At 38.0% G+C, this 60,948-nt stretch overlaps 1 protein-coding gene across 1 annotated transcript; it reads right to left on the minus strand.

Moving 5' to 3' along the window:
* Positions 1 to 3,789: 3,789 nt before the first annotated feature.
* On the minus strand, positions 3,790 to 48,315 carry LOC100773387 (vomeronasal type-2 receptor 116-like). Its single transcript, XM_035444157.1, has 6 exons — positions 48,158 to 48,315; positions 37,627 to 37,918; positions 28,708 to 29,523; positions 24,825 to 25,052; positions 22,908 to 23,031; positions 3,790 to 4,712 (listed from the first exon to the last, which is right to left on the minus strand). The coding sequence occupies exons 1-6, from the start codon at positions 48,313 to 48,315 to the stop codon at positions 3,790 to 3,792; spliced, it is 2,541 nt and encodes an 846-aa protein (XP_035300048.1).
* Positions 48,316 to 60,948: the final 12,633 nt, after the last annotated feature.

The following is a 60,948-nucleotide window of genomic DNA, read 5'->3' on the forward strand; positions in this document are numbered from 1 at the left end:
GAGATCCACAGAACAGCCAACAAGCACTTTAGTTGACACATTGTAAAAGGAAGCCCTCATTTACTTACGGCAGACTGGAACTAGTGCAGGCACTTTGAAATGGTGAATTCTTCATAAGCTAATAGTAAATCTGCCATATGACTCAGCTATACCATTCCTTGGCATATGTCCACAGGACTCCACATCCTACTCCACAGGTATTTGCTCTCTATGTGCAATGCTGTTTTGTTTACAGTACTTAGGAAACTGAACAAAACAAAACAAAACTAAGTGACCTAGAATTGACAAGTGGATAATGAAACTTTGATAAATAGACAACAGAGAATATCATTCAGGCATAAAAGAAACTGAAATTGTAAACTTTGTGGGTATGTAGGTGGAACTGGAAAAGATCAAACTGAATCATGAAACATCAGCTCAGAAAGAAAAATGTCACATGTTCTTTCTCATCTAAGGTGTCTAATTCCAAATTTTCAGGTGTGAGTACATGTGAGAAACTGTAAAAGATAGAAAAATTATCAGGACCACTGCAAGAGCTTCGGAAGAAATAGAGTGGAATAGCATGGAAGAAATGACCTAAAGGTAGAAATGCAAAAGAGAGACACTCCAATTAACTAGGTAAGAGGGAGATAAATACAGTTGAAGGATTGCCCAGTGTGAAGTAACAGTAAGGATGTCTGAACAAATTATATGTGATGCGGAAGGGAAAGCAGGGAGGGGTGATTTAGGAAAGCTGAAGAGAAGTAAATACAGAAGAAGGAGGGAAGTGTGTAAAATATCAATAAGAGTGTCTGAAAAGCCCACAAATAATTATAATATAATAGAAGGAGACATTATAAGTTCAAAGAGGAATCAGGCACTAGGGAAATATCTGGAGAGCTACAAAGATGACACCAACTAACAATCTAAGCAACAGAGGAGAGGCTACCTTAAATGCCCTCTTCTGATAATGAGATTGATGACTAATTCATATGCCATTGTATAGCCTTCATCCAGAAGCTGGTGGCAGTAGAGGCAGACACCTACAGCTAAACCTTGAACTGAACTGAAATCCAGAATCAGAGAAGGAGGACTGATGAGCCAAATGGTCCCTACCAGGCTGGTGAAACCCTCAGAAACAGCTGATCTGATCAAGGGAAAACTCTTGGTCCCCACAATGAAAGCTGGGAAACCAGTATGGGACTGATCTAGACCCTCTGAATATGGGTATCAGTGAGGAGACCTTGGAAATCTATGAACCTCTTGTATTGGATCAGTACATTTCGGGACCATAGAAATGGACTCTAGGAGTCCATCCCACATAGAAGGATATTCCCTGAGTCTAGACACAAGGGGGTGAGCCTAGACCCTATCCCAAAGAATATGACAGACTTTGAAGACCCCTTATGGGAGGTCTCACCCTCACTGGGGAGCAGAAAGAGTATGGGCTAGGTAGCCTATTTTGGGCGGCAGTGGAGGGAGAGGGACCTGCAATTGATATGTAAAATAATTTTCTTTCTAAAAAAAAGAAAAAAAAGAGTATCAGGGAACTGACTATCTGACTGTAGATGAGGAGAATGTCTTCTGTGTGATTAGCCTCTCTCTTTTTCCCTCTCTATGTCTCTCTGTCTCTGTCTCTGTCTCTGTCTCTCTCTCTCTGTCTCTATCTCTCTCTCCATGGTGTGATGGAATATGGCCCAAGTACTGTGGGCTCCAAAGGTACTAAGATTTGTGAAGAAACTAAGAAAGAAATACTATTCGGTTCATGATAGATTTTAAAGGCACCATAGATTTCTCTTGTTCCAATAACAATGCTACAACATATTGGGTGCAGAGAAAGACTGCAGAAGAATTATCTAGTGCTTTTCTCTTATTATATGGCATCACTTTCCCTAGAATGTCCAGGTTTATGAAAGAAACTACCATATTTTAACAATAGCTCCTACAGTTAGAATAGAGCAAGTCATGAAGATCTGGGGGAACATCACCACATATTGTTGCCTCATTCTTTTCTAGAGACAGATTAGGTGAAGACATCACACAGCAACTAGTGTAAACCACAAAACCTTGAGAATTATGGAAATTATTATGTGTATTATATTTCTTACATTGGAGTGCGATACATCAATACATTGTTTTTTCAATTCATTTATTAATTCTAGTTAGGGAACAAGCTTGTTTCACATGTAAGTCTCTTCTCCCTCTCCCTGCCCTCACCCCCTGCACCACCCCCAAGCCCACCCCCCACCCCATATACCCACCCCTCCCCAGGCAGGGTAGGGTCCTCAAAGGGGCCTCTGCAAAGTCCACCAAATCTTCCTGTGTTGGTCCTGGGCCCTTTCCCATGTGTCCAATGCCAGAGTGTAACCCTTCACTAGGGATGGGCTCTCAAAGTCCCTTCTTGCACCAGAGAAAAATACTAATCCACCACCAGAGGCTCCCTGGAGTGCAGAGGCCTCCTTATTGACATCCATGTTCAGGGGTCTGGATCAGTCTTGTAATGACCTCCCCAACAGAACCTGGAAGCAACCTAGATACCCCTCAACTGAGGAATGGGTTGAGAAAATGTGGTACAGTTATACAATGGAGTACTACTCAGCAGAAAAAAGCAATGGAATCTTGAAATTCGCAGGCAAATGGATGGATTTAGAAGAAACCATCCTTAGTGAGGTAACCCAGTCACAAAACGACAAACATGGTATGTACTCACTCATACATGAATTTTAGACATAGAGCAAAGGATTACCAGCCTATAAAACTCTTCACCAAAGAAACTAGAAAACATGAAGGATTCTAAGGTATAAATAGTCCCCAGGAATGGCAGTGGCATGCACTCCTGAACTAATTGGGAGCATGAGGGTAGGAGGAGGGAGCTTCTACAATAAGAGAAAGAGAAGAGGAGTAGAGTAGAGGAAATGGAGGGGCAGAAATATTGAGTTGGGGGAAGAATAGAGGAGAGAGAGCAGGATGAGAGGTACCATATCAGAGGGAGCCACTATAGGTCCGAGAAGAGATCTGGAACCAGGGAGATCTCCAGAGACCTACAAGGATGACACGATCTGACAATCCAGGCAATGGTGGAGAGGACAACCTAAAAGCCTTTTCCCTAAAATGAGATTGATGAATTCTCTTTATGCCATCCTAGAGGCCTCACCCAGTGGCTGATGGAAGCAGAGACAGACATCCACAGATATACACTGAGCTGAAATAGGGAATTTGGTTGAAGAGTGGGAGGAATGAAGAGCGAAGGGGTCTGTACCAGGTTGGAGAAACCCAAGGAACAGTTGGCCTGAATAATACATTGTTTTATTGAGTGATAATAATCAGTGTGGCAGAAAAATGCAATGGAGTCTTGAAATTCTCAGGCAAATGGATGGAACTAGAAGAAACCATTCTGAGCGGGGTAACCCAGTCACAAAAAGACAAATATGGTATGTACTCACTCATATATGAATTGTAGACATAGTGCAAAGGATTACTAGCCTATAATCCTCTTCACCAAAGAAACTAGGAAATATTAAGGAATCTAAAGGATAAATGTATGGACCCCAGGAATGGGAAGGGGCAGGAACTGCTGAGCTAGTTGGCAGCATGAGGGTAGGTGAGAGGGAGCTGTCAGAATGAGAGGAGGAGAAGAGGAGAAGAGAAGAGAGGAGAAAAAGGCAATTATATACATGCTGAGGTAGACTGTATATGACACAAAGGGGGGAATCTTTTATTTTTTTAAATATACATTTCAGAAAAAACTTGCTATAAAATAGGTAACTAATTTCACTTTACTAATGGATTTTAAGAGAGATAGTTAATTCATCAAAATAATCTGTTGTGTCTGTATTTTGTTTTATTTTTGAAGCCTTTCAAAGAGTTCTTGTCAGGTCTTAGGAGAATAATGTAGCACTTTGGGATAAAGATGCACCCTAGCAGTCCTGCACTGGATGCCAAGATGGAGAAGACCTCCACAGCCACCATAGCCTTGTTTTTGGTGCTGTGGTAGACTGGGAGGAAGGTGACCCAGACACTGCAGAACACCAGCATGCTGAATGTCAGGAACTTGGATTCATTGAATGTGTCAGGCAGGTTCCTAGCCAGGAAAGCCACAGTGAAGCTTCCTAGGGCCAGGATCCCCAAGTATGCCAGCACACAGTAGAAAGCAGTGACTGAGCCCTTGTTGCACAAAATGATGATGTAACTATGTTCAGAATGTGCATCTGCTTGAATATAGGGAGGTGAGGTTCCCATCCAGACTCCCAGGAGAATAAGCTGCATCAGGAAACAGATGGGGATGACAGAGTTATAGATGCCCGAGACAAACAGACTTCTCATTGTTCTTCCTAGTTTTACAACTCTAAAGGCCAGAACTACAGTTATAGTTTTGGCCAAAACAGTGGAAAGAAGCAGAGTGAACACAAGTGCAAATGTAATTTGTTGTAATATGCAGGAGGCTGTGCTTGGCTGGCCAATGAAGAGAAAGGTACACAAGAAGCAGAGGAGGAGGGAGATGAGCAGGATGAAGCTGAGTGTCTGGTTATTGGCCTTAACGATGGGTGAGTCTTGATGTTTGAGGAAGATCCCCAAAACTACAACTGTGCTGACAGAGAAGCAGAGAGCTGCACAGACCAGAGCCATGCCCAGAGAATCTTCCAAAGATAGGAATGTCATTGACTTGGGAAGGCAGTTGTTTCTCTCAGGGTTTGGGTACTCTTGAATTGGACAAGGGATACACTCCTGCTGATCTATGGGAGAAATGAACCAACATTTCAGCCTCTACAAGGATTTACTCATTCCATATTCAATACACTAAGAGTGTCTTCCACTGATGTTTTATGCAGCCTGGCACATTCTGCTTTACTATAGTGTCAAGGTAACCAACTATTTAGAATCCCCCTTTTCTGCGATGTCTACATCAGGATATTCCATGTAATGACAAGATTATAAATGTTTTCTGGACAAATGAAATTCAAATAGTAATCAACTTCTTCAGATGATGTAAAACTGTCCAGTTATCCTTTAAAGAGTTCTAAAGTTAATCCAAACCAACTTGGTCAGACTCCACCTACTTAGGTGAAGGACAAACCACTCAGAACTCTACAGAGCCCCAACTACAACAAAGGCCAAAATAAACATCAGAGTGTCAACTGTCTATTTGGACACACAGAAGTCTACAGTCCCCACACTATAAGAAAGGCCAAAATAACCACCAGGGGGTCAACAGAACACCAAATATATTAGATCAGATAAGAAGGCTCTGTTTCACATAATAACTAAAACACTAAACGTATGGGACAAGGAACCACTACTAAAAGCTTCCAATGATAAAGTCCAAGTAACATATAAAGACAGGTCCATGAAATTAAACCTTGGATTTTGAGCATTTTCTTAACTGTCTTTCATCCATTTCAGATTCACCTATTGAGAATTCTCTATTTATTTCTGCACCCCACTTTTTAATTTCATTGTTTGGTGTTTTGGTGGCTAGCTTCTTGAGCTCCTTATATATTTTGGAAATCAGGCCTCTGTCAGATGTGGGATCAGTGAAGAACTTTTCCCATTCTGTGGTTGGTCATTTTGTCTTACTGAATGTCCTTTGCCTTGCAGAAGCTTCTCAGTTTCAGGAGGTCCCATTGACTAATTGCAGACCTTAATGTCTGTGATACTGGCGTAATGTTCAGGAAGCAGTCTCCTGTGCCAATTTGTTCAAGGGTAATTCCCACTTTCTCTAATAGAAGATTCAATGTGGCTGGATTTATGGTGAGATCTTTGATACATTGGCACTTAAGTTTTGTACATGGTGACAGGGATGGATCTATCTGCAATCTTCTGCATGTCCAAATCCAATTGTCCAGCATGTTCATACAATAGGGACATATGTTCAAAGATGTTCATAGCAGCACTTTTTGTAATAGCCAGAATCTGGAAGCAACCTAGATGCCTCTCAACTGAAGAATGGAATGAGAAAATGTGGTACATTTATAAAATGGAGTACTACCCAGCAGAAACAAAGCAATGGAATCTTAAAATTTGCAGGCAAATGGATGGAACTAGAAGAAACCATCCTGAGTGATGTAACCCAGTCACGAAAAGACAACATGGTATTTACTCACTCACATATGAATTTTAGACATAGAGCAAAGGATTCCCAGCCTATAATCCTCTTCACCAAAGAAACTAGGAAACATGAATGACTCTAAAATATAAATGGACCCCAGGAACAGGAAAAGGCATGAAATCCTGAGCTAATTTGAGCATGAGGGTAGTAGAGAGGGAGCTGCCACAATAAGAGCAGAAGAAGAGTAGTAGAAGAGAGGAAATGGAGGAGCAGAAATATTGAGTTGGGGGAAGAATAGAGGAGAGTGAGCAGGATGACAGATACCATATTAGCGGGAACCACTATAGGTCTGAGAAGAGATTTGGAACTAGGGATATCTCCAAAGACCTTCAAGGTTGACATGCTCTAACAATCCAGGCAAGGATGGAGAGGATAACCTAATAGTCCTTCCCCTAAAATGAGCTTGATGACTACTCTTTATGCCATCATAGTGCCCTCATCCAGTGGCTGATGGAAACAGGGACAGACATCCACAGATATACACTGAGCTGAAATCTGGAATTTAGTTGAAGAGAGGGAGGAATGAAGAGTGAAGGGGCCTGTACAAGGTTGGAGAAACCCACAGAAACAGTTAGCCTGAACAAGGGAGAGCACATGGACTCTAGATGCTGGTGGGAGGCCAGTACAAGACTGATCCAGATCCCTGAACGTGGATGTCAATAAGGAGGCCTCTGCCCTCCAGGGAGCCTCTTGTAGTGGATTAGTATTTTTCTCTGGTATAAGAAGGGACTCTGAGAACCCATCCCACATGAAGCGATACACTCTGGCCCTGGACACATGGGGAAGGTCCCAGGCCCAGCACAAGAAGATTTGGTGGACTTTGCAGAGCCGCTGTTTAGGGCCCTACCCTGCCTGGGGAGTTTTGGGTGGATGGGGTGGGGGGTAGGTTAGGAGTGGGGGAGGAGGGTTGGCAGTGAGGGGAGGGGGAGGGAGAGGGAGAAGGGACTTACATGTGAAACAAGATTGTTCCCTAACGAATTATATATTATATATATATATATATATATATATATATATATATATTGAGAAAAAAATGAAACCTAACTTCACAGTAGAGACACAAAAAACAGAAGATCACAGACAAATATCTTGCAGAGACTAAGAGACTACAGATGCTAGTCCAGACTAATATCCCCAGCAAAATTTTCAATCACCTCATATGGAGAAACCAAGATAACTCATGGCAAAATCAAATTTAAGTAATATCTATTCACAATTCCAGCCAAGAAAAGGTACTAGAAGGGAAACAGTAACCTAACAAACTTAACCATACACATTAAAATACAGAGAATACATAACCTTTCTCCAGCGAAATCCAAAGGGACAGACAGACAGACAGACAGACAGACAGACAGACAGACAGGCAGACACACACACACACACACACACACACACACACACACACACACACACACACACATTCCTACTACTATCACCAGTACCATAGTAACAAGAATTAATAATCACTGAACATTAATATCTCTTTATATCAATGGATTCAATTCCTTAATTAAAAAAACATAGGCTAACAAAATGGATATGAGAACACTATCTATCCTTATGCTTCAGACAGGAAACTCACCTCAGCATCAAAGATAGACATTACCTCAGAGTAAATGTTTGGAGAAAGTTTTTCCAGTCAAATGGACACAACAAGGAAGCTGAAGTAGCTATTCTAATATCTAACAGAATAGGCTTCAAACCTAAGTCATTGAAAAGAGATGAAGAAAGGAAATACCCACTAGGATGACATTTCAGTTCTGAACATCTATGCCCCCAAAGCAAGACACAGACATTTATGAAAGAAACATCACTAAAACTTAAACCACACATCAAACCCCACACATTAATATTGGGAAACATCAACAACCCACCCTCAGGAATGGATAGGGCACCCAGAGAGAAACTAAGCAGAAAAATAATGGAATTAATAGGTCTTATGACTCAAATGGACCTAACAGACATCTACAGAACTGTTCACCCAAACAAAATGATATGCCATCTTCTCAGCATCTCATGCAACCTTCACGAAGAAGGAATCCAAAGATAAAAAATATTAGAAATAACCCACTGTGTCCTATTAGAACACCATTGGTAACAGTTGGATTGCAACAATAATTGAAACAACAGAAAGCCTACAAACTCATGAAGACTGAATCATTCTCAACTGATTGACAAATGGGTCAAAGAATAAATAAGAAAGAAAATGAAATTTTCCTAGAGTACAATGAAGATAAACACAAAACATGGGATAGCTGATGGGACAAAAAGTGGTGCTAAATGGAAAATTCATAGCACTAAGAGCCTGTAATAGAAAATTAGAGAATCTTCATCCCAGAGAGGTAAAGGCACACTTGAAAGATATTAAATATAAAGAAGCATGCACACCTAAGAGGAGAAAATGTTATAAAATAATCAAGCTGAGGGCTGAATTCAATAAAATAGAGACAAAGAGAACAATACAAAGAATCAAGGAAATAAAGAGTTAGTTCTTTGAGAAAATCAACAAGAAAGAGAAGCCCTTATGCAAAATAACCAAAAGGCAAAGAGAGAATATCTAAATTAATAAAATCTGAAACCAAAAGAAGGAAATAACAACAGACACTGAGGAAACTCAAACAATCATTAGGTCATACTTCAAAAACTTTACTCAACGAAATTGGAAAATCTAAAAGATAGGGACAATTTTCTCAATAGATATCACTTACTAAATTTCAATCAAGATCAGGTAAACAATTTAAATAGACCTATAACACCCAAGGATATACAAGCTGTTATTAAAAGAGCCAAAGGCCACTAGACCTTCAAAGAAGAGCTAATACCAATATGGCTCAGTTTATTCTACAAAATGGAAACAGAGCAAACATTGCCAAATTCATCTATGAGTCCACAGTCACCCTGACACCCAAAATGCACAAAGACTCAAAAAGAACCAGAATTAGAGACCATTTTCACTTATGCACATTGAAGCAATAAAATACTTGCAAACTGAATCTAAGAACACAACAAAGAGATCAACACCATCATCAAATACGTTTCATCAGAGAATCAGCGATGGTTCCACATTAAAAAATTCTGACATTGTAATCCACCATATTAACAAAAACAGAAAGAAAAAAAGTGATTATCTCATCATATGCTGAGAAAGCCTTTGACAAAATCCAGCAGTCTTTGATTATAAAAAGTCTTGAAGAGATCAGGGATAAAAGGAACAGACCTAAACATAATAAAGTCAATATATAGCCGGGCTTTGGTGGTGCATACCTTTAATCCCAGCATTCATGAGCAGAGACAGGTGGATCTCTGTGAGCTCAAAGGCAGCCTGGTCTCCAGAGCAAGTGCCAGGATAGGCTCCAAAGCTACACAAAACATCCCTTCTTGAAAAACCAAAAAAGTCTATATATAGCAAGTTGGTAGTCAACTTTAAATTAAACAGCAGCTCAAAGCAATTCCACAAATATCAGGGACAAAACAAAACTGTCCACTCTCTCCATATCTGTTCAATACAGTTCTTGAAGTTCTAGCTAGATCGCCAAGACAACTAAATGATATCCAGGGGATACAAATTGGAAAGGAAGAATTCAATGAATCATTAATTGATATTATAGTACATATGAGGGGCCACAAAAATCTACCAGGGAACACCAACAACTGAATCACAAGTTCAGCAAAGTGGTTGGATATAAAATTAGTTCATGAAATTAATAGCCCTCTTATATACAATGATAAACAGGTTTGAAAGAAATCAGGAAAAGAATAGCATATACAATAGCTGCAAATAATATAAGTTATCTTGGGGTAACTCTAGTCAAATAAGTGAAAGACCTGAAATAAGTTAATTCAAGTCTTTAAAGAAAGAAATCAGAGAAGATATGAGGAGATGGAAAGATCTCCCATGCTCACAGATTGGCAGGATTAATATAGTAAAATGTCCATCTTACCAAAAAAATGTCTACAGATTAACTGAAATTCTTAACAAAATTCCATCACAGTTCTTTACAGACCTTGGAACTACTCAAAACTTTGTATGGAGCAGAAAGGGTATGGGATATGTAGGGTGTTTGTAGACTGGCAGGGTAGGAGGGGAGGGAGAGCGAACTGGGATTGACATGTAAAACACTCTTGTTTCTAATTTCAGTAAAAATTGGAGAAAAAAGATAAAGGGCCATTATGACATGGCTACTTTTCCTCATCTGCAAAAAAAAAAATGAATTAGCCATAAAGCAAGTGAGAACCATGAGACAACCCACAGAAGCAGAGAAATTGATACCAGGTACAAGAGTCACTAGAGAGGCTTTACCCAGCAAATGATGGAAATGGATTCGGAGCTCAACGGCCAAGTATTAGGTAGATCTTGGGGAGTCAGTTATGAAGAGGGTTAGGAAAGATTGTAGGAGCCACTGGTGTCAAGATTACCAAAATAAAACCCCCAGAACCAATTAACCTGAGATAATAAAGTCTCAAAGAGACTGAACCACCAACCAGAGAGCTTTCATGAGACTAACTGAGGTGCTCTGCACCTTTGTTACTTAGGTGTAGATTGGTCTTCTTGCGGGAGTCTTGACAGTGTTAGCAGGGGCTATATCTGAATTCAATGTCTACATCTGTGAACATGGTTAAGCTTCTCTTTAATAGGGTGTAGAGTCCTTTTGATACAACCAAAGAGTTGTGTAGCTGCATCATGAGGTATATCTATTCCCAGCTCCCAGAGAAAAAGACACCATGATTTCCATAGTGTCTGTACATGTTTGAACTCCCACCAGCAATGGAAAAATGTTCCACTTTCCTCATATGTTTGCCATTAATTAAGTACTGCCCTTTGTTTTACTGACTTGGCCATTCTGACTGGTGTAAGATGAAATCTCAATGTAGTTTTGATTTGCATTTTCTGATGACTAAAGATGTTGAACAATTTTTGAAAATGCCATTTTGTCTTATTTGTTTTCTTGATGTTAACTTTTCTTTTGAGTTCTTTACACATTTTATATATTAGTCATCTATCAGATTATAATTCTTAAAAAACATTTTCCCACTAAATAGGCTGTCACTTGGCACAGATTCTGGTGTACTTGTTGTACAGAACTACTTTGGCCTCATGTGGAACCACTTATTAATTGATGTTCTATGTGAAATCTAATAAGGTCATTTACTGTGAAAATGAGTTCAATTCTACTCTCCACTTTCTTCTCTCTGAGATTCAGTATATCTCTTCTTATATTGAGGTCATTCATCCATTTGAATTTGGATTTTATACAGGATAATTAATATCTTTGTACAAATTAGTCTATTTGTATTCTTCTACATATAGCCATCCAAGTAGACAAGCACCACTTGTTCCAGTGTGTATTTCTGGATTATTTATAAAAAATGAAGTGTTCATATGTGGGTTGATTTATGTCTAGGTCTTCAATTCAATTACATTGACCAATGTGTCTGTTTTTAATACCAATACCATGATGTTTTTGACAATTATTTTATAGTAAATCTTGAAATTTTGCAAGTTTTTACTTTCAGAACACAATTTAGCATTCTTTTCATTTTTTATATATGTGAATTACAAACAAGATTGAATTACATGACCATCCCAGGTCCTTTCTCCCTCCCTTCCTCCTCTACCACCCCCCCGCAACTAAAATCCTATCTGTCATATGTCCTTTCTTCTAATCTGCACCAGACTCAAAATATCTGCTTCCTCATGAACTCTGCATCCTTCCTTTTATTCCCTTCTCACTCTCATAGCTAATTTCAGAACATTTTAATTGTTCAGGATTGTTTCAGCTATCCTAAACATTTCTTTTTCATATTGTACATGAAGTTATTTTTTTATAATTTAGTGGAAAATTGTGCTGGCATTGTGATGGGGGATACAATCTGTCTATTTCTTTTGGGGGAATGGTCCCATTTTTCATATTAATTATATAGATCAATGAGCAAGGGTGATCATTCCATCTTTACCAATAGCTGAAACTATTTACTGTATAACACTTACACAAGTTTCATTGAGTTATCCCAAAATATTTTATTTTTAAGAGACTTGTGTTTATTTTTTATTCAACATTTGTGTATCTAATGTCTGTACAATAAGTTGTGGTCACGCTACTTATAATACTTGCATGGCTGCCCTATAATCATTTTCCCTTGGCATTGATTTTTCTCTTTTCATAATCATTAATTCCAATTGCAATTGCCAATGTGCATGTGTGTGTAGGGAAATTTACTGTACCTTGGCAAAGCTATCAAGAGACAGTGGAGAAATATGATTCCCTCTACCCCAGCAGCCTTCAACTGCCCAAGATCTCAGGTATTGGTGGACTTCATATATTTAACCTCACACTGATTACTACTGTTTTGCCTTTTATATATGTTGTAATCCCAGCTTCAGAATATTCTTTGCCATTCCATATAGTTCATTTTTGCATGTTTGTTTTTTATTTAAATTCTTTAATTAACACTCATATTTATACATCCATCCCACCATTCCCTCACCCTCCCAGCCTCCCATGTTCCCCACAAACCTCCCAACCCATCCTCCAATTTCTCTCCAGGGACAGTGAGGCCCTCCATCAGGGATCTTCAAAGTCTGCCACATCATTTGAGGAAGGGGCCAGGCCTTCCTTGCTGTATCTGGGCTGCCACAGTATCTCTCAATAGGAAATGGGCTCCCAAAGTCCATTTGTGCTCTAGGGTTGAAGACTGGTTCCACTCTTAGAGGTCTCATAGACTGTCTTGGCCTCCTAGCTGGCACATACATTCAGAATGCTTGTTTTGGTCCAATGCTGTTTCCTCAAGCTTTATAACTAGGGTCTCCATGCTCTCACTATGTCAGGTCCACTGTTTCTGCAGGTCACTCCAGCACCTTCTTGGCTCCTTTGGCCATCCTACCTCCCTCTCCACAAATAAATTCCAGTAGTATGGTTCAGTGCTTAGCTTGGGTGCCTATTTCTACTTTGAACAGCTACAGGATGAAGGCTCTAGTAATGGTAACCAAGATAGAAACCAATCTCATTATTGGGGAAGGGAATCAATGGCATTTTCTCCACCACAGCTTGGATTATTAGTTGGGGTCATCCCTGTGGATCCCCTAACATTTCCCCTGTGCCAGACCTCTCTCCAACCTGTACTGTCTTCCTCTATCAAGGCAAATGCTTTCTTGCCCTCTTCTACTCCCCCCGTCTCAATCCAATTGTTCTCCTCCTCCCTCCTCTTCTTACCTTCCTGCTTCCATCCTCTCCACCCATGCCCATGCTCCCACTTTGTTCAGGTGTTCGTGACCCCCTCCCTTTCTTCTTGGGGCTATGCAATCTTCTCTTGGGGTCCTCCTTTTTTCCTAGCTCCTCTGGCATTGTGGATTGTAGACTGGTAAACCTTTGTTCTATGTCTAAAAATCATACATGAGTGAGTACAAACCATGTTTATCTTTTGTTACTGGTTTACCTCACTCTGGATTGTTTCTTCTATTTCCATCCATTTACCTGTAAATTTCAAGATTCCATTTTTTTCCTGCTGAGTAGTACTCCATTGTTTAAATGTACCACATTTTCTCTATCCATTATTCTGTTGAGAGACATCTAGGTTGCTTCCAGGTTCTGGCTATTACAAATAATGCTGCTAGGAACATAGTTGAACATATGTCCTTATTGTATGAATGTACATTCTTTGGGTATATGCCCAGGAGAGGAGTTCCTGAATCATGAGATAGGCTGATTCCCATTTTCCAGAGAAACTGCCATATTGACTTCCAAAGTGTTCTTACCAGTTTGCACTCCCACCAGCAATGGAGGAGTGTTCCACCTTCTCCACATCCTCTCCATCATAGACTGTCATTGGTGTTATTGGTTTTAGCCATTGTGATAGGAGTAAGATGGTATCTCAGAGTGGTTTGTGCTGCATTTCCCTGACTTCTACAGATGTTGAGTACTTTCACAAGTGTCTTTCAGCCATTTTATATTCCTCTGTTGAGAATGCTCTATTTAGTTCTGCACTCCACTTTTAAATTGCATTGTTTTGTGTTTTGGAGGCTAGCTTCTTGAGTTCATTGTATGTTTTAGTGATCGGCTCTCTGTCAGATGTGGGGTTGGTGAATATATTTTCCCATTCTGTGTGCTGGCATTGTGTCTTGCTGACTATGTCCTTTGCCTTACAGAAGCTTCTCAGTTTCAGGAGATCCCATTTTTTAATTGTTAATCTCAATGTTTGTACTACTGATATTATGTTCAGAAAGCAGTCTACTTACCAATTTGTTCAAGGGTACCACCTACATTCTCTTCTAGGAGGTTCAGTGTGGTTGAATTTATGTTGAGGTCTTTGATCCATTGGGATTTAAGTTTTGTGCATGTCGATAGATATGGATCTATCTGCAATCTTCTACATGTCAGAATCCAGTTTACCAACACCATTTGTTGAAGATGTTTTCCTTTTTCCATTGTATAACTTTACCTTCTTTGTATTTATCTTCGTTGTGTTGGAGTTTTCCTTCCAGTAATTTCTTTAGGGCTGTATTAGTGGATATTTATTGCTTAAATGTGGTTTTGTCATGGAACATCTTGTTTTTGCCATCGATAGTGATTCAAAGCTTTGCTGGATATAGTAGTCTGAGCTGGCATCCATGTTCCCTTAGTGTCTGTAGAATATCTATCCAAGATCTTCTTGCTTTCAAAGTTTCAATTGAGAAGTCTGGTGTAATTCAGATAGGTCTGCCTTTATATTTTACTTGGCCTTTTCCTTTGCTGCTCTTAATATCCTTTGTTTGTTCTGTAAGTTTGTTATTTTGATTATTATGTAGCAAGGGGGTCATATCAACAGACACTGAAGAAATCCAGAGAATCATCAGGTCATACTTTGAAAACCTGTACTCCACAAAATTCTAAAAACTAAAGGAAATGGAAAATTTTCTGGACAGATATCCCTTACCAAAATTAAAACAAGAACAGATAAGCAGTTTAAATCAAACTATAACCCCTAATGAAATAGAAGCACTCATCAAAAGAACCCCCAGCCAAAAATAATCCCAGAGCCAGATGGCTTCATTGCAGAAATCTACCAGAAATTCAAACAAGAGATAATACCAGTAATCCTCAAATTTTTCCACACAATAGAAGCAGAAGGTTCATTGCCAAACTCTTTACAAGGCTACCATTACCTTGGTACCCAAGCCACACTACTGAGACACTACTAAGAAAGAGAACTACAGACCAGTATCCCTTATAAACTTTGATGCAAAAATACTCAGTAAAATACTGGCAAACTGAGTAAACAACCAGGAACCACAGATGCAAGAATAACCAACAGAATACAAGAGATGGAAGACAGAATCTCAGAAACTCAAGATAAACTAGAGGAAATAAACTCATCAAGCAGAGAAAATCTGAAGTCCAACAAATCCATACCACAAAATATCCTGGAAATATGGGACACCATGAAAAGACCAACCTCAGGATAATAGGTATAGAAGAAGATGACAAAACCCAACTAGAAGGTGCAGAAAACATATTCAACAAAATCATAGAAGAAAATTTTCCCTGCTTAAGAAAGACATGTCAATGAAATTATAAAAGCCTACAAAGCATCAAAAAGAGTGGACCAAAAAGAAGTCCCCTCGTCACATAATAATTAAAACACCAAACGTACAGAATAAAGAAAAAATATTAAGAGAAGCAAGGGAAAATGTCCAAGTAACATATAAAGGGAAATCTATCAGAATTACACCATTCTTCTCTATGGAATCTCTGAAAGCCAGAGGACCGAGATAGAGATTCTACCAACTCTGAGAGAACATGGATGCCAGCCCAGACTACTATACCCAGCAAAGCTTTCAAACACTATTAATGAAGAAATCAAGATATTCCACAAAAACAGATTTAAACAATATGTAACCACTAATCCAGCCTTACAGAAAGTACTGGAAGGAAAACTCCAACCTAAGGAAATTAATTACAGTCACATGAACATAGGCAACAGATAATCCCACTCTGCATAAACACAAAATAAAAGGCAGGGAAAATCCACGTATAACACCAGTACCAACAACAAATAAAAAACAAACAAGAATAAACACTCAATGGACCTTAATTTCCCTCAATATTAATGGTCTTATCTCACTTATAAAAAGACACAGGTGGAATGGTTCAAACAAAAACCTTAATTTGAATAGTAGGCTTACTGTGACATATACAAAAGTTATGGCTGTGATTGTTTTAAAAAATTGGCCTTCATTTCCTTGAGAGCCTAGCTACACCAGGTACAAAGTTTATAACTCATGTGTTTGTTTCAAACACAGAGCTTCATTTGCATAGTAGGGTTATTGTGACATATAAAAATAAGTGTTGTAATTGGTCCAAATAAAAACCTTAATTTGCAAAAATTAAAAAAAGACACAGGTGGATACAAAGACAGAATCCATCCTTCTGTTGAATACAAGAAACACACCTTGAATTCAAAGACAGACATTACCTCAGAGTAAAGGGTGAGGACAAGATATTCCAATCAAATGAACCCAAGAAACAAGCTGGGGAAGCTATTCTAGTATCTAACAAGTTAGACTTCAAACTAAAATCAATCAAAAGAGAGGAGATGAAGAAGGTAATTTCATATTCATCACAGGAAAAATCCATCAAGAAGAAGTCTCAATTCTAAATATCTAAACCCCAAATACAAAGGCACCAACATTCATAAAAGAAACATTATTAAAACTCAAATCACAAATAAGACCTCACACAGTTATAGTCAGAGACCTCAGCACCCCACCTTTACCACTGGACAGGACCACCAACAGAAATTTAACAAAGAGACAAAGGAACTAAAGAAGTTATGACCCAATTGGGATTAACAGCATCTACAGAACTTTCTATCCAAACACAAAAAATATACATTCTTTTCAGCATCACATGGAACCTTCTCAAAAATCAACCACATACTTGGAAACATAGCAAACCTCAATAGGTACAAAAAAGTGGAATAATCCCATGTGTCTTATCAGACCATCATGCTTTAAAGTTAGTAATCAAAAACAAAACAAAGTGCAAAATCCTACCAAATCATGGAAATTGAATAACATGCAATTGCACCATTCCTGGGTCAAGGAAGAAATAAAGAAGGAAATTAAAGACTTCCTAGAATTCAATGAAAATGTTGACACAACATACCCAAGTTTTGGGACACTTTGAAAGCAGTACTCAGAGGAAAGTTGATAGCTCTAAGTGCTCACATGAAGAAACTAGAGAATAGCCACACCAGAGATTTGGCATCACAGCTGAAAGCTCTAGAAAAAAATGGAAGAAAATACACCTTGGAGTGCAGATGCCAGGAAATAATCAAACTGACAACAGAAATCAATGAAGTCAAATAAAAGAAAACAATTCAAAGAATCAATATAACAAAGAGTTGGTTCTTCAAGAAAATCAATAAGAGAGCAAACCATTATTCAATCTAACTAAAAGGCAGAGAGAGAACATGCAAATTAACAAAATCAAAAATGAAAAGGGGATACATAACAGGGGACAATGAGGAAATCCAGAGAATCTTCAGGTCATACTTTGAAAACCTGTATTCCACAAAATTTGAAAACTTAAAGGAAATGGACAATTTTCTGGACAGATATCTCTTACCAAAATTGAATCAAGAACAGATAAGCAACTTAAACAGACCTATAATCTCTAAGGAAATAGAAGCAGTCATCAAAAGTCTCCCAACCAATAAAAACCCGGGGCCAGATGGATTCACTGCAGAATTCTACCAAAATTCAAAGAAGAGCTAATACCAATATGGCTCAAGTTGTTCCAACAATAGAAGCAGAAGGGACATTGCCAAAATCTGTTAATGAGGCTACAATAACCTTGATACCTAAGCCACACAAAGACAGAACTAAGAAAGATAACTACAGACCAATATCCCTCATGAACATAGATGCAAAAATTCTCAATTAAATAATGGCAAATACAATCCAAGAACATATCAGAGGAATCATCCATCATGATCAAGTAGGCTTCACCCCAGCGAAGCAAGGATGGTTCAACATACAAAAATCCATCAATGTAACCCACCATATAAACAGACTGAGAAAAAAAACATGATCATCTCACTAGATGCTGAAAAAACCTTTGACAAAATCCAACACCCCTTAATGACAAAGGTCTTAGAGAAATCAGGGAAAACAGGCACATACCTCAACGTAATAAAAGCAATATACAGCAAGCCAACAGCCAACATCAAATTAAATGGAGAGAACCTCAATCCAATTAATCTAAAATCAGGAACAAGACAAGGCTCTCTGTCCACTCCATACTTCTTCAATATTGTCCTTGAAGTTCTAGCTAGAACAATAAGACAACAAAAGGAGATCAAGGGAATACAAATCAGAAAGGAAGAAGTCAAACTCTCACTATTTGCAGATGATATGATAGTCTACATTAGTGACCAGAAAAACTCTACCAGGGAACTCCTACAGCTGATAAACACCTTCAGCAAAGTGGCAGGATACAAGATTAACTCAAAAATCTGTAACCCTACTATATATGGATGACACATTAGTGGAGAAAGAAATGAGAGTAACATCACCATTTACAATTGCCACAAACAACATAAAATACCTTGGGATAACACTAACCAAAAAAGTGAAAGACCTGTACTGTAAGAATTTTGAGTCTCTTAAGAAAAAAATTAAAGAAGATGCCAGAAAATGGAAAGATCTCCCATGCTCTTGGACAGGTAGGATCAACATAGTAAAAATGGCAATCTTGCCAAAAGCAATCTACAGATTCAATGCAATCCCCATCAAAATCCCAACACAATTCTTCATAGACTTTAAAAGAATAATTATCGACTTTATATGGAGAAACAAAAAACCCAGGATAGCCAAAACAACCCTGTACAGAAGGGGAACTTCTAGAGGCATCGTCATCCCAGATTTCAAGCTCTATTACAGAGCTATAGTCCTGAAAACAGCTTGGTATTGGCACAAAAATAGACAGCTAGACCAATGGAATAGAGTTGAAAAACCTGATATAAACCCACACACCTATGAACACCTGATTTTTGATAAACAATCCAAATTCATATGATGGAACAAAGAGAACATCTTCAACAAATGGTGCTGGCAAAACTGGTTGCAGACATGTAAAAGACTGAAGCTAGACCCAAGCCTATTGCCTTGCACAAAACTTAAGTCAAAATGAATCAAAGACCTCAACATAAATCCAGCTACACTGATCCTATTAGAAGACAAATTGGGACATACACTTGAATTAATTGGTACAGGAGACCACTTCCTGAACATTACACCAGTAGCACAGACACTGAGGTCATAAATTAGTAAATGGGACCTCCTGAAACTGAGAAGCTTCTGTAAGGCAAAGGAGACAGTCAGCAAGACAAAACAGCAGCCCACAGACTGGGACAAGATATTTACCAACCCCACATCTGATAGAGGGCTTATCCTCAAAATATACAATGAACTCAAGAAGCTAGTCTCCAAAACACCTAACAATCCAATTAAAACTGGGGTACAGAACTAAATATACAATTCTCAACAGATGAACCTAAAATCGCTGAAAGACACATAAGAAAATGTTCAACATCCTTAGCCATCAGGGAAATATAAGTCAAAACAATTTGAGATAACATCTTACTCCTGTCAGAATGGCCAAAATAAAAAACACCAATGACACTTAATGCTGGATAGGATTGGAGAAAGGGGAACACTTCTCTCCACTGCTGGTGGGAGTGCCAACTTGTACAGCCACTTTGGAAATCAGTACGGCAACTCCTCAAGTAAATGGGAATCACTCTACCACAAGGTCCATCAATTCCACTCTTAGGAATATACCCCCAAAAGAGCACATCATACAACAAGGACATCTGTTCAACAATGTTCATAGCAACACTATTTGTAATAGCCAGTAAGTGGAAGCAGCCTAGATGCCCCTCAACTAAAGAATGGATAGAGAAAATGTGGTCCATTTACACAATGCAGTACTACTCAGCAGGAAAAAACAATGTAATCTTGAAATTTGCAGGAAAATGGATGGAACTAGAAGAAACCATTCTGAGTGAGGTAAGCCAATCTCAGAAAGACAAACATGGTATGTACTCACTCATATGTGGATATTAGACATAGAGTAAAGGAATACTAGCCTACATTCCATATTGCCAGAGAAGCTAATAAACAAGGAGGACCCTAGGAGAGACATACATGTTTCCCTGGAGCAAGGGAAAGGGTCAAGATCTCCTGAGTAAATTGGGAGCATGGGAAAAGGGGGCAGGGAGCTAGGAAAATGAGAAGGGGAGAAGAGGAGGGATGCAGAGGACATGAGTGATCAGAAAGTTTGAGTCAGGGGTAGAACTGATGGTAATAAGAATGGAGATACCATAATAGAGGAGACATTTTTGGTTTACAGAGAAATCAGGCACTAGGGAAATGTCTGGAGATCTACAACAATGACACCAGCTAACAATCTAAGCAACAGAAGGGAGGCTACCTTAAATGCACTCCCCTGATAATGAGATTGATGACCAAATTATATGCCAGCCTATGGCCTTCATCCAGAGGCTGGTGGATGTAGAAGCAGACACCCACAACTTATCACTGAATTGAACTGGAACTCAGACACAGAGAAGGATGAGGGAAGAGCAAAGTAGTCCAGACAAGGCTGGTGAAACCCACAAAACAGCTGACCTGAACATCAGTGAACTCTTGCTCCCCAGACTGATAGCTGGAATACCAGCATGGGATTGATCTAGACCCCAGGAACATGGGTTTCTGTGAGGAAATCTCGGAAATCTACAGGACCTCCTGTAGTAGTTCAGTACTTAACCCTAGCATAGGTGTGAACTTTGGGAGCCCATTCCATACAGAGGAATACTCCCTGAGAAAGACACACGGGGGTGGGCCTACACCCCATCCCCAAGGATACAATAGGCTCTGATGACACTGTATGATTGCCTCACCATTCCGGAGGAGCTGAAAGGATATGTGATAGATAGGATTTTATTTGGGGGTGGATAGTAGGGAAGGAAGGGAAGGAGAAGGGAACTGGGATTGTCATGTAAAACAAATCTGTTTCAAATTCAAATAAAAAGTTGAAAAATAAAATAAAATAAAATACTGGCAAACAGAATTTAAGAACATATAAGAAAAATTATCAACCATGATCAAGTAGGCTTCATCCCTGGGATACAGGGTTGGTTCAGCATTCGAAAATCTGTCAATGTATTCCACCATATAAACCAACATAAGAAGAAAAACCACACGATCATCTCACTCAATGCTGAAAAAGCCTTTGACAAATTCCACACCCCTTCATTGTAAAGGTCCTGGAGAGATCAGGAATAACTTGAACAAACATGAACATAATAAAAATATTATATGTAAGCCAACAGCCAACATCAAACTAAATGGAGAGAAACTCAAAGCTATTTCTCTAAAATCAGGAAAAAGACAAGGCTGTCCACTCTCTCTGTATCTCCTCAGTGTTGTCCTTGAAGTTCTAGCTAAAGCCTACTATAGTAGGTTTCATTTTGAGGAAAAGAAAGAAAAATAATGCAATTACATTTTAATTTCTAAATTAAATGTAAATAAAACAAAAACCAAATGTTTGATGTAGCAAATGTTCTAAGAATCAGGATATATGTTATTATGGTATATAGCTCTGTGGGAGAAAGGCGTTTATACTCAATCTACAATGATGTCTTGTGACCTCCATATATGAGCTTTGGTACATATGTGTTTACACACACATACTCATGAATGCACAATAATAAGAAAAAGATTAAATAATCTTTTCTTTACCTGAAGATATCAATTAATGGATCAGATATTTCCAATTATCCTTATTTTAAAATGATGACAATAACCTTGGACTGAACAAAGAATTTAACCTATGGAGACATTAGATTTTAGAAAATTAAAGCACACTTAATTAATTTCTCACCTTTCAGGTGTTGCAATAATAGTCTGTTTGCAATTCAGTTGCTCAAGTTTTGGTCTTACTGAAGAGAATAATTATATAGTAGGTTGCTATCATTAGTCGAGTTTTGTATTTTATTTTCCCAATTCTTCTTTGTATTATTTTTATTGTTTAAAGTATAATTTAATACTCAATATAATTATCTTATTACCTCTCTTCTCATTACGGTCTCTAATCATGCTCCTGGACTCATTTTGGTCTTGCTTTCCATAAAATGTATTGCTCTTTTTCATTATATATATATATATATATATATATATATATATATATATGATTTTTTTGTATATATATATATTCTTAAATGCCATTGTTAAGTCCATATTTTATTAACTTTTATATGATATCAGGGCTGACTGCAACCCTAGTCCTAGATCTACATGCAGTTACACCTTCTTTAACAAAGACTTGCATTTCATACTAGGTTTGATATTCCAATTGGTAACTATAAATGTTGTAATCTAGATTCTATGTGTGATACATTTAGGAAACAGCCACACATGTACTTGTCCTGAGCTTATTTTCAAGAAAAAAAATTGGATTCATTTATTCAAGAAATACACAGGCAGCCTGTCCATTGGCACACCACTTTTCCCTGGGCAGCATGATCACTCCATAGCTGTGGTGATACTGTCATTCAATGAAAGGCAATTTTAAGGAAGTAGTGATGTAGATGACACAATAACATGAGGCTTCCAATCAAATGTTCGTACATCGTGTGGCATCAGCAATGATTACTAATAAATGGATATAGGGATGAGTGGAAGAGACATGGAGAACAATGCTGCATCCCAACACAATGGTCACTTCTTAGCTTTATCCTTCTACATTTACAAACAGTTTGGGGAAAGGTATTATTTTTCTACCTGTCTGGTTGGAAATGTGCCTCTCTGGACAAAACACACAAGAAAAACAGCAGGCAGGTCTTCCTTCTTCTGTAAGTTTCCAGAAACCTGGACCACAGCTCTGTGTACATACAGACTGAGGATTCTGAGGGACACACAGAAAAACTCTTCATAAATTTGCACATCAGTCACAGGCTTGAATGTTTTTAATCTAAACAATTTAAACTTCACGTAGACTATCAAAGATGTATAAAGTTATGTGGCACTATGAATTCTCTATATGGAGTGTAGATTTGAAGTTAGCACACTTCCAGACACTAAACTAAAATTTCAAAGTGTCTTTATGGTGAGGAAACTGTGCTTAACCTCTGTTAGCTTTGTGAAATGTCTTTAACAACTGAATATTCCCTCCTGTGAAACAGCAAGCCAGAACTCCTTCCTCGTATGAATTGTGGAACAGTTGAAGTGAGGCACAAACCAAGTCACTCTAGCTTATCTGTTTCTAAGTTTACCTTCCCCAGCCAGTAGTCACAACCATTTACTCTGATTCACTTTTCATGAAAGAGCGTTTGGAAATTGTGGATAGTAACAGCTACTCTTGACTCCATCACAGGTAGATTTTCTGTAGACACTGAATTATGGTTCATTACTGTGACTTTCACCCTTGACTCCCCATGCTCAGAATAGTGCCCTGCTTATTCTTCCAAAGGTTAGTGATGTCATCATTTAGGAATTTATCAATTGGCTCCTTAGTTAATCATATTAGCCAGTATACTTCTAACACAACCTCAGCTTGGTAATACTTTCAGAAAGTGTGAATGCTAGGAAAAATTCTATCTTTCCCTTCGACAAGTTTTATTGTCATAAGTTAGACCCCATTTCAAATTTATAAATATCTCTATATTAACAGGTATAAGGGACTTTAGAACTGGCTCAGCAGTTAAGAGTGTATACTGCTCTCACAGAGAAACCCGAAGTCACCTCCCAGCACAAAAATCAGGCTGTTCATAAACATCAGTTATAGAGATGATTTGTATAAAAATCCAAGATTTATTTTTTGTTACAAGGACTATGGACATGTTTGTGTTTGGGTTGTATTAAATGAGGTGTGATTTGAGATCAGCATACATGTATAGTAAACCTGTGTATATGTATGTTCATAATTGTGGGCATGTATATGAACACAGAAGCACACACTAGTATATAAATCCATGAACACTGATTTATTCATTCACTGCAGCATGAATGAACACACATAAATTCAAATTCAATTCAAACCAATTCTATCTACAGAAATTAGCTAATAATATGTTTTCATATATATATGTATTTGTGTGTGTGCATATATGTATACATATATACATATATGTATACATATATGAGGAGCCAATTGATATACTTATGTATATATCATATATATATATATATATATATATATATATATATCAAAGTAAAATTCAAAAGATTGATTTATTTCAGAATTAAAGGCATCAAACTAGACTAAAGATATAGCTCAATATTCAATGTACTTGCTGCATAAGCAATGAGGTCCTGAATGTGATCTTGCAGAAGGGAAGTACAGAAAAGTCAGGTGAAAAACTGTATGTCTGTAATCCCAATATGGTGGTCATGGAGATTGGGAGAATGCTGAGGCATGCTGTCTAGTGAGTAGAGCTAAAGCTGAAACTTGGCATCTGGAGAGATTGAGATCATGCTTATAATAAAATGAAAACAACTGAGGAAGGTTACCAGTGCTGACTGTGGCCTCAACAAACTCAGGAACTCACATACATGAGCATGCACACACAAGTTCACAGCACAGCTAAGAACTTAGAATCTCTAAGTTACTTTAAAATTTCAAAGAGGTTTCATACAATCAATTATCATAGCTCTTTTCAGATATTTGATGACATATTAAATGTTCATATTCAGCCAGACCTGATTGAAGTTGCTTGGCCACTTGATCAGAACTTCATTGATGAACAAGCCTTTATCTTGTGGACTTTTGGAGACAAACTCTCCTACTTTAACTACAAATGAATCATGATTAGTATATCCCACAAAGTTTTGTATATCATACTTTTCCATAGGATTCTTCTTCTCATCAAAGCATATTTGGTCTCCAGCAGCATTCGTAAACTGAATTTTCCTCAGAAATGGATGAAGCTGAAGAGAGACATCATTTGCATATGAGTCGTGCATACAAATTTCTCACTGAGGTCCCTAAGAGCAATCTTGTTTCTCTCACCCTACACTAGCTTTCTATTGGTAGAGGCTTCATTTGAGTAATTGTCTCCCCAGTTGTTTCAGTTAGATGAACTTTTCTCCCCATGAAATTAATGTAGGAGTAGCTGAACCTAAATATAAATTTTATATGAAGGGTGGGACATACATAGCACAGAGTGCAGCATTTCTTAGTGGGAACAAGGCCTTGTGTCTCTCCCCAGCATAAAACAATCCTGATTCTAATTCAAATGAAAAAAGTTTGAAAAAAAGTCTACAACTAGAAAATATCAATGTTTTCAGAGTGAAACTAGAGTAAAAATGGAAGCAACACTATGTCTCTGACTTTATAGGTGCTAAGATATTCATCTTCCTTATGGCAGACAATGAACCCATTGTATGGTTAGTTAAGTAGATAGGTGTACATTTATATAGAGAGAGTTTCTTGACAGGATAATATTAGGAGGAGTTTATGCAAAGCTCCAAATTCTTGAAAATGCATATTAATGAGTGCCAGGAAATTAACTGAAGCTGAGTAAGAGAATTGACTTTGTTAAAAGAGAAATTACAGGTTGCACACATGGATTGTGGATCTCTGGTCATATTATAATCCAAGTATTCCCCTCCAGAATTCTAATGCAGAAGAAAGATATTATCATAAAATGGATATTTTTATCACATAACCTGAGTAAAAAATTTAAAAAATTGTTGTGGAAAAGGTCTTTGAGTTAATTCTAAAAGGAAAATTGAGACTTCATCAATTAGCTGGAATAGACCCATCAGAAATTGTGACACCTTTTAATAAAGATGAAATTGCTTAATTATGGGCAGAAAGTGTGCCCTGGCAAAGAGCTTACAGCAATTCCTGGGGAGAGATTAACAATAAATATTCCAAAAGCAAGAGAATTCAAATTATAAAGAGAGGTAACTGAATCTTTCCTCACACTGTACTAGAAACACCAAGAAGTAGAGCATCTACATTCTATACTGAAGCAAATAAATCTGGAAAGGCAGGTTACAAATAAAAACCTTAAGTAAAATGGCTCTATATCCTTATAATTCTGTCCAAAAGTCAGAATAATATGCTATTCTCATAGTATTAATGGATTTTACAGATCCTTTCAACAGTTACTGATTTGCAATATGTATAAAGAGTTGTTTTGTATATTAAAACCACTGAATTTATATCAGGTGATACACAATTGACTTTATTATTTATTCCGTTAGAAGACAGAATCAGGAACAGGAATCATCCCATATGTCTAACACATATCAGATCCCTTACGGATCTACTAGGCCCTCTAGCACAAAGCAATGATGAAATTGATCAACTATTTAAGAGGAAATGTTCTAGAGGCCTCAGAATTTCATCAAAAAGCCATGTCAATAGCAAATGTTTGAAAAAAGACTTTTCATCACATGGCAACAAGCCAAGCAAATTATTAAGAAATGTCCTACTTGGTCTTTATACAACCAAACTCCACTCCCTGCAGGGAGTAACCCCAAAGGGTACTCAAAGAAATTAAATCAGGCAGATGAATGTTTTACATTTTGTAGAATTTAGAAAATTAAAATATATACACCACACCATAGATACCTATTCATGTTTTCAATGGGCACCCTCTTTGAGTTCTGAGAAGTCTGGTTCATTAATTACACAATTGCTAGAAGGTATGGCCATTATGGGTATACCTGTTCAAATATAGACTGACAATGATCCAGCATATATCCCTAAGAAAATGAAACAATTTTTTGCTTATTATATTATGAAGCATATTATGGTATACCACGCAATCCTACAGGGCAGATAGTTATAGATAGATGAAATCAAACTCTAAAGGATACTTAAATAAACATAAAAGGATAATAAAGACTCACAGAAATGTGTTGGATAATGCTTTATTTATTTTGAATTTTTAGATGAAAATGAGAACGGAAAACAGCTGTGGAGAGACATTGGATAATAGAAGAAAACTATGGAATTAAATCAGCCAGTATACTTTAAGGATGTGTTGATCTCAGAAAGGAAACCACGATACATGTTGGTATGGTAGGGGTTTTGCTATTGTTTACAGAGGAGAAGTAAAGCTATGACTACCATCAAAAGTGATAAAGATTCTATTTGAACAAGAGAGAACTCTTACTTAGAAGAGATGACAGTTCCTCAAGCAGCATGGACATTTAATCTAAACTAAACTATAATGCGGACAAATGCTTTTCTTTTGATCACATATAATTTGCCAAAATAGAGCCTCCCCAAAATTAGTGATGGGGAAAGTTTTTGTTTTGCCTTTACAGGGGAATGAAGGCTAATGAATCTGAAGATTAATGGAAAAAGGATACATCTGAAGAAAAAGGACAAATCATCCCATTTTTGCTTTGCTACTAAGAGCTTCTGTGAGAGTATACATCAGTGGACAATTATCGTTCAGTAGGTTGACCTATCAGAAACATGATTCCCTGGTGAGGAGCCACACTTGGAAAGGAAGTGGAATCACTGGCTGTGGAAACCAGTTGTTCTGGTCTGTAATTTCTCTCATGAGTCACTTCATTTCTTGTCTAATAGCAGCTTTGGGTGTATTAAAAGTGCTTGTATGGCATGAAGACAGCTGTGGTTAGCCAGGAGGATGATTCTTAAACTGCATAATTTTGATGAATAGAAAAAAATACTAGGATATTGTACATTACTCAGACTGACATAGGATTTACAGTCACAAAGACTGCCTTTTACAAAACCAGCTAGTTTTGACTTCAGAGCAGATTCAAGGCAGGTTGGTTGCCCCTAGAGACAAATATCTGGCAGTTTCTAGACACAAATACATGATAACATTCTTCTCAGGTGTTGTTTTACTAATTCAAGGTGAGATCGAAGCAAATTTAGTCTCTATGAGTTCCCTACCACTCAAGGTCTGGCTAATTAATTGTTACTGATAAGTCTTGATTTCCAAAGTCATTTTCTACATGGGAATGTGCAACATCCATGGGTAAATGAGACACTGCTAGCCTGAGTGAAACTATGTGACTTAACATGTATTATGAATATGGGTTGGGCCCTGAAAAATAAAATACAATGGAGCAGAGTTGAGGGAAGCATAAGGCAGAGGCAGGGGATGAGGCAGAGGGCAGAGGCAGAGGCAGAGGCAGAAGAGGCAACAGACAGGTGTGTCAATGCAGAGGTAGAAAGATAGTAGCAAAAGGGGGGCAGATTAAGAAAAGTAGAGAGGAAATAAAAGGATATAATAAGTAGAAAAAAGCTGCTGAATAGAGCATTGGGAGAAAAGGCACATTTTTCACAAAGGATTTTTTAAAGATGAAGTAAAGAGAAATTTACCTACAGAAAGCATCCCTGTTTCCTATTTTCCCCCTCAGACAGAAAAGTCTATTAAACCTCAGGTGAGTATCTATCCTAGATTCCCCCACCTTCATGGATTTCCTTATTTACCCTGGTTCTGACTGGGGGTTGGACCCTAGAAGTCAGCAATGTTTTGCATTATTCTTTTCATTACAGCATGAAAATGTGTTGTGTGTTTAACCTCAGTGAAGTACCTACTAATAATATAAATTCCCAGTGTCTCCTTTCTCTATGAGGTAGACTTACCTGCCAAGGTAGAAGCCTGTCCTGGTTTATGTCTTTGTGAAAATCTATTTCTGTTTTACTCAAAAGCATTTCATGGAGGGCATGGGCCACTGCATACACTGCATTCCATATGGAAACGCTGGGCTCAGAAGTGATCATCAAAACCTGTATTTCCTGTTTATTCTTTAGCGATATATTCAGTGGGCAGAGTTCTTGACCTCCACATAGCAAAGGAGAAGGTGAACAGTGAAAATTGTCCAGCCAGAATTTATGGAAGTAAATATCACCTGGGTACTGTGAGGGTGTAAGTGCCTGGATAAAGTGCTTGAAGCCAGGGATATTTCTGTTCTTTGAAAATGAGAAGCTACCTTCAAAAAAGGACATCAAACCAATCCACTTATAAAATACAGACTGTAAGTAAACAAAGTGCGGCTTTGCCATGATCCACATCTTCTTTCTATTTGACCTAATTTCATTTAGTATGTAGAAAAACAGGACATCATCTATATCCCCATAGAACACATGCACATTTACTTTTGTATGTTGGCTCAAATTCACCAATCCACCACCAAACAGTAACTCCACTTTCATATAAGTTGGTATTTTTTCTGTAAAAGCCACACATATATCTTCTGAAGCAAGCTCTGCTGTCAGGTCAGAGAGGAACTCCTTTCCTTTTAGGTCATCAGCCACAATGATCCCCACCCACTTCCAGCCAAAGTGCAGCAATAAAAAGATCATCCCTTGGGTCAGACCTTTGTCTTGAGGAGAAATCTGGTACATGGATGGGAATGTATCTTTGTCACTTAGCACAGAATAAAAGATTCCGTATGTGACCTGAAGAAGCAAAGAAAAAAACTTATTTTGAGTTTCTAGCTTGTCAGGGATAAGAGAGCAGCCCCAGCCCCTACCCAGGGTACCAAATGTGAAATGCCTCTCAGGAGTGAAGGAGGGGTAAAAGATTTTATAGTAATAGTTTTCTATATGTCTGCTTCCCATATATGAGTCAGTTAATACCATGTTTGTCTTTCTGTGACTTGGTTACCTCAATCAGGATGGTTTCTTCTGGTTGGATCCATTCGTGTGTGAATTTCAAGATTTCATTTTTTTTTCTGCTGAGTAGTACTCAATTGTGTAAATGTACCACATTTTCTTTATCCATTCTTTGGTTGAGGGGCATCTAGGTTTCTTCCAGGTTCTAGGTATTGCAAATAATGCTGCTAAGAACATAATTGAAAAGATGTCCTTGTTGTATGAATATGCATCCTTTGAGTTTATGCCTAAGAGTGTGATTGCTAGGCCTTGAGATTGACTGATTCCCATTTTCCTGAGAAATCACCATACTGATTTGCAAAGTAACTGTAAAAGGTTACACTCCCACAAGCAATGGAGGCCTGTTCTCCTTCCCCACATCCTCACCAGCATAAACTGTCACTGATGATTTTGATTTTATCCATTCGGTTGGGTATAAGATGGTATCTCAGAGATGTTTTGATTTACATTTCCCTGATGGCTAAGGATGTTGAACTCTTTCTATGTGTCTTTCAGCCATTTTAGATTCCTGTATTGAGAATTCTCTCTTTAGTTCTGTACCAGACATTTTAATTAGATTATTTGGTGTTTTGGTGACTAGCTTCCTGAGGTCTTTGTATATGGAAAGCAGCCCTCTGTAAGATGTGGGGTTGGTGAATATCTTTTCACATTCTATGGGCTACTGTTTTGTCTTGTTGACTGACTGCCTTGCCCTACAGAACATTCTCAGTTTCAGAAGGTGCCATTTATTAATTGTGAATCTCAGTGTCTCTGCTACTGGCATTATGTTTACAATCCACATATCGACATGTCCAGAGAATCTCAGAAACAATGAGGAACCTAAAGGAGACATATATGATCTCCCAGAGAAGGGGAAAGACACTAGAGCTCCTGAACAACTGGAAGCACAGGAGGAGGGAGGAGGGGGGAAGGAGAAAGTGCAGTGGAGGAGGGGGGAGAAGAGCATGAGTGATCCGGAAGATTGAGTCAAGGGATGAATAGAGGAGAGCAAGAGAAGAGACACCTTAGTAGAAGGTGCCATTTCAGGTTTAAAGAGAAATCTGGCTCTACAGAAATGTCCAGAGATCCACAAAATGAGACCAACTAAGAATCTAAGCAATAGTGGAGAGGCTACCTTAAAAGGCCTTCCCCTGTAATGAGGTCTATGACTACCTTAATTGCCATCCTAGAGCTTTCATTCAGTAGCTGATGGAAGCAGAAGAAGAGATCCACAGCTAAGCACGGAGCTGAACTCCTGGAATCCAGTTGTAGAGAGGGAGGAGTGATGGAAAATGTGTCAAGACCATGCTGTGAAACCCACAGAAACAGCTGACCTGAGCAAGTGGGAGCTCCTGGACACCAGACTGACAGCTGGGGAACCAGCAAAGGACCAAAACAGTCCCCCGAATGTGGGTGTCTGCTAGGAGGTCTGGGCCTCTGGTAGTGGAACCAGTATATATTCCTAGTGCACAAATGGATTTCTGGAGCCCATTCCCCATGGAAGAATACCCTCTCAGCCTGGATTCACAGGGGAGGGCCTAGACCCTCTAACAAATGACTAGATAGACTTTGATGATCTCTCATGGTAGGCCTCACCCTTCCTGTGGAATGGATTGTGGGGTCGAATGGGGGTCAGTGGTGGAGCATGGGAGGATGTGAGGGCAAGGGAACTGGGATTGGTATGTAAAATAAGACTGTTTCTAATTTAAATCAAATTTATAAAAAAATGCTGAATCCAACACACACACACACACACACACACACAATTTCTATTGTAACATCATCCACATTCTGTTATAATGTTCTTTATTGTTCTTCCAAGTGGTAAAAGTTTCCAGTTTATAGACTCTTCCTTCCCTCTCCATCGCCACCATCTCTCCCGAGCCCTACTCCTGTCCAAGGCCCCCATTACCCCAGGATCTCTCTGGGCCTGCGACTGCATTGAGTGGATGCACCCAGACAGAGAGAACCTCCCTGAGTCTGAAAATACCTTACTCTTCCTTCCCCCTTCACTATCCTACCACTACTGAGTGAGGAGATAACCAGGAAAGGAAAGACCTTCCATAGCTGCACACATTGAAGACTTGGCCAACACTTACAACCAGGTGACAAAGGGAGATAGAGAGACCCCACCTGAACCCACTGGACTAAGAGATGGGAAGAATGCAGATTAAGAACACACTCAAAAACAGAAAGACCAATATGGCACCACCAATATCTAGGGACTCTAACCAGCAAGATCCAAAAAACACAACACAGAGGAAGAAGAAGAGACAAACTGAAAAATCTACTTTATGAAGATGTTTGAGAGTCATAAAGAAGAAACAAGAAAATCTCTTAAAGAAATGGAAGGAAGAACAACCAAAAGAATTAAAAAAATCAGTAATTTTCTTAAATAATCTAAAGAAAAAGCAACCAAACAAGTGAAGGAAGCACTTGAAACTGTTCAAGGCATGAAACAATAAAGGAACACACAATGAGGAGATGCTGGAAATAGAAAGGCTGGATAAATGATCAGAATCTAAGAATGTGAGTATAACCAATAGAAAACAAGAGATGGAAGGGAGAATCTCAGTTGTCGACGACTCACTAGAACATATACAGTAATCCACCAAAGAAAATCTCAATTCCAACATATCCCTAACACAAAATATCCAGGAAATATGGCACACCGTGAAAAGGCTGAACCTAAGAATAATAGGTATAGAAGAAGCTGAAGAAATACAGCTCAAAGGTACAGAAAACATATTCAACAGGATCATAGAAGAAAACTTCCCCAAACTACAGAAGGATATGCCTATGAAAGTAGAAGAAGCTTACAGAACACCAAATAGACTGGACCACAAAAAGAAGTCCCATCTCCACATAATTATCAAAACCCCAAACCTTCAGAATAAAGAGTAAATATTAAGAGCCACAAAGGGAAAAGGTCAAGTAATGTGTAAAGGCAGACCTATCCAAATTACACCAGACTTCTCAATTGAAACTTTGAAAGCCAGAAGATGCTGGATAGATGTCTTACAAATACTAAGGGAACATGGATGCCAACACAGACTACTGTACCCAGCAAAGCTTTCAATCATTATAGATGGAGAAAACAAGATATTTCATGACAAAATCAGATTTACAGAATACATATCCAACAACCCAGCACTACAGAAAGTTCTGGAGGGAAAACTCCAACCCAACAAAATAACTGCTCTCACAAAAACATAGGCAACAGATAATCCAACTTTACCAAACACAAAATTAAATATTAGGGTGAAATACACACACAGTGACATGACCAATAATAAATCCAAAACAAACAAGAACCAACAATCAATGAACACCAATATGCCTCAGCGTCAATGGTTTTCACCTGCCTATAAAAAGATACAGGCTAACAGAATGGATATGAAGAGAGAATCCATCTGCTGTATACAAGAAACATACCTCAACTTCAGAGAAAGGCGTTATCTCAGAGTAAAGGGATGGGAAAACATTTTCCAATCAAAGGGACCCAAGAAACAATCTTGTGTATCAATCCTAAACTAACAAATTAGATTTCAAACAAAAATCAATCAAAAGATATGAAGAAGGGCATTTCATACTCATGACAGGAAAAGTACATCAAAAAGTAGGTACCAGACTGGTGCAACCCACAGAAACAGCTGGCATGAACAAGGAGGAACACATCGACCCCAGACTGCTGTCTGGGAGGCCATAGCAGGACAGTTCCAGTCTGTTGAACATGGATGTCAATGAGGTGGTGTCTGCAGTCTATGCAGACGCTGGTAGTGGATCAGTATTTTTCCCAGTTGTAAGGAGGGAATTTGATGTCCCATCCCACCTGAATGGATGCTATCTCGGCCTGAACAAATGGGGAGGGCCTAGGCCCAGCCCAGGATGATGTGCTGGACTTTGGGGAAACCCCATTAGAGGCACTAACCTGCCTGGGGAGAGGATGGGGGATGGGTGGGGGCAAGTGTGGTGTTGAGTGGAGGGTTGAGGGAAAGGGGAGGAAGAAAAAGGATTGACATGTGAAGCAAGCTTGTTCCTAATTTGAACTAATAAAACATGTGGTTAAAAAAATAGATGAAGTCTCAATCTGAACATCTATGCCCCAAATACGAAGGCACCCACATTTGTAAAAGAAACATTACTAAAGCTCAAACTACACATAAAACCACACACACTTATAGTAGGAGACTTCAACACCCTGATTTCAACACTTGATATAAACACCAGAAGAAACATAACAAAGAAACAAAGGATCTAATAGAAGTTTGACCCAATTTGGATTAATAGACATCTATAGAACATTCCATCCAAACTCAAAAGAATATACCTTCTTCTCAGTGCCACATGGAACCTTCTTTAAAATTGACCACATACTTGGCAACATAGAAAACCTCCACAAATACAAAAATTGAAAAAAGCCCCTGTATCCCATCAGACCACCATAATTTAAGATTAGAATTCAACAGCAATACAAATTGCAGAAAACCTAAAACATCATGGAAATGAAATAACACCCAATTGCACCGCTCCAGGGGTGAGGAAGAAATAAAAAAAAGAAATTAAAGACTTCCTAGAATTTAATGAGAATGTAGACACAACATACCCAAATTTATGGGATACTATGAAAATAGTACTAAGAGTAAAGTTCATAGCATTAAGTGCTCACATGAAGAAACTGGAGAATAGTCACACTAGAGAATTAACAGAACAACTGAAAGTTTTAGAGCAAAAAGAAGCAAACCCACCACTCAGGAGTAGATACCAGGAAATAATCAAACTGAGGGCTTAAATTAGTAAAGTAGAAACTAGGAAAACATTACAAAGAATCAATGAAATAAAGAGTTGGTTCTTTGAGAAGATAAATAGTAGCCTTACTACTATAGACAATAAGAGGGCTGAGAAAGAAATCAGAGAAACATCTCCCTCTGACTCTTTAAAGAAAGAAATTAACAAAGATACCAGTAAATGGAAAGATCTCCCATGATCTTGGATAGGTAGGATCAACATAGTAAAAATGGCAATCTTGCCAAAAGCAATCTACAGATTCAACACAATCCCCATCAAAATTCCAGCACAATTCTTCACAGACCTTGAAAGAAAAATACTCAACATTATATGGAGAAACAAAAGACACATGACAGCCAAAACAACCTGTAAAATAGGGGAAATTCCTGAGGCATCACCATCCCTGATTTCAAGCTCTATATAGAGATTTTGTCCTGTAAACAGCTTGATATTGGCACAAAAAGAGGTAGGTAGACCAATGGAATTGGGTTGAAAACCCTGATACTAACCCACATACCTACAAACACCTGATTTTTGACAAAGAAGATAAAGATATACAATGGAAAAAGGTGAGCATCTTCAACAAATGTTGCTGTCATAACTGTATTCTGGCATGTAGAAGACTTCGGAAAGATCCATGTCTGTCGCCATGCACAAGACTTAAGTCTCAATGGATGAAAGACCTCAACAAAAATCCAGCCACACTGAACCTCTTGGAAGAGAAAGTGTAGATACCCTTGAACGAATTGGTACAAGAAACTGCTTCCTGACTGTAACAACAGTAGCACAGACATTGAGATCTACCATTAATAAACTGGACCTCCTGAAATTGAGAAGCTTCTGTAAGGCAAAGGACACAGTCCGGAAGACAAAACGACAGCCCACAGAATGGGAAAAGATCTTCACCAACCCCACATCTGACAGAGGCCTGATTTCCAAAATATACAATCAACTCAACAAGCTAGAGACCATAACACCAATCAATGAAATTAAAAAGTGGGGCAGAGAACTAAATATATAATTCTCAACAGAGGAATCTAAAATGGCTGAAAAACATTTAAGAAAGTGCTCAAAATCCTTAGCCATCAGAGAATTGCAACTCAAAACAATTCTGAGATACAATCTTACACTGGCCAGAATGGTTAAAATCAAAAACACCAATGACAATCTATGTTGGAGAGGATGAAGAGATAAAGGAACACTCCTCCATTGCTGGTGGGAGTGCAAACTTATAAGACCACCTTGGAAATAATTATGGTGGTTGCTCAGGAAAATGGCAATCAGTCTATCTCAAGATTCAGGAATTCCTCTCTTGGCCATATACCCAAATTATGTGTGTTTATACAACAAGGACATATGTTCAACCGTGTTCATAGCAGCCTTGTTTGTAATAGCAGAACCTGAAAGCCACCTAGATGCCCCTCATCTGAAGAATGGATAGAGAAAATGTGGTGCATTTATACAATGGAGTAGTAATCAGCTGCCATAATGTGAGGAGGCGAAGAGGAGGGGATAGGAGGAAATGGAGAAGCTGAAAGTTTGAGTAGGGGGAATGATAGAGGAGAGCAGGATGAGAGATATCATAACAGAGGGAGCCATTATAGGTCTGAGGAGAGATCTGGCACTAGGGAGATTTCCAGAGATCTACAAGCATGATACCAACTGACAGTCTAGGCAATGGTGGAGAGGCTACCCTAAATGCCCTTCCCCTATAATGATACTGATGACTACTTTATATGCCATCCTAGAGTCCTCATCCAGTGGCTGATGGAATCAGAGGCAGGCACCCATATCTATACACTGAACTGAGCTCTGGAATGCAGTTACAGATAGGGGGGGAAAGAAGATCAAAGGGGTTGGGCTTGGCTGGTGAATCCCACATAAACATCTGGCCTGAACAAGGGGGAGCACATGGACCCCAGACAGATCACTGGGACACCAGCATGGAACTGATGCAGACCCCAAGAATGTGGGTGTCAGTTAGGAGGCCTTGGAAATCTATGGGGCCTCTTGGAGTAGTTCAGTAGTACTTATTCCTAGCATCGGAATGAACTCTGGGAGCCCATTTCACATAGAGGGATACTCCCTCAACTTAGACCCATGGAGGAGAACCTATGCTCTTTCCCAAAAGATATGACAGACTGAAGACAACCCCAATAGAATAACTCACTCTCCCTGGGGAGCAGAAATAGTATGGGATAGGTAGGGTGTTAGTGGGGGGCAGGTGAGGCAAGGAGGCATTGGGAACTGGCATTGACATGTAAAACAATCCTTCTAATTTAAATTAAAATGGAGGGAAAATGGAAAAGAAAAGGAATGAGGATCTGGGGGCACATCACCAATAATTGTTGCCTCATCCTTCCCTAATGATAGATTTAATGAAGTCATCACCCAGCAACTAGTGTAAAATGAGAGTCTGTGAGAAAGACAGAAATAATCATGTATATCATGATTTCTTAATTTAGGATGCAATATATATGAATTGTTTTACTGAGTGACAGTAATCAGTGTTGCACTATCTGTTTTTCTAATCTTGATTAATTACCAAGCATGGGGTCTACCCTAATGCTTTCTCAGTTTGTAGTGATGCTTGCAGATGGTTGGTTTGCCTCAATAGTGCTTTGTTAGAGCCTATTGTGGGGTTATCTCTAAGTGGATGTTCTCTGTGAGTGCTACTCAGAGATCTGCTCTTCTGACAGATCATAATTTCTTTGCAAAATTTTTCAGTAGAGATGCCCTTGAGGATTGTTCCAAATTAATTTATATGTCCTGGGTTCTCTCTTCCTCTCTGTCCAATGTTGAATACTGGATGAACTATGAGATTTTATACCCTATCTTGTGTAGTTAGTTATATGACTAGTGAGCAGCACTTATCTATGAAGCCTCGTGGTACATCTTGCCAAAGATTGAAGATAGAATCATGAATACTACTAAGTGATCTCCTTAGGAATCCAAGTATTTACTGCTTATGTTTTCACCACATTCATTCCACCACTGATCATAGCAGTATCCAGATAATTCATTCACTTCTATTTTAAATCAAAGGCAATAAACAAGTAACTCAGTTTTCTTTTGTTTTGTATCCTACATGACTGTGGATATCAAATTTTACAAACTTACTTGTGGAATTTTGTAGAGTTCCAAAAGAGTTCCAATTGCAGCAGAAAATTCAGGCCTGATTCCCGCAATGATTCCAAGCGCTTTGTGTTGAGTTTTGCATTTGTAGTTAGGAATAAACTCACGCCTTTCAGACAACCACATCAGAGGGCCCTCTAAAGTTCTTCGGTGAGAGTGAAAGGCATTGTAGAGGTGGAATCCCAAGGTTACATTGGGAAGCAGGTGGGCATCCTTATTGATCTCTTCAATGGCAAAGTATAAAGTCAGCAAATATTGGTAGTTTTTCCATTTCCCCCTAAATTGGAGGGGCAGAATGATGAGCACATTTAGGGTATTATGACCATCAACTCGTAACAAATTTGGGATATTAGAGGATTTGAAGCCCTGACCTCTTTACTGACATGTAAGACTAGTGTGAGTGAGCCCCTGGCTGCTAAGGAACATCATGGAATGGCTCAGGTACTCTCAGAGTTTGACTTATACTTCAGTATTGGTTTCTGGAAGTGCATAGTATGGATTGAAGTGTCAGGTGTCTGTGTGCTATGGTTGCTGAATACATGGTGCATATGGTGCTTACGGTACATGTTTATTCATCAAACACTGAGATAAGGAAGAGTCAATTATATTTTCTCTAGAATGTGAAGAAGAACTTCATAAACTTTTATTTTGTACTGAAACGATCTTATACTCAAATTCTATTTTATATTGGAATTACAAACAAGATTGAATTACATGACAATCCCAGTTTCCTTGTCCCTCTTTTCCTCCCCTAACACTTCCCCCACAGCTAAAAACACTACCTATCCTTTCTTCTAATCTACACCTGACTCAACATTTCTGCTCCCTCATGACCTCTGCTTCCTTCCTTTTCTTCCCTTCTCATTCTCATAGCTCCCGCCCCCCTCTCTTCCCATGTTCTCAATTTGCTCAGGGGATGGTGACCCTTTGTCCTTCACTAGGGTACAGAGTTTGTCTCTTTTAGGGTCCTCCCTCTTTACTAGTTTCTCTGGCAGTGTGGATTGTAGGCTGGCAATCGTTGACTCCATGTCTAAAATCCACATATGAGTGAACACATATCATGTTTGTCTTTTTGTGACTGGGTTACCTCGCTCAGAATGGTTTCTTAGAGTTCCATCCATTTTCCTGCCAAGTTCAGGATTCCATCACTTCTTACTGCTGAGTAGTACTCCATTGTGTAAATGCACCACATATTCTCTAACCATTTTTCAGTTGAGGGGCGTCTAGGCTGCTTCCAGTTTCTGGGTATTACAAATAGTGTTGCTATGAACATCGTTGAACAGATATCCTTGTTGTATGAATGTGCTTCTTTTGTGTATATGCCTAGGAGTGGAATTGCTGGATCTTATGGTAGACTGATTCCCATTTTCTTGAGGAGATGACATACTGATTTCCAAAGTGGCTGTACAAGTTGACAACCCACCACCAGTGGAGAAGTGTCCTCCTTTCTCTACATCCTCTCCAAAATAAACTGTCATTGGTATTTTTATTTTAGCCATTCTGACAGGAGTAAGATGGCATCTCAGAGTTTATTTGATTTGCATTTCCCTAATGGCTAAGGATGTTGAACACTTTCTTATGTGTTTTTCAGCCATTTTAGATTCCTCTATTGAGAATTGTATATTTCTGTACCCCAATTTTTAATTGGATTATTTGGAGTGTTGGACCCTAGCTTCTAGCTTCTTGAGTTCTTTGTATATTTTGGATATCGGCCCTCTTTCAGATGTGGGGTTGCTGAATATCTTTTCCCAGTCTGAGAGCTGCCATGTTGTTTTGCTGACTATGTCCTTTGCCTTACAGAAGCTTCTCAGTTTCAGGAGGTCCCGTTTATTAATTGTTGACCTCAGTGTCTGTGCTACAGGTGTAATGTCCAAGAAGTGTCCTGTACCAATTAATTCAAGTGTCCTGTAACAATTAATTCAAGGTATTTCATACTTTTTCTTCTAATAGATTCAGCGTGGCTAGGTTTATGTGTCGATCTATGATCCACTTTGACTTAAGTTTGTACAGAGTGAATGGCTTGGGTCTACCTCTAGTCTTCTACATGTTTGCATCCAGTTATGCCAGCACCATTTGTTGAAGATGTTCTCTTTGTTCCAGCGTATATATTTGGAATCTTTGTCAAAATCAGGTGTTCGTATATACTCAAATTTAATTGTCTAATACAATTAATTAATTTCCTATCACCGAGTGTTAATGTTTATCTATGTGAGATGGACAGATGGCTAAGCAGCTAGGGACTCTGATTCCTTTTGTAAAAATCTATGGGATCAATTCCCAGTGCGTACTTGGAGACTCAGAACCCTTTGTAGGTTTAGGCAAAAAATCCTCTTCTAAAGTATGTGGGCACCAGGTACAAATGTGGCCAACACACTTATAGAGGAAGGTAAGCACTCAAACACATGACATAAAATAAATAAACCATTTTGAAAAGTGTTTCTGTGACTTGAGAAATGACTGAGAAGTTAAGCCTACTTGCAGCTCTTGTGTCATATTCTGATTCAGGTCACAGCAGCCTCTCTTTGTGTTACTATAGTGTGCAGCACAGTTTAGGGGGAACACACATCCTCCTTTGGCCTCTGCAGGTACCAGGCACAGAGACATATTGGCAAAGTAATTAAAGATATAAAATTTAAAAAAATCTTTAATAAAATTTAAAAAATAGTAAACAAAAAGAAGATCTTTTATTTCAAGATTACAGTTTAAATGAGTGAGCAGAGTTTCCTGTGTAATACAGTGAAAGAATCAAAGTAAGTAAAAACAGAACACATAAAGAGGAGAGTCTCCTGAATCCATGAGGCAGTAAAAGAGTGCTAAAAATGAGAGGAAAGGAAACTTTGGAAGAAAGTGCATGGGCTCAACTTTCTCAACATGGCATTTTTTGGTTGGGGAGGGGTCAGCAGGAGGTACTTTCAAAACCTGGAGTAGATGAGAGCCTGGCTAACCCCACTATAGACAATAAGAGAACTCATGGGCCTCAAGTCCACTGTGTTCTGTTGAAGCAGAGATTCTACCTAGAGACCTGTGGGCAGCAGGAAGAAATGCCTTTGGTTACACTGTGTTTCATGAGGTCTATGGCTAGATGACACATTAAGAGAGCATCTGTTGTTCAAACACTGGCAATTAGCAACCATTCAGGGAGGGAGAATTAGTCTTCCCTTGGGATTATCCAATACCAATTGTTCAACAATATAAGTGGACATGTATATAGTGTTTATATGTGTACATATGTATCAATGCATGTATGTATATAAATACATAGATGTGTAGCAATATGTACATTGCATAAATTCATATATGTGTATAAAATATGTGTATGCATGTAAACATGTCTATGAATTTATATATGGCTATAAATGCACACATGAATACAAATGCTTACATATATATATACATGCATATGAATGCATATATACATAATTTTACGTATGAATTATATGCATAGAGGTGTATATATACATATATAAATGTAAACATGCATATAAATACATTCATGTATATAATTACATTCATCTATATAATTTTACGTATGTGTATAAATGAATGCATATGAATAAAAGTGTACCTCTTTATAAATGCATACATGAGAACTCCTGGAAATAGTCATTTGTGGAGACTGGCTCTTTAAAACTCAGTGGTGTGTAAAGATTGGATGGTTGCAGATCTAGAAATTCATTACCTTATTCTAGGCTGACTGTAGAAGCCTGAAAAGCTATTTCTTGGACAGCACTGCAAGTGAGGTAGTCTCTTATAACCAAATCTAGTAACTTATCAGAGCACTGGCTTCCAACAACCTAAAAGCTAGGAATAATATCAGATGTTATCTTGGGCTTTTCCTATTTTGCCAGGGACCTCTTCTCTGATGTTTCTACCAATTTATTTGAGTTACAGCTTTCTTTATATTTTACTATGAGATCATCATGAAATTACATCCCCAAGGGAACATTGAATCTTGGATCACCTAAGTCTGTGTTCATTGGCCATGATCACTCAAATTTGGTTCCAGAATAAATTCTCTCTTTTTCAATTTGAGCTGGGGCTGAGATTTTTCCAATGACACCAAGCAATACTGAACACTAAACAATTGTGGGTTTAGTGGGTTATATTTGTACCTTTGTTTATATATATGTGTATGAATATTTCTTCATAACAATAATTATAAACTAATGAATTTGGGAAGGAGCAAGGCTGGGGGGACAGGATATTGTTGGAGGTAGGAAAAGAAAGAGGAAATTATAGAATTAGCTTTTAAATGTCCAGCTGGAAGTCTGCAATTACTGAGGATAGGGATATTTCTTTCTGATTTAAATTTAATTCACTACATCTAGCAGTGTACGTATATTTTCACTATTTTCTAATGTCTTATATGCCTAAAATACAGTTTCATCAAATCTGCACCTTAACCTTTCATCCACTTTGGATGCCAGCAGGTAGGAATACAGTTTCCATGTAGGATCCATCTGAATTCTACATGTCCTATGGCTCAAGTATGTGATGTTCTCATCCAACAGGTCCTACCATTGAATTTTGGAGGATAACCAAACCACTGGAAATAGATTGTAACATTTGAATTTTTTGCAGAATTCTTTATTTGAATTAGAAACAAGATTGTTTTTTTGTGTCAATCCCAGTTCCTTCTACCTCCCCTCCTCCCCTCCCACCTCCCCTTAACTAAAACCCTACCTATCACATACCATTTTTGCTCCCCAGGGTGGTTGAGGCCTTTGATAGGGAGTCATCAGAGTCTATCATATCCTTTGGGATATGGTCTAGGCCCACCCCGTGTGTCTTGGCTCAGGGAGTATCCCTCTATGTGGAATGGGCTCCCAAAGTCCACACCTATGAACTAGTAGTACAGGAGGTCCCATAGACTTGAAAGGTCTCACAGAAACCCACGTTCCTGGGGTCTGGATCTGTCCCATGCTGGTATCCCAGCTATCAGTCTGGGAGTAGAGCTGAAAACCCTGATATTAACCCACACACCTAGGGAACACTGAATTTCTGACAAAGAAGCTAAATTTATACGATGGAATAAAGAAGAAATGGTGCTGGTATAACTGGATGCAGGAATGTAGAAGATTGCAGATAGATCCATGTCTATCGCCATGCACAAAACTTAAGACCTAAAGGATCAAAGACCTCAACATAAATCCAGCCACACTGAACCTATTAGAAGACAAAGTGTGAAAAACCCTTGAATTAACATTTGAGTTTATATCAAGAGCATTAAAAACAACTTAAAACAAGTAACTTGTACCTAGAACTGAGATTTTTGCTCAATGAGACATGATATTTTGGAGAGGCATTATCCCCCAACTGTAAAATAACCACATTTAAGTGCTTTATAAATGTATGTATTTAGGAAGCATCTTTAGCAATGCATTTCCATTACGTTTTGTCCAAGGTCTAAAGTTAGGTATTTCCTTCACATACTCCCTCCTCTGCTCACCCATCACTTGCTACTTAACTCTGTTTGCTTCAGCATTTCCATTCTTCTCTTCACACCACATGGGTTCTATTCTCCTGCTAGTGACATCCCCTATCCATTACATGTTAATAGTTTAATGATTTATATGGGTACTCTAGTTAAGTAGAGATACCAGAAAATTCAAATCTAGCATCTGCACATGACAGAAAGATTTTGGCTTTTTCTTACTGTGTCTGGGTTACCTCATTCAGAATGATAATCCCAGCTTCATCCATTGCATGTAAATTTCATAATTCTATTTGTGTTTTCAGCTGAATAAAATTAAATTTGAACATGTTCCACAGGTTCAATATCATCCATTACTGGATAGACATCTAGGCTGTTACCATTTCTGACTATTGTGAATAAACCAACACTGAACATGAATAATCACGAAATTTCTATGGTAGGATATGCAGTTTGTTAGGTATATGCCTAAGATTAATAGTCATAGAGGATAGTATTGCTATCATTCCAGAAATTTAGTGCATCTCCACACTAATTTCCATAGGGCTTACAGCAGTTTGTGATCCCCTTGACTCACATATATTCCAGCATTTGTTGGAGTTTATGTTCTTGTATACGATGATATCGCAGGGAAGTTTTAAGTTGTATTTCACTGATTACTAAGGAGATTGAACATCTTTATAATCTTTCTCAGCCATTTTTATGTTATCTTTTCCGAATTCTCAGTTTAGTTACATGTGTTTTAAAGTGGGTTGTTTGCTTTATCAATAGTTAATTCAATGTTTGCTTATTACACATTGGGACCTCTATTTCCTGTTATCTCAACTTCTCTGGTTTTGGAACAGTTGAGAATATTTGAGATACAGTCTTTAAGCCACTCAGTGTTGACGTGCGAATGTATTATCTACAGTATTTGTGGCCCATGCACCAAGCAGCTTCCCTCACCCTACTGGGCACCCATCACATGAAAAGGGTTCATGCTCTTTGTGATTTGGGACATTTCCTCTGACATATCTCTCTGTCTTCTTGGGGATACCAGGTATCTACCAATTTCTCTCTCATCCTTGCTGTCTCTTCCAACATGTTCTTTGATTACTCCGGGAGCTTGCTCTTCATAGTCTTCATGTGCCTTCTTCAATCTTTTTTCTTTCCTCTGACTTAGAGATTCAATTGAAACTAATTGTCTTATTGCAAATGGCTTGGCCCCAGGACAGCTCAGTGGCTAAAGATGGACACTGGATTATCAATTGCCCATAGATTGTGATGATTTCAGCTATATCACAAGCACATAATCCCAAAGTCACTTATTTTTAAACTCTTTCTGTTCTCCACTCTCAAAAAATCTCTTATATCTCCATTTTTCTTTGATACCTACTCCTGTTCTATTGGAACCTTCTTTGTTTTCTGCATGCTCTATTCCCTTCGTCTGATCACTGGCTGTAGTTTTTACCAAGATTCAAATATCTTTGCAGTGTGGGTAGTATTAAAACTGTGTTATTCTGTTGTACTCTATAAATAAGGTGCTTCTGGGGTTGGATTTTAGCCCTGACTCTAAATACCTGAGCATGCTGTTTAAAAGTTTCTTTTGAATCTGTTCTGTGTGTAGCTGGCCACCTGAATCTCTAAGACAGTGAGAAGGAAAGCAAAACCAATAGCTCAGGAAGGAACACTGTGTGGTTTAAAAAATATAAAAAGCAATATTTCCCCAGTAGGAATCCCAGGTGCTAATCTACTCCCTTTCTTATGGCACTCAAACTTTAATAAATTATAAAAATTATGTTAAAATTTTAAGACTATTTCCTACAGTTTCTGTAGCTCTGGATTTGTAAATTCATTGGATGTGATTTAAAAATTGGTGAAATCTAGTACAAACTGTCAGGTTGAAATTTTTAACAAAAAAACTTGACAAAGTTAACTAACGTACAACCTGATTATGTGTACTTGGAGTCAACTCTTATTTAGAAAAATATATTTGAAACAGCATACTGTACATGTTACTTGGATTAGATTCTTATTTCTGGAATAAAAGACTTACTATAGCAAATGTTTGATAAAGTTTTATAATTCCTAAGGGGCTACGAGTCTATTCATGATAACAGAGACTGATTTAGAGATACATGTGTGATTAGTTATGTCACTGCTGTGTTCAACCCTAGGCATCTAGAAAATATAGATAAAGAACAATGTGTGTTTAATCATTAAGGTATGTTTGTTAAACAAATATATAAATTCCTAAAGTCCATCCAGGCTACCACAAACTGACATGAAGACAGACATATACCTTCTTTGTCTTTGCTAACTATGTTAATCTTGATGTATTTGAATGAACTAAGTTATATAAGAAACTGATATTCTATAAAATGCACTATTAATGATTACAAAATTAATGTTCCCAGACTCATTATGGACTGTATTTTTAATTTATGACTTTATTTTGATGCTAAATGATCTTTAATTCAAAGTTGTAAGGCTCAAAGTAAACATGGATACCTTTGTAAAATTCTAATCTTATAAAAACTACCAACTTGTAAACAGTAGAAAATAATTAAGACATGTAAGTTAATGTTCAGTAACTTTATCAATGATCCGATTCTTTATTGTAGTCAGAATTATATTTTCAGTCATGGTGAGTACAAATGTAATTCATTTACAATGAGACAAAATTTAGGCATAATGATATATATATATATATATATATATATATATATATCATCATCATCATCATCAAAGAAATGTGTGAAGCAAGTCACTGAAAATAAGTATATTTGTTTTTTACACATAAGGTATAGTTAATGAATTAAACAATATCCCTCAAGCCCCTCAAAGAGATCTGCTGACTGTGGAACTTAAGGAACTTAATAAAAATGCTTCCCCTGCTAAACAAAACTACAAGCTTCTGGAATCAGCAGCTGAGGCCATCCACAAATAAGATGGGAGAAACAGACTCCACATGAATCTTACATCAACTGTGGTCTTGATGATTACTGCTTCACCCAATACTAGCTTCCTGCCAAAACTTTGGACACTGTTAGGTTGAATGCCCTACTATGCCTGGGTAAGGTAGGTCAGTTTCTCAAGTTCCTCTTCTACAGAAATATGGCTCAGATCTCAAGAGTTCAATGGTTGATGGCTGATGCTACCCTGTGTGGCAGTCAAAGTCTAATGGTGTCTTATGTCACATCCAAAAACTGACAACTTGTGCTCTGAACAAAGACATCCAGATCACCATACAGGATCCCAGACTGGTTTCCCAGGTTTCAGGGAACTCTTGGTAATTTAAACTGATATAGAAGCAATTTGGTTTCTGTTTCCTAGTGGGATTTATCCTCCTCAGATCTTTGATAGTGTTGCTAGCAATTTGTACCAGTATAAGTTTATCAGCAGCAGTCAGATCTAATCAGATCCTTCCAACAAGGATCAGCTGCATGGTCTGTCCATATCATGTGTGAAAATTAGGTCTTGTTTTTTCTAAGCTAATAGATCATTGCTGAGGAAGGCAGACATACAGACAGGGTTAATTGCGGGCAGGCTTTACACTGAAAACCATAATCTCAAAAAAATGATTTAAATGAAAATCAAATGGAAACAATCACCTTTTGAATCTTTGATCCCATCAAGCAACCATCTATGTCTCCTGGTAAAAGATTGGATTTAAAAAAGGTTTAAAAAGGACAAGACCTTTGAGGGTCTAGGGAAGTGACTTAAAGTCGGTTAATGCAAACTGCAAAGGTCTGCTTAATTTATTTAAGTTATGTGAAATGAGACTTAAAATTTCAAATGTACAGATTTTTATCTTATTAATCAGTTGCTTTCTGATATGCTATTGATCTAGCCTTGGTAAAATACTGCCTATTATTTTCATTGTCAAAGGGCAAAATATTTAGTTTCCTTTCCTTTTTTTATATTCTGGACAGAGAGAGAAGGGAAAAATTGTTTATGTTTGTATCATCCTTTGGGGCCCCAAGTTTTTACAATGGCTATAGAGTATAAGTCTACAACTATAGATACTGGTTAAATGCCTGGAAGTCTGTTTCCTGATCTCACACAGCAGTGAATGTGTTGAACCTTCAAGAAGACTCTTATCAGTAGAAGATCTCCCTAATCTAGAATAGATGTTCAAATGAACAATGGCACAGATGATAGCAACAATAGAAACAAACAACAGCAAATATAAAACAGCAACTCATTCACAATATTATAACTAAATAACAAATGAACTCTAATATTCTCAAAGAGATCCAATGTTAGATGAGTAATTCAAAAATAAAGATAAATGACCTAAAAGCAGATAGAAACAAACAAGAGAATTCAACTAGGCATTGAGGAAAAACTGCAATGCTGTAGAGGAAAACAATGGCTGAGGGATAAATAAAGGAGCCATATATGTCAAAGAGTCATTACCAAGAAACTTAAATCCTAAAGAGAAATTGAGATGCTTGGGAAGGGGAAGAACAAGTAAAATTGTTGTAAATGGAAACCACAAAACTGCCAATAAAATACAGTGGAAAGTGAACCCAGCACAACTGACTGATGTGAAGACAGAATATCAGGCATGATGGATGCGATTTTCAGAACACTGCTTTAAAATATCAATAAAAATGAAATAAGTAATAAACATGTCCATGGCATCCAAACTCTGAGATCTTTTAAATAGATCAATGCAAGAACACATGGGATAGGAGGTACTAACATACATACTAAAGACATGGGGATTTAGCAGAAACTCCCTATGTTTGTAGAAGGAAACAGACGTTCAAACACAAGACATTGAGATTCCTTAGTGAAAAGGGTGGAAGCTCTCCGTGGCACATTAGAGTCAAAAGGTGAAAATAAGTTGAAGCCTGACCGTGGACTCATAAAATGGACAGACACAACAGTTGGCATTTCTCTATCTACTTGACTAGAAAAGTAAAGAAGAGGAAAACAAATGTCTGTAGATACATAAAGAAGGAGGAAAGTTTGCAATGACTTTCACATGTCCGTGTATACAATTCATTATTTTCAAAGGAATTACATGTGCACAGATGAACTTGCACTGTCAAGTAGCCAGAACACTCTCAGCACAGTCACACAAGTACTTACATCATGATGTCAAAAAGATTCGGTTTTTTCGTAAAAGGTATCTCGAATTTGTCTTGTAAATCTTGGGTGACGTAAATGGGGATAAATGCACCTAGGATTATGTCAGCATTCATGTAGGTGGTGGGATTCCAGTTATTGGAACACTTCTCATCGATCATTTCCCCTATTGTAAAGAAATATTTCTGGAGTAGGAAGAGACTAAGAAAAAGAAGGGACATGGCAGGGTCTGAAATACACAGAGACAATGCCCTGCACCCTGCAACAATGCTTAGCTAAGGATATTATTGGCTAAGGTCATAGTACAGGTTCAGACCTCAACAGTGTCAGAGAAAACAGTAGCTACAGCTTATTCCTGATGTTGCATCAGGCCTTCAGGCTGCATGCATAACCCATGGTTTTCATGCCCGACAAAGGCATAGACAGAAGCAAAGTCCAGACAACACAATAAGAGTGCTGAGATTCTCCTCTAACTGTAACCAGAGTGACCCTGAATGTGCTGACTTTCCTTGCTTCTATTTAGCTCTTATACATGTGCTCTGGGGATCCCATAGTCCTGGGACTGTGCACCTGCATCCTCTATGGTGGTGGAAAACATGTTTACATCCTTCCTTCTTCCCCACCTCTATGATTTCATCATGGTCCAAAGTGACTTTGGAGAGCACTATAGCCTGAGACAGAGGTGCAGGTCATCACCACAGCTTGTTTGTTTTGGATTGCTGTTTTGGAAGACACATGGAGGAAATGTGAACAGGGGAGAAAAGGCCATAGCTGGAACTCACAAAGCAACACTTCCAATATTTCATCCAATTCTTTCACTTGAGAATGATGTGTTGATGTCAGTTTCCAGTGTCGCCCATTTAGAAGCACACTAATCTTGTGTCTATTCTGACTCCCTGGTCTGCTCTCTCCTCCTTACAGCAATAATTAGTTAGATGTAGAAAGGAGTACGGACATCTTAAACAAATACAAACCATCATTTCCCACCTCATCCAAGCACAGTATGAATGTTTCCAATCAGTTAACAGTGTTCTATTGTTAGTGCTCTCTGCTACAGCCCCTCCTCCACTACATTTTATAACAAATAATAATCACAATACTTTATCTCTACACTTCTTCCTCTCTACACTTCTTCCTCTTTCCTATAATGCTAGTTATCAGAATACTCTTGATATCATTTCATTTTATACTATTGATAATTATGATAGAGTATAAGACAAATCAAATCATATGTATATATGTTACATAGGCAACAAGAATTTATGAAAAATAACTCCCTGAATTTTCAAAAGAGCAGGTGTTGTATATTCAGGCTTTGTGGGATGAAAGGAAAGGAGAAATCATGTAATTATACCCTAGCAAATAAATAAACAGACATCGCTCATGTATACCCTTCCAAAGTTTTGGTTATTGGATTCCTTAAATTATACACAAAGACCTTTTCAATTGAACAATGTTTGTTAGTATTGTCTGCTCTGCATATATCTTGAAGTATTTCTTTAAATTATCCCTCTTTTATCACTGCAATCTGTTCTTTGACTAGCCATTTCACAGAACCCTGATGTGCAGCCTCACACAGTCATTAGTGGTAGCCATGAGGATAGGTGTCCACTTCTCATTTCAGCTCTAAGACACCATTCGGACAGAACCTTGCAAGCCTTGTGCTTCCTGTCTCAGTTTCTGTGATTCCTATATGTGTAAGTCTATGGATTTAGAGGGCTTTGATCTTTGTTCTTCATTCCCTCTGACTCTGAATCTGTTCTGGATCAATTAACCTGAGCCTGGAGGGGAAATTTGATGGAGATATTACATTCAAGGCTGAGAATTCTGAGGTCTCTCACTGTCTGCATATTGTTACTTGTCTCTGTATTTGTTCCCATCTGTTGCAGGAAGAACAAATGATGAAAGCTAACCAAAGTCATGGTCTATAAATATAGCAGAATGCCATTAGTGGTTCTTTTCTTGCTGCATTCTTTTGGTAGAACAGTAGTATTTGCTTTTTTTTCTGCTTTTTCCCCTAAGCTATTTAGTTTCACATTCTTGGTCATGAAAACAGTGTCAGGTATCGGTTCCATCTTGTGTAGAAGGCCTTATGTAGACTTTACTGCTTGGTTACAGCCACAGCCATTTCACTAGCTTAACTTTTGAAGGTAGGACACCAGTACAATTTTAAGGTTTTGTAGCTGGATTGGTGCTTACATTTCTCCTTTGGTAGCATGCAGAATACATTCCTGTATGAAAGTTGCTAACACATGTATAGGTGAAGGTTCTACGTACACACCAGCTAGATTTCTCTATGTTCAATGAGTTGTTTGTGTGTTTCTTCAGGAACAGGGCCTTGAATTTAGTTTGATGTCATATATGCATAAAATAGGAAGTTTCTTCTGTATTAACTTTCCATAGTAGCACTTACATGCCCTTAAATTTAGCTATGCCCACTCCTATTACCTTCTTCATTGTTATCTTCTTTCCATACCCTTACTTGACTCTCATTCTAGCATATATGGATTCATAACTACCTATTTTCTTTTTCTTAAGAGATTTATCTGCCCCATTCCCAGGCCTTCACTATGTAGGTATGTATCCTCTGTTGTTTTATATATTTTAACTTTCTGATCATTAGCTTCACAACTAATATTCACACATATGCAAATACATACTGTATTTTCCTTTTGAGTCTTGGTTACTTCTCTCAGAATGATTTTCCCTAGTTTACCTGTGAATATCGATTTACCGGAAAGTTTCATGATTTCATTATTTATTTTTAAAGCAAGCCTTTTTCATACATTTATTTAGCTCATAAATAAAGTCATGCACAATTATGATACAGAATACAGTATGTTCACAATGGCATGTCTATATTAAACCAATTAATATGTTATATCTCACATACTCATCATTTTTGTTTTGAAAACACTTAAAGTATACTATCTCACAATTTTTAAAATATAGCATATTGTTATCAACCATATTTATCATGCTCTCAGTAGACCTCAAGACTTCACAGAGTCCATGACTCTTGTCCAACTGCAGTTTTATATCCTTAAACCAATCGTTTCCCCATTGTTAAAAGACCCACATTGAAGCCTGATAGCCACAGTTCTGCTCTCTGTTCCCATAAGTTCATCATTTCTGGTTATACATAAAATTTAAATTGTGTGACCTTTGTCTTCTAGTGTGGTACTTATTTTTTTTGGCAAGTATGTAACTTTACTACTTACTAAAGATGAAATCCAATTTTATATGAATGTGCTTCTTTTGGGTATATGCTTAGGAGTGGAATTGCTGGATCTTGTGGTAGACACATTCCCATTTTCTTGAGGAGTCGCCATACTGATTTCCACAGTGGCTGTACAAGTTGACTCTCCCACCAGCAATGGAGGAATGTTCCTCTTTCTCTGCATCCTCTCCAGCATAAACTGTCATTGGTATTTTTGATTTTAGCTATTCTGACTCGAGTAAGATGGTATCTCTGAGTTGTTTTGATTTGCAATTCCCTGATGACTAAGGATGTTGAACACTTTCTCATGTGTCTTTCAGCCATTTTAGAATCCTCTATTGAGAATTGTCTATTTAGTTCTGTACCCCAATTTTTAATTGGATTGTTTGGTGTTTGGGGGACTAGCTTCTTGAGTTCTTTGTATGTTTTGGAAATCAGCCTTTTGTCAAATATGGGGTTGGTGAATATCTTTCCCAGTCTGTGGGCTGCCGTTTTTTCTTGCTGACTGTCTCCTTTGCCTTACAGAAGTTTCTCAGTTTCAGGAGGTCCCATTTATCAATTGTTGACCTCAGTGTCTGTGCTACTGGTGTAATGTTCAGGAAGCAGTATCCTGTACTGATTAATTCAAGGGTATTTCCCACTTTGTCTTCTAATAGTTTCAGTTAGCTGGATTTATATTGAGACCTTTGATCCATTTTGACTTAAGTTTTGTGCAAGTCGATAGGCTTGGGTCTAACTGCAGTCTTCAACATGCCTGCAACCAGTTTGCCAGCACCATTTGTTGAAGATGCTCTCTTTGTTCCATCGTATAAATTTGGATTGTTTGTCAAAAATCAGGTGTTCATAGGTGTGTGGGGTAATACCACGGTTTTCAATTCTATTCCATTTGTGTACCAGTCTATTTTTGTGCCAATATCAAGCTGTTTTCAGGACTATAGCTCTGTAATAGAGCTTAAAGTTATGGATGGTAGTGCCTCCAGAAGTTCCTCTATTGTACAGTTTTGTTTTAGCTATCCTGGGTCTTTTGTTTCTCCATATAAAGTTGAGAATTGTTCTTTCAATATCAGTGAGAATTGGGTTGGGATTTTGATGGGGATTGCATTGAATCTGTAGATTGCTTTTGGCAAGATTGCCGTTTTTACTATGTAGATCCTACCTATCCAAGAGCATGGGAAATCTTTCCATTTTCTGGTATCTTCTTTAATTTCTTGCTTTAGAGACTCAAAATTCTTATGGTACAGGTCTTTCACATTTTTGGTTAGTGTTACCCAAGGTACTTTATGTTGTTTGTGACAATTGTAAAGGGTGATGTTTCTCTGATTTCTTTCTCCACCAATGTTTAATTGGTGTATATTAGGGCTACAGAATTTTTTGAGTTAATCTTGTATTCTCCCACTTTGCTGAAGGTGTTTATCAGCTGTAGGAGTTCCCTGGTAGAGGTTTTCGGGTCACTCATGTAGACTATCATATCATCTGCAAATAGTGAGTGTTAGACTTCTTCCTTTCCGATTTGTATTCCCTTGATCTCCTTTTGTTGTCTTATTGCTCTAGCTAGGATTTCAAGGACAATATTGAAGAGGTATGGAGAGAGTAGACAGCCTTGTCTTGTCCCCGATTTTAGAGGAATTTGATCGAGTTTCTTTCCATTTAATTTGATGTTGGCTGTTGGCGGGCTGTATATTGCTTTTATTATGTTGGGGTATGTTCCTGTTATTCCTGATTTCTCTAACACCTTTGTCATGAAGGGATGTTGGATTTTGTCAAAGGCTTTTTCAGCATCTAGTGAGATGATCATGTATTTATTTTGTTAGTCTGTTTATATGGTGGATTTCATTGATAGATTTTCGTAGGTTGTACCACCCTTGCTTTCCTGGGATGAAGCCTACTTGATCATAGTGGATGATTTCTCTGATATGATCTTGTATTCTATTTGCTAGGTTTTATTGAAAATTTTTGCATCAACTTTCATGAGGGATATTGGTCTGTAGCTCTCTTTCTTAGTTGTGTCTTTGTGTGGCTTGGGTATCAAGGTTATTGTAGCCTTCTAAAAAGAGTTTGGTAATGTCCCTTCTGCTTCTATTTTGTGGAACAATTTGAAGAGTATTGGTATTAGCACTTCTTTGAATTTATGGTAGAATTCTGCAGTGAATCCATCTGGCCCTGGGCTTTTTTTGGTTGGGAGACTTTTGATGACTGCTTCTATTTCCTTAGAGTTTATAGGTCTGTTTAAGTTGCCTTTCTGTTCTTGATTCAATTTTGGAAAGTGATAACTGTCCAGAAAATTGTCTATTTCCTTTAAATTTTCCAATTTTGTGAAGTACAGGTTTTCAAAGTATGACCTGAAGATTCTCTGGATTTCTTCAGTGTCCGTTGTTATGTCTCCCTCTTCATTTCTGATTTTGTTAATTTGCATGATCTCTCTCTGCCTTTTGGTTAATTTGAATAACAGTTTGTCTATTTTGTTGATTTTCTCAAAGAACCAACTGTTATATTGATTCTTTGAATTGTTTTCTTTGTTTCAACTTTATTGATTTCTGCCCTCAGTTTGATTATTTCCTGGCATCTGCTACTCCAGGGTGAATTTGCTTCCATTTTTTTTCTAGAGCTTTCAGCTGTGATGTCAAATTTCTGGCGTGGCTATTCTCTAGTTTCTTCATGTGAGCACTTAGAGCTATCAACTTTCCTCTCAGTCCTGCTTTCAAAGTGTCCCATAAGTTTGGGCAGCTTGTGTCAACATTTTCATTGAATTCTAGGAAGTCTTTAATTTCTTTCTTTGTTTCTTCCTTGACCCCGGAATGGTGTAATTGCATGTTGTTCAATTTCCATGAGTTGGTAGGTTTTTTGCATGTTGATTTGTTTTTGATTTCTAACTTTAAAGCATGGTGGTCTGATAAGACACATGGGATTATTCCAAGTTTTTGTACCTGTTGAGATTTGCTAGGTTGCCCAGAATTTGGTCGATTTTTGAGAAGTTTCCATGTGATGCTGAAAAGAAGGTACATTCTTTGTGTATGAATAGAAAGTACTATAAATGTCTGTTAATCCCAATTGGGTCATAACTTCTGTTAGTTCCTTTGTCTCTTTGTTAAGTTTCTGTCTGGTGGTCCTGTCCAGTGGTGAGAGTGGGGTATTGAAGTCTCCCACTATAACTGTGTGAGGCCTTATTTGTGATTTGAGTTTTAATAATATTTCTTTTACGAATGTGGTGCCTTTGTATTTGAGGCATAGATATTTAGAATCGAGACTTCTTCCTGATGGATTTACCTGTGATGAATATGAAATGACCTTCTTCATCTCTTTTGATTGATTTTAGTTTGAAGATTATCTTGTTAGATACTAGGATAGCTACCCTAGGGCTGGAGAGATGGCTCAGCTGTTAATGGCTAGGCTCACAATCAAAAATATAAGGCCAGCCTTTTTAATTCATGAAATGGCTGCCTGCCCCTACAGTAAGTTTCAAGAGGGCAGCATTGGATGTCGGGAAGAGAAGACCTTTTTATGGTTCTGGGGTAAAGAAGTTCCAAATGGGGTTTTCAGACAAATAAAACAGAACATAGGAAGATGGTCATAATAAGGTAGTCATAACAGCAGGAGGTTATAATAACCTTTTGAAACAAAGTAGGTTTGCAAGGTGGTCATACAACTTTTGAAACAAAGACATAGTTGTGGTTTCCTGGAACAGGAAGGCAGTACAGAACCATTTGGTGTGAAGGTTACAGGAGAGGCATAGCCATATCCTTGATAAAAGAACTTTAATCATAAACAGGAATGAACCTAGTTTGTCTTGTTAATTCCACTGAATGAGAGTAAAGGCCATTACCCAAATTATTTGTTCAAATTATGCAAACTTTACTTTTTGGCAGACAGGGAGGGCTATTTCTCTAAAGTGAAGTTTGAGAAAATAGCATTGAACACAGGAGAAGGTTTATGTAGTCCCCAAACCTGCAAGACTAGGAGATTTTTCAAAGGTTGTCAGATTTTCAGAGATATTTTGGTTATGGAGAAGCTTGGCAGAACATGTTATCAGGGTGAAAGTTAGGGTATAGTGTATGCTTGTGTCAAATTCCAGAAAATAAGTCAAGGCATGGTCAAACCCGAGTTTTACAGAAAACAGGAATGTACTTTTTTTGACTTTGTAACAAGTTGGATTCTAATGTTAAGATGTGGACAGGCTGGTGCTGTGGAATACTCTTGTACACTGTAAAGATTTATCACTCAAATTGGTTTAATAAAGCACTGATTGGTCAGTAGCCAGGCAGGAAGTATAGGTGGGTCAACCAAACCAAGGATGATGGGAAGGAGAAGGGCAGAGTCTGCAGTCACCAGCCAGATGCAGAGGAAGCAGGAGAAGAACATGCCCTGCTAATAAATGTGCCACAATGTGGCAGAGTATAAATAAGGAATATGGGTTAAATTACAATGTACAAGGTAGTTAGTAATAAGCTTGAGCTATATACTGAGCATTTACTATTAATATAAGTTTCTGTGTGGTAATTTGGGAACTAGCAGGCAGAAGAAAATGTCCAATTACAGGCTGGTCTATCAGATCAATCTTTACTATCAGACAGCTTTCAAGCCTAAGATGAAGGCAGGGTGATTCATCAGGTGGTCTCAATATGTAGTCTTAACTGATTTGAAAGTTGATATGTAGACCCCAGTGGCCTCCAACTCATAGACATCCACACACCCCAGCCTTCCGAGTGCTGAGATTAAAGGATTGCATCACCTCACCTGGCCTCAAAACAATGTTTTTAAAGTCAATTCTGAAGAAATACAGTATAAGAATGAAAGGGAAGATGTGAAAACCACAATATCCTCTAAGAGACAAGGAAAGTATACTTAATTCCTAAATTAAAAAACACAAGCATCTCTTGGGATTAGAAAATACTATAGCAAATTTTAAGAGTGTCTAACATTGGGAATTTACAGGAAGTTTCTCAGAAAGTAGATCCGAAGAAGAGATGGAAGATGAGAAAATACAAAATGTTTTAAAATTACAATGATTTCATTTTTTAAAATGACTACTATTCCATTGTGTCAGTATATCCCATTTTCTTTATCCATTATTCTGTTGATGGGCATCTAGGTTGGTTCTAATATCTGGCTATGTTGCAATTAACATGTTTGAACGAATATCTCTGTTGTAAGATGAAGTACCATTTGGTGTATGCCCAAGAGTAATATAGCTGGATGTTGAGATATATCAATTTCCACTAGCTGAGGAATAGCCGCATTGATTTTCATAGAAGCTATACAGGGTTATACTCCTACCAGCATTTATGAATGTTCAACATATTACATACCCTTGTTGGCAATGACTGCACTTTTTATTGATCTTAACCATTTGGACTGTTGTTAGAGGACATCTCAAGGTTGTTTTGATTACATTTCTGTGATGGCTAAGGATCGCGATACTTTTTAATATTCCTCAGCCATTTGAATTTCTCCTTAGGAGAATTCTCTGATTCAATATGTACCTGAGTTTCATTTGGATATATGTTTTCTTGACATGAAGGTTTTTAGTTTAGTTTTGTTTTGTTTTTACCTCTTTATACATTTGTGTTATTAGCCCTTTATTGGAAGTGTAAGTAGTAAAAATATTTTCCCAGTTTGAAGGCTACCACTTTAAATGATGATGTCCTTTTCAGGTTTGTATGATCCTGTTTCTTAATTAATGTTCTTGATGCATGTGCTAATGTTGGAAAATGTCTCCCATGCTCGGGTATCAGTAGGATTAATAAAGTATAATTCACTCCCATAACAAAAGCAATCTACAGATTCAGTGCAATCTCCATAAAAATTCCAGCATACTTCCTCGAGATATTGAAAAGACAATTTTCAACTACATATGGAAACACAATAACACCATGATAGCTAAGTAATAACTTCTTAAGGTATCACTATCCCAGGGCTTAAAGTGAGCTACAGAACCAGAGTAATAAAAACAGCATGGTATGGCAAGGAAACAGAAACTTGGATGAATGATCGAATTGAAGACCCAGATATAAAACTGTGAACCTATGGATTCCTCATTTTTTTGCTTTGTTTAAAAATAAGGATACTAGAAATACACAGTGGATAAAGAGGACAGCTTCTTTAACAAATGGTGATGGTCAAACTCAATGTTGCATGGATTTAATGCAGTAAGATCCATAGCTACCACCCTGCACAACATTTGAAATGGATTAAAGACCTCAGCAAAATCCAGATAACCAAAATCCAGATGGAAGAGATAGTGAGGAAGAGCCTTGAACTCATTTACTCAGAAAAAAGACTTCTGAAAAGAATATCATTTCTTCTTGTTTTCAACACCTGAAATCTCTCTCCCATTACTGGAGTGTTGGGGAGCCTTCCATCTGAGGTTTTTGTTTTACTTCTTAAAATTTTTCATTCTAGGTTTCCGGTTCTGGTTCTTCATTGTCGCCGTTCAGTCATCTGACACAAGCGACCTGCTTGCTGGACCAAGTTCAGTGGCCGTGGGATCTGATCACCAAACACCCAGAGGCAGCCCTGAAATCCATCTGCCTGCCCAGGTAGGCCAGTGGCTGTTTCCAGCTCCTGTTGGTCGTTGCAGCTTGGAGTCATCTGACACAGGCGACCTGCATGCCAGAAAGAGTTCGGCAGCGGGATCCAACACATTGAGGCCTGGTGACAGCTCTGCCTCCAATGCCAGCACGGCGGGACCCAGCATGCAGGAACACTGCTGACACCCGGGTAAGAGTGACACCTCCATCCACAGGAAGAGGACCGACATCAGAGTATTGGATCTGTTTGCATCTACCAGAAGAGAACCTTGGTCCCACACCCACCAGGAGTCAAGAAACACTTGCTACACACACCAGAAGAAAAGATGAGAAGAGGACAAGGTAAAAGCACATCCAACAACAGAAAACTCAATATGACACCACCAGCGACTAGGGACCATACACCAGTAAGACCTGAACATCACAGTGCAGAAGAACTAGGAGAGAATGACATTAAAAGCATCTTCATGAAAATGATAGAGGATCTCAAAGAGGACATGAGAAAATTCCTTAAAGAAATGGAAGAAAAAAACTAACCAAAAATACAAGATATCAACAAATCTCTCAAGGAAACAGTTCAAAACCTAAAAACTGAAATAGAGACAATAAAGAAAGCACAATCTGAGGGAATTCTGGAAATAGAAAAGCTGGGAAACAATTAGGAACTACAGGTGTAAGCATAACAACAGAATACAAGAGATGGAAGAGAGAATCTCAGGAGTTGAAGACACACTAGTGGAAATAGATTCATCAACCAAAGAAAATCTTAAGTCCAAAAAGTCCCTATCACAAAATATCCAGGAAATATGGGACACTGTGAAAATACCAAACCTAAGAATAATAGGCATAAAAGAAGTTGAAGAAATCCAACTCAAAGACACAGAAAAGATATTCAACAAAATCATAGAAGAAAAGTTTCCTAACCTAAAGAAAGACATACCAATGAATATACAAAAAGCTACAGAACACCAAATAGACTGAACCAAAATAAAAAGGTCACCTTGCCACATAATAATCAAAATATCAATCATCCAAAGAGAAAATATTAAGAGCAGCAAAGGAAAAATATCAAGTAACCTATAAAGGCAAACCTAATAGAATCACACCTGAATTTTCCTTGGAAACTCTGAAAGCCAGAAGGTCCTGGATAGATATTCTACCTACACTAAGAGAATATGGATGCCAGCCCAGATTACTATAACCAGCAAACTTTTCAATCATTATAGATAGAGGAAACAAGATATTCCACTACAAAACCAGATTCAAACAATACATATCCACCAATCCAGCCCTACAGAAAGTACTGGAAAGAAAACTGCAACCCAGGGAAGTTAACTACAACCCCCAGAACATAGGCAATAGATAATCCCTACTTTCCAACAGCCAAAAGGAAAAAGGGACAGAATTCCAGACATAATCTCTCCATCTTCACCAAATCAAAAACAAACAAGAATGAAAAATAATCAATGGTCATTAATATCCATCAACATTAATGGTCTTAACTGCCCTATAAAAAGACACAGATTAGCAGAATGGATAAGAAGACAGAATCCTTCCTTCTGCTGCATACAAGAAACTCACCTCAACCTCAAAGACAGACGGTACCTAAGAACTAAAGGTTGGGGAAAAATCTTCCAATCAAATGGACCCAAGAAACAAGTGGGAGTAGCAATCCTAATATCCAATAAATTGGACTTTAAAATCAGTCAAAAGAGATGAAGAAGGTCAATTCCTACTCATCACAGGAGAAATCCATCAGGATGAAGTCTCAATTCTGAACCTTTATGCCCCCAATACAAAGGCATCCACGTTTGTAAAAGAAACAGTACTAAAACTCAATTCACACATAAAACTGCACACACTTATAGTGGGAGATTTGAACACCCCACTCTCACCACTGGACAGGAACACCAGACAGAAACTTAAAAAGGAAACAAAATAACTAATAGAAGTTATGGCACAATTGGACTTAACAGATATCTATAGAACATTCCACCCAAATACAAAACAATTTACCTTCTTCTCAGAGACACATGGAACCTTCTCTAAAATTGACCACATACTTGGCAACCTCAACAGGTACAAAACATTGAAATAAACCCCTGTGTCTTATCAGACCACCATGCTTTAAAATTAGAATTCAACAACAACATGAACTACAGAAAACCTACAAACTCATGGAAATTAAGTAACACCCAATTGCCCAATTCATCTGTCCAGGAAGAAATAAAAAAAGAAATGAAAGATTTCCTAGAATTCAATGAGAATGCAGACACAACATATCCAAACCTATGGGATACTCTGAAAGCAGTGCTAAGAGGAAAGTTCATAGCACTAAATGCCCACATGAAGAAACAGGAGAATAATCACACTAGAGAATTAACAGCACAACTGAAAGCTTTAGAAAACAAAGAAGCCAATACACCCTGGTGGAGCAGACACCAAGAAATAATCAAATTTAGGGCTGAAATCAATAAAATGGAAACTGGGAGAACAATACAAAGAATCAATATAACAATAAGTTGGCTCTTCGAGAAAATCAACAAGAGAGACAAACCTTTATCCAAACTTACCAAACAAAACAGAGTGAACATGCAGATTAATAAAATCAGGAATGAAAAGGGGGACATAACAACAGGCACAGAGGAAATTCAGAGAATCATCAGGTCATACTTTGAAAACCTATATTCCTCAAAATTTGAAAATCTAAAGGAAATGGACAATTATTTGGACAGATTTCACTTACCAAAATTAAATCAAGAACAGATAAGCAACTTAAATAGACCCATAACCTCTAATGAAATTGAAGCAGGCATTAGAAGTCTCCCAACGAAAAAAGGCCCAGGGCCAGATGGCTTCAATGCAGAATTGTACCAGAAATTCAAAGTACAGCTAATACCCATTCTCCTCAAATTATTCCACACAATAGAAGCAGAAGGGTCATTACCAAACTCTTTTTATGAGGCTTCAATAACCTTGATACCCAAGCCACACAAAGACACAACTAAGAAAGAGAACTACAGACCAATAGCCCTCATGAACATTGATGC

This window comes from Cricetulus griseus, chromosome 4, assembly GCF_003668045.3.
Source record: "Cricetulus griseus strain 17A/GY chromosome 4, alternate assembly CriGri-PICRH-1.0, whole genome shotgun sequence".
Lineage (NCBI taxonomy): Eukaryota > Metazoa > Chordata > Mammalia > Rodentia > Cricetidae > Cricetulus > Cricetulus griseus.

Coding starts and splice junctions, on each gene's coding strand:
- LOC100773387 (XM_035444157.1), bottom strand. CDS start 48,315: ATGATCGATGAGAAGTGTTCCAATAACTGGAATCCCACCACCTACATG. Junction 29,524..37,626: donor AACTCTACAAAATTCCACAA/GTAAGTTTGTAA, acceptor TTGCTTCTTCAG/GTCACATACGGAATCTTTTA. Junction 4,713..22,907: donor GCACATTTCCAACCAGACAG/GTAGAAAAATAA, acceptor TTTCTCCCATAG/ATCAGCAGGAGTGTATCCCT.